At 41.9% G+C, this 69527-nt stretch overlaps 2 protein-coding genes across 5 annotated transcripts; one reads left to right on the top strand and one right to left on the bottom strand.

Moving 5' to 3' along the window:
- Positions 1–13459: 13459 nt before the first annotated feature.
- TPRKB (TP53RK binding protein) lies at positions 13460–37320 on the bottom strand. Of its 3 annotated transcripts, none has more exons than XM_033958050.1 (5): positions 37298–37320; positions 32303–32496; positions 25826–25948; positions 22056–22232; positions 13460–14165 (listed from the first exon to the last, which is right to left on the bottom strand). In XM_033958050.1, exons 2-5 carry the CDS (start codon positions 32441–32443, stop codon positions 14082–14084), a joined length of 525 nt encoding a protein of 174 aa, XP_033813941.1. In that variant the 5' UTR covers positions 32444–32496; positions 37298–37320; the 3' UTR covers positions 13460–14081. The 3 variants fall into 3 exon arrangements, with proteins under 3 accessions (XP_033813941.1, XP_033813938.1, XP_033813939.1); XM_033958047.1 differs by lacking the exon at positions 37298–37320 and adding an exon at positions 36654–36782; XM_033958048.1 differs by lacking the exon at positions 37298–37320 and adding an exon at positions 36508–36643.
- LOC117366564 (putative Dol-P-Glc:Glc(2)Man(9)GlcNAc(2)-PP-Dol alpha-1,2-glucosyltransferase) lies at positions 36810–52215 on the top strand. Of its 2 annotated transcripts, none has more exons than XM_033958045.1 (3): positions 36810–36999; positions 45660–45857; positions 49636–52215. In XM_033958045.1, the coding sequence occupies exons 1-3, from the start codon at positions 36835–36837 to the stop codon at positions 50689–50691; spliced, it is 1419 nt and encodes a 472-aa protein (XP_033813936.1). In that variant the 5' UTR covers positions 36810–36834; the 3' UTR covers positions 50692–52215. The 2 variants fall into 2 exon arrangements, with proteins under 2 accessions (XP_033813936.1, XP_033813937.1); XM_033958046.1 differs by lacking the exon at positions 36810–36999 and adding an exon at positions 38617–38639.
- The last annotated feature ends 17312 nt before the right edge of the window (positions 52216–69527 follow it).

Here is a 69527-nt window from a genome sequence, read left to right as displayed (position 1 = left end):
GATGGAAAAAATGGTGTTACAATTAGTACTATTATGGGGGCGAGGTCTGGGGTGGAGATGGGCAGGGTCTGGTCAACGACAGCCCAGTGTTCTTCAACTGCCGATCCGTGGACCTGTGCCGGTCCACAAAATAATTATTTTATTTCCGCCGGTCCTTAGGTGTCAAAAGGTTGAAGAATACTATTCTAGGTTATAGAATATCTTGCTGCATCAGTACATCAAGATTCACCTATGACCCTATTTAAATCTAGGCTAAAAGTCCACCTTTTTGAGGCTGTTTTTAATTCCTAACTCCTGTTCAGTACCCATATCTTGTTTTTAAATCATTCCCACAATAGGAGGTGGTGCTTAGAGCCTGTGGGTTCAAATCCCACATGTTCTTTGTGACCCCGGGCATTAATTCTCCCTGACCCCAGGCACTGTAATATGAGGCTATTTGTCTCCCATCCTGTGTGTTCTAAACCTATACCCGATTTTATTTTTGGTTTTATTTTTTTAATATTGTAATTTAAGATCCCCTCTTCCCTAATGTTTTAATGTTAATTAGCAATATATGTGATATTTGTGGATTTTATTATTTTATATTTTTATCTGATGTAAATTGCATTGAAATAAGATTTTGCGATCTAATCAAAGAATTTATTAAACTTGAAAACTTGAAACTTGAAACACACAGGGGTCTTTTTACTAAGGTGGGCTAGCTGTTTTAGTGCGCGCTAAACGCTAACGTGTGCGAATGCGTCCATTATATTTTATAGATGTGTTAGTGCACGTTAGCTTTTAGCGCGTACTAAAACGGTTACTACACCTTAGGAAAAGGACTACACAGTTTAGGCAGTGAGCTCACCTAGGCAGATAGGGAAAACAGTTACTACCCGATTTGTAATCCATTCTGAGCTCCATTGGGAGGATGGGCTAACAAAAAGCGAATAAATAAATAAAATAATTCCCTAATCCTTTGTTGGTCTAGAATAGATTGTAAATTCTGTGGAGTGGGGACTATCTCATAATTGTTTAGTAGTGTACAGAACTGCATGTAAAGTTGATTGCAATTACAACCTTTAAAGAAACATTATAATAATAATAATAATTTATTTCTTATATACTGCTATACCGTGAAGTTCAAAGTGGTTTACAGATAAGATACATTTTGTCAGGACATGGGATACAAGGGGAGAGAGGGTAAGAGTTAGTCTCAAATCTAGAGTTGGGTGGTGGCGAGATAGAGAGGAGTGCCGTAGCGAGGAAGAGGTGGGTTGGGAATTTAGAATTTGTTAAACAATCGAGTTTTCAGGGATTTTCTAAAGTCTGCGTATGTAGTGGCCTCAAGTATGGGTTTTCCAAGCCAGGTGTTCAGCCTGGCTGCCTGGAATGGTGAAGTCTGTACAGAGAAGTAGTTACTAACACTAACGGCCTCTTTTACAAAGCCGCATGGAAACAGCCCCAAAGCCCTTTAATACTCTATGGGCTTCGGGGCTGTTAGCGCAGGTCAGCTGCTAGTGTGGCTTTGCAAAAGAGGCCGTAAATATTTTACCTCTAAACTTCCCTACTAAAATGTAAAACTGTGCCACAGGCTCGGAAATCTTTTGGGCACGGCAGTTTTACAAAGCAATACTTAAGGTGATTGAAAAAACAAACAAACCCCATTGAAAACGATAGAATTAAATGAAAGGTGGTGCTCACCTCCTTGAAGAATTCATCCTGACAACTCCCTTGTCGGAGGGTCGGAAATGTCGCTCTTCGATGTAAGATGTACGTTTTGTAGACTATATATATATATATATATTTTTTTTTTTGTGATCAGTTTTGCTTCCTGCAAGACGATACAGACATCAAGAGAGTCAAATTTTTTTCTCTCCTCTGAAAGTGCAAAAGAAATCTGCACAGAAGAGCTGCAGAAAACCCTCTGGAAAGTGCCTGATGCCTATCAGGCTCACTGTGATTGAATTAAAAAAAAAAAAAAAATGTTTTCGCACATCACCAAGAATAATTCTTTCAATATTAGCAGTATAGGAAAAAAAAAAATTATCTAGTGAGTAATGTTAAAAAAAAGAAATCTAATCTGGGGTTTAAAGAAAACAAATTCCCTCATCTGTTAAGTTTTACAGATACTGTAGATAGCTGCTGTCATGGACTTCTTTCTGGGCAGAGCTCATCTAGCATCAATCCCCCACCGTCAACCTTTATAAATCCCCTCAGTGACAAGTCAGTTTAGCTCTTAGCTCCCCCGCCCCCATATAGTTGTCATTCGTTCTTCATTAAAAACATTGGTTAACGAGACTTTTGTCTCTCTCTCTCCCCCCCCCTCCAACTACAGGAAATCAACAAAGACCAAGTAGATAATCTATTTTAGCCCCAGTTTATGGTCTGGGATACAGCACATTGCTTACATAGTAACATAGTAGATGACGGCAGATAAAGACCCGAATGGTCCATCCAGTCTGCCCAACCTGATTCAATTTAAAAAAATTTTTAATTTAATTTTTATTAATTTTTCTTCTTAGCTATTTCTGGGCAAGAATCCAAAGCTTTACCCGGTACTGTGCTTGGGTTCCAACTGCCAAAATCTCTGTTAAGACTTACTCCAGCCCATCTACACCCTCCCAGCCATTGAAGCCCTCCCCTGCCCATCCTCCACCAAACGGCCATACACAGACACAGACCGTGCAAGTCTGCCCAATAACTGGCCTAGTTCAATATTTAATATTATTTTCTGATTCTAAATCTTCTGTGTTCATCCCACGCTTCTATTAGCAAATCAACCCCCCCCTATTTGTTGTAGAAATATTTTTTCAAGATTCTGCCAAAAGAGGTAGCAAAGTGATAATTCCTTTGTAAATTTTCAGGCTTTTTCCTCCCGATTGCTACTCTCAACAAGAACCATGGTTTAATGGCATGTTACTTGGCAACTTGCACTGGAGGTATACAGTACTTCTATGGTAGTTTATGTATGTAAATTGTGCCATAGGGTGGGTGAGTTTTTATATCTGAGGGATTCTCCTATTACCACATTTGAGATCAATCCTTTTCCAGCACTTTCAGTTTAGTTTAACGTGGATAAGTGTAAGGTGATGCACGTCGGTAACAAAAATCTTATACACAAATACAGGATGTCTGGCGTGGTACTTGGAGAGTCACCCCGGGAAAGAGACATAGGGAGTGCTGGTCGACAAGTCAATGAAGCCGTCTGTGCAATGTGCGGCGGCAGTGGCAGCAGCAGCGGCAAAAAGGGCGAACAGAATGCTAGGAATGATTAAGAAGGGGATCACAAACAGATCAGAGAAGGTTATTATGCCACTGTACCGGGCCATGGTACGCCCTCACCTGGAATACTGCGTCCAGCACTGGTCGCCATACATGAAGAAGGATACGGTACTACTCGAAAGGGTCCAGAGAAGAGCGACCAAAATGGTTAAGGGGCTGGAGGAGTTGCCATACAGTGAGAGATTAGAGAAACTAGGCCTCTTCTCCCTTGAAAAGAGGAGACTGAGAGGGGACATGATCGAAACATTCAAAATACTGAAGGGAATAGACTTAGCAGATAAAGACAGATTGTTCACCCTCTCTAAGGTAGTGAGAACAAGAGGGCACTCTCTAAAGTTGAAAGGGGATAGATTCCGTACAAATGTAAGGAAGTTCTTCTTTACCCAGAGATGGTAGAAAACTGGAACGCTCTTCTGGAGGCTGTTATAGGGGAAAACACCCTCCAGGGATTCAAGACAAAGTTAGATAAGTTCCTGCTTAACCATAATGTACGCAGGTAAGGCTAGACTCAGGGCACTAGTCTTTGACCAAAGGGCCACCGTGTGAGCGGACTGCTGGGCATGATGGACCACTGGTCTGACCCAGCAGTGGCAATTCTTATGTTGTTATGTTCTTACTGGTTATTGTATCCTTCATAAGTTACTTATTGGTGACTATGAGTACTCTGGTTTCTATACCACATTATTGTTTTATTGCCAGTGGGGTTGGGGGGATTATAGACATTTGGGCAAATATACAGTAATCATGTTACTCTGTTAAGATCTTTACATTGGCTACCAATAGAAGTCAGAATTAGATTTAAAGTGAGTATTTTAATGTTTAAGATATATCATGGTTGGGCACCTTCCCATTTGATTCAATTAGTAATTTTTTATTTTTTTAAGAAATCATCTTTTAATTGCACAAATTGTCTAAAGTTAAATTATCCTTCAGTTATAGGAGTGAAATATAAGAAAATATTTACTTCCACTTTCTAATATCAATCAGTTGTTATAGGGAAGAGCATTCCATTGGAAGTGAGACAGATTATGAACTCTCTCAAATTTTTTTTAATATCTAAACTGATTTGAAATTGGGAAGTACAAGGTAGAAAAATTTGAATGTTTTTTTTAATGATTTTTATGTAATTCCTGGATGTCTCTTGTTAATCAGCATATTAAATTTGCAATCTACATAGAGCTGAGAGATTTAATGGCGGAATATAATTACTATATTGTATTGTAAATATGACTATACCCAGAGTTGAATTTGGTGGCTCTTGCTACCCTTTCAGTTTCACCCACACATCTCTCTGATCTCAGCCTCAGTATTCACTTCCTAAGGTACTGCAGAGTAGAGAATGAAACAGCGTGGCTCACTGTAGAAGTGAAGGAAGCGATCAGAGACAAGAAGACTTCATTTAAGGAATGGAAAAGGACAAAAACGGAAGAAAACTGGAAAAAGCACAAACAACATAAAAGCAAGTGCCTTAAGAGACTACGAAGAAAAAATAGCCAAGGAGGCCAAAAACTTAGCCGTTCTTTCGCTATATTAAGGGGAAACGACCCGCGAAGGAAGTGGTGGTGCCATTAGATGACCAGGGAATACTAAAGGAGGACAAAGCCATCACTGACAAACTGAACACATTTTTTGCATCTGTATTTACCGAAGAGGATATATCCAATATACCGGAAGCCAACAGGCTATACACAGGAAATGAAGACAGGAAACTGACAGGGACGACAGTCAGTCTAGAAGGAGTATGCAGACAGGTTGATAGGCTTAAAAACGATAAATCCCCGGGATCGGACAGAATCCACCTGAGGGTAATCAAAGAACTGAAAGGGGTTATAGCTGAACTGCTCCAACTAATAGACAATCTGTCGATCAAATCATGAAAGATTCTAGAAGACTGGAAAGTGGTGAATGTTACGCTGATCTTCAAGAAAGGTTCGAAGGGAGATCTAAGAAGCTACAGACCAGTGAGTCTGACTACGGTACCGGGAAAGATGGTAGAGGCGCTGATAAAGGACCACATCATCGATCACCTTGACGGACACAAACTGATGAGAGACCAGCCAACACGACTTCAGCAAAGGAAGATCTTGCTTGTCAAACTTGCTGCACTTTTTTGAACGAGTAAATGGGCAGATAGACAAGGTTGACCCAGTTGACATCGTATATCTAGATTTTCAGAAGGCGTTCAACAAGGTTCCGCATGAATGTCTATTTTGAAAAATTGCGAGTCATGGAATCGAGGGTGATATACTCACGTGGATTAAAAACTGTTTGGCGGATAGGAAACAGAAAGTGGAGGTGAATGGACAATACTCGGACTGGAAAAGCATCACGAGTGGAATGCCGCAGGGTTCGGTGCCTGGGCCTGTGCTCTTCAACATATTTATAAATGACCTAGAAATTGGCACAAGTGAGGTGATTAAATTTGTGGATGATACAAAGTTATTCAGAGTAGTGAGGACACAGAAGGATTGCGAAGACCTACAAAGATACATACATACGCTCAAGGAATGGGCTGCAAAATGGCAAATGAGGTTCAACGTTGATAAGTGCAAGGTGATGCATGTCGGTAACAAAAATCATACGCACGAATACAGGATGTCTGGTGCTATACTTGGAGAGAGCCCCCAGGAAAGAGACTTGGGAGTACTTGTAGACAAGTCAATGAAACCGCGCAGTGCGTGGCGGCAGCGAAAAGGACAAACAGAATGCTAGGAACGATTAAGAAGGGGATCACAAACAGATCTGAAAAGGTTATCATGCCGTTATACCAGGCCACCTGGAATACTGCGTCCAACACTGGTCACCGTACATGAAAAAGGACATAGTACTATTCGAAAGGATCCAGAGAAGAGCGACAAAGGACTGGGAGAGTTGCCGTATAACGAGAGGCTAGAGAAACTGGGCTTCTCCCTTGAAAAGAGAAGACTGAGAGGGGACATGATCGAAACATTCAAGATATTGAAAGGAATTGACTTAGTAGAGAAAGAGAGATTGTTCACTCTCTCCAAGGTGAAGAGAACGAGAGGGCACTCGTTAAAGTTAGAAGGGAAAAGATTCTGTAGAAACGTAAGGAAGTTCTTCTTCACACAGAGAGTGGTAGAAATCAGGAACGCTCTTCCGGAGGCTGGTAAAGGGGAAAGCACCCTTCAGGGATTCAAGACAAGGTTGGATAAGTTCCTACTGGAACAGAACATATGCAAGTAAGGCTACACTGAAATAGGGCACTGGTCTTTGACCTAAAGGCCGCTGTGTGAGTGGACTGCTGGGCACAATGTACCACTGGTCTGACACAGCAATGATAAATCTTATGGTCTTATGTACATATTTTCCCGTCCTGTTCCCGCACATTTTTTTTTCTTGTCCTTGCCCCATTCCTGTAAGTTCCATCCTCATTTGGACAAGCTCAAACATTTTAAAATCATAAGTGTTTTAGGCTTGTGTGGTTAAGGCAGAGTTTACAGAACAGCGACAAAACGGGATAATTGAATTCCTGTGGGGATGGGGAAAAATTTGTCCCCATGTCATTCTCTACTGCAGAGTCTATAGCATTTTAGCTCCGCTGAGGGAAGATGGAGACTCATGCAGCAGCCGATTGTATGTCGTGGCAACAGCTATCCATCTTGAATATGAGGAACTCAGAAAAGGGATGTTATGTTCTCTGTTAACTTTTTTGAGCAGAATTAGTTTAATCTATTTTAGGACTGACTCATATTCTGGGCAATGCAATGGAAAGAAGAGACACAATACATACCAGACAGGGTTGGTATTAGGGCAGTGCAACTGGGGCAATTTTTCTGGGCCCCAAGCCTGCTTGAGGAGGGACAAGGCCCTGGGCTCCAGTCTCAACCATTTCCTCAAGTACAAACTTAGAGGTTTTTACATAACCACACAAAAATGTGGTCTGAGCTATGATTAGCGAATGGGTTTCCTGCCCGCTGAGGCCACTTTTAGCATGACTATATGCCTGCATTTTCCATTTGTACAATAATGGCTAATCAACCCATTAGCATGTGAGCTCTTAACTACACCTATTTTGTAGGCATTAAGGGTTCATGTGCTAACCATGCGCTAATTGATTAGCACATAGTGATGTAGCTGCAGTAACCAATTAGTGCTGGGCATGCCTACTGTCCCCCACCAAAAGTGCCCCGGCAAAAATAATAATTTTTTAGTGCATGTGAAGCGCACGCAGATGCCAAACTTTCCACAGGATGCCTGCCCCTGCCCCACAGTAGTGGGTTTTAACCTACGGTAAGCATGCATTAGTGCTTACCATAGCTTAGTAAAAGGACCCCTTAGATTGTAGGTCCTCTTGCAGACACACAGCCTCTCCCCTCATTCCAGGTGGTGTTTATATGCTATCATAGTTTAGTCATACATAAAAGATAACCTACACAGATTTTCTACAGACCCCACCATGCTCTGGGCACAACTTGGGGCCCAGGACTGCACCTGAATGTAACTTACCCCAAATTCAGTTTTGGAATGGTGGGTTATTAAAATCCAAATAAAAAAATCAAAGTGAAAGATAATGAAGGGATAGGGATACTGAACTGAATAAGTGTGTGAGGAGAGGAGAGTGTGGGGACTAAAAACAGAGAATAAGCTTAAAGTAAATCAGTGGAGTTAGGAAAGGTGGGCTAGCTGTTTGTAGCTATACAAACACAATTTAGGACTGCAGCCAGCTCGTCCACAGAATGTAAAATACATATGGTGGAGGCCATTAAAGAATTCAAGCTGCAGAAACGCAATGCATCTACATCCATCTAAAAACAAACCCTAGGAAAAATCCAACAAGAGTCAGGAGTGTTTATTCTGAGTCACACCTGTGGGCAAAACCAACCCAATCAAGAACAGGCTATCACCAACTAGAAAGTCTGTGTTAGCACCTAAACAAGGGACAGACTTTATTGGACATGTTCAAATAAGGCTGTGATTTAAGTGTACTTGCCCAATGAAGTTATTTTAAGCTACCTAAAGAGTGTCACGCGCACGGCCAGTGAGTTTTGTGAGGTTCTCCATGAGCCCTCACTGTGTCAGATGGTTTATACAAAGGTTTTCATTTTCCAGGGCACTGCTCTAGGGCTGCATTTGGGAATGTTTTATTTCAGAAAGTTCTGTCTTTTCCCTCTGTTTTTAAATCCATCTGTGAGAATTTCCTGCTTTAGAAAAAAAAAGGTTTGTTTTGGAAAGAACAGTTTAAAGTCAATCCTGAAAGTAATTAAGTTTTCCTTCCACAGAATTATTATTTCTCTCATCTCCATAACATTGTTTTGATTCTGTGTCTCAGTAAATAAAAAAAGTCACGTTTTTAATTCAGGCAATCCAGCTGGGATAATTGGAAGCAGCACACTATGGCCCAAATTCACTAAGCAAACCGATCGTGTACCTGTCTTCTGACCATCCTCCGATCCGCGCATGCAAATGAGGGCAACGGCATGCAAAGTAGGCAGGGACCCAATTCACTAAAGAAAACCCTGCAACACCGACTGGGCTGGCCAATAAAAAAAAAAAGACTTTTGAGGACCAGTCGCTGAAGCCCTTTGCGACTGCCCTGCCTTCTTCAGCCCTGCTCTCTGCCTTATCAGCCCCGATCTCCTGCAGCCTGCCCTGAACACGCCTGCCTACCCCAACTCTCTCACCCTTCCCCACACTGCAAGCCTGTGGTTTTAACCCGTGGGCTTAAGTGGGTAAAACCACAGGCTCCCAAAAGTTTGTCAATAGCCTATTAAAAAAAAAATCTATGCCGGCCCTGAGGTCCAGCACTTCCCTGGCTGCGCAGTGTAAAAAAATAGAAGGAAAAAAAAAACCCAACTCCGACAGCCTGGAGGTCCCGCGCATGCTCAGACTATCTACAGATGGTCTCCACATGTGCGGGGATCTCTATAGCACGATCTGTGCCTGGAGATGGGGGCGTTCCTCTGATCACCCTCATCTGCATGTTGGTGTTTGCTGAATTCGTCGGTCCTGCCCGGATTGGACAGGTTAGTGAATCCTGGCCTATGGGATTTAGGTGCCCATTGTTATAGAATAGCACACAGCCAGATTAATGTGCAAATCCTAATTGGTAACAATTAACATCAATGGTTGGTTGTCAGCATCCAGTGACTGAATGATTAACAACTCGTCAGCCAATTAAGTTGCATGTGCATTTCGGGAGTGCACTCAAATTGAATCCAGGGCATACTATCTAATTTAACAAGTGCATCTATTTCCACAGTTTCCACACCATGAAAAACAAAACCTGCTTGGGTCTCAAGGAGTATATTTTGAGTAGAAATTAGGCTTGAAGTGTTCTTCTAGTTTATGTGGTAGATGCCCCAAAGTGAGTCATAGCAAGACTGTAGATTAAGTGGAAGCAAAGGAAAGTCATCCTTCTGTTTAGAATCACACTTTCAGCTTGCTCATTATTAATCATAGTCTCCAATGTTTGTAAAAAAAATCAGCTTTGACCACATGCCAGAGAATGCACCTGAAGCCAATGCCTCTCCAAACCTCCTTTTCCAACATTGTCCATATGCCCATAAACTCTTCTGAGTTGTGCATAATGTTGGATTAGATTCTGGATTTCTGAAGTCTTTGAAGATATATTTTTTTCACTTGCTACACTCATTCACTTATCATTCTAAAGGGAAAATACTTCATTATGTTCCGCTACTTAATACTAAGATGATGGCTAAAACCTTATACACATGCAGTGGCCTTCTTAAAAAGTTTCCTTCCAGTCTGTATAATTGTAACAACTTTTTAAAATTATTTTTTAAAATCTTTATTTTCATAATGAACATGAGAGAATACAACAAAATAACTTAAAAAAAACAACCCCCAAATACAACCAGCAAGAAAAGGCAAGACTGCTAACCTTCAAAGAACTTCAAATCTGTGAAGCTAAGTGTTTAAGCCCTCAATAAACAATTTAAAGAAAATTATAATTCTGGACCATGGAGTTTATCAAAACTAGAGTAATACTAAGAAACTTTCTAGCAGATGATGGAATGTTTTGGTCTATGAGGGTCTGCTGATTTCCTAAAAGCAAGGTACTATAGGCCCAAGATACCTCCCACTGCATAGATTTTTCTAAGGAGAACAGTCAATGACCAGATAGCTATCTTGGGGCCATTAAAGGAAAGAGTGAACAAGAGATCCAGGGTAAATTTAGCAATTAGCATCATCTCATACCCCCTCTTCTACAAAGCCGCGCGGTAACAGCCCCAAAGTCCATAGAGATTTAAAAGGCTTTGGGGCCATTACTGCGCGGCTTTGTAGAAGAGGGGGATAGTTTTAGAATCCCCCTCTATTTTCTTGTAATGAAGGCTCTGTGCATGAACTTGAAATAGGTCTCCTGTAATTCCACTGATTTCAACAGTTTAAAAGTGGCTGAGAACATTGCCAGAACATTAGGTTCATCAAACTCTGTCCCTGTGTTAGAGATCTGCCAGTTTAGACATACCCTTCTTATTGAAAATGTCTTTTGGACATGCATTTTATTTCACTCCTTTCACTACTTCCTGTTTCAAACTGTGTACTTTGAATTCAATATTAAATCAGATATTTGCAAGGTTTCATAAAAGGTTTTGAAGGGACATTATGGTCTATGACTGAATTTTAAATGGCAATTCTTGACTTCTTACAGTGTCGCACTTGATGTTAGGCAACAGCAAATGGAAAAAAAAAATTAAACTATGCAAAATAATCACCCAATGGCCTTGCTTTGTGCCATTCTGTTCTGCACAAACATTTTTCTTCATAAAAACAGAACAGCATTGAAGTGCTCACTGTATCTGGGAATAGCAACTAGAACATTCTCAAGGACATGGTCTAAAGAAATGGCCTTACAGAAATGGCCATCATTCTCTAGTTTTCCTCCCAGAATGGAATATTAAAACAAACATTTCTTAAATCTTTACAACAGTTACTTGCCTGTCTGTGCCTCTTGCTCACCCCCATGGTCATACTTCTAGGTCTTCTGTGGGTTAATTTATTTATATGCTCTCTCAGGCTTCTGCTTGTTGCAGTTTTCAAAGTATTGCCCCGTCCTAGTCAGGTAGAACCCAGAAAACTGCAACAAGTGTAATTTATTTATGTTTTTAAAAGAAATCATTCTAAAAATTAGCTGTAGTTATTGTCAGCTAGACAACCATGGACCATGTGACAATAGACTTTATAGAATACATACAGTTAAATAACACCTGTCACAAGAAATCTAAAATATGAACTCACTAAATCTTAGGACAAGTACATTGGATCTCTAAGGGAGAGGATGGGATAGTAGATGGCATGGTTAGGCAGACTAGACAGGCCATATGGTCTTTGGTTGCCTTCATGTTTGTTTTAAACTTGTTAAGGTAGCCTGGAAAAATACTTAGGACACTTGAGTGGCAGTCCAAATTTTCTAGGAGCTAGGGGAAAAATAATTAACTTTTACCCTCACATCTACTTTTGTGCATATTTGTCTTATAGCTTATTATTTATACGTATTCTGCCTTTATACAAGACGGATTACAATACATACATAATTATAAAAATATACAAAACACTTGAATATACATACCACAAGACTGACATTGTAACATACATCAACAGAAAAATTCATCACAATTGAATTTCCAGAGGGACAGTGAACTGATTACCAATCAAAACCACAAGTGTCCTCAGCATTAAGACGCATATTTCATCTGGTAAAAAAAATGTTGCTTCAAGTTTCTTAAATTAAAACATAGAAACATGAAGGCAGATAGAGGCCAAATAGCCCATCTAGTCTGCTAATCCGCAATAACCATTATCTCTTCCTCTCTCTGAGAGATCCTACGTACCTATCCCATGCCTTCTTGAATTCAGACACAGTCTCTGCCCTCCACTACTTCGTCCGGGAGACTGTTCCACGCATCTACCACCCTTTCTGTAAAAAAGTATTTCCCTTAGATTACTTTGGAGCCTATCACCTCTTAACTTCAACTTATGCTGTATTCCAGAGCTTCCTTTCAATTGAAAGAGACTCGACTCGTGTATTTACAGCCTTTCCTCTACATATTGAGATCTTTAAGTCTGTCCCTATATGCGTTATGATGAAGACCATGCACCATTTTAGTAACCTTCCTCTGGAACGACTCCATCCTTTTGATCACAAATCTTTCTATTATCAGAGATACACTGGAAGCTTGTTCCATTCTATCGGTCCAGCGCAAGAAAAAACACGTTTCCTTAATGTCTCATGCTATAAATATTTATAGTTTGGAATAATCAAGTCAAAATGATCTGCAGAACGCAGTAACCTAGATGGAACATATGACACAATATAATCCTGCAAATATATGGCCGATAATTGGTTCAAACTCAAATACACCATCAAGAATGGTTTGTAGCTAACCCAATAGTCCACTGTCAACCAATACCATCAAGATATAATATGCAGTTACATGTTCAAATCTATGCTTTCCTCTCTCTCCAACTTCTTCACCATGCCTCAATCCACTTTCTTCTCTTTCCTATCAGCCTTTTATCATCTTCTTGTCTAGTCCTCTCTCCAGACTCCTGCTTGCCCTAAGAAACATGCCAGCCTCTCCTTCCCAGCCCTGCCCTCCAGGCAGTTTTTCACCCCTCCTAAGCCCTGTGGCAAGGTTCAGGCCCAGTCAGTGGCATAGGGCAATTGCCCCTCTTTAGTCCTGACTTGGAATCAGGTGCTCAGGACTTTTCCACCCCTGCTTTAAAGACAAAATGTATGTTAGCTAAAATAAATTACAATAATGCTTTAAGATCAGTGATGAAGCAGAATTTTTGAAGCACAAAGGTTTACAAAGTACGGTATATTTATTTATTTATTCAATTTCTATACCGTTCTTCTAAGGTAGCTCAGAACGGTTTACACAAATTTATTCAGGTACTTAAACATTTTTCATTGTCTGTCCTGTATGGCGCATGATATCTCTGCTCCCCATGCTTGTCTGCAAGACAACAAATGACACTTGAACTCAAAATCCCAGACTACTTCCTTCAGTGCCTCAGGTTTCATTGTTTCCTGCTCAGCATGCAATTTCATTGCACTTGATTCCATTAAGAATTAAAGCAAAGAAAGGGGAGGGTGGCTGGGGAAAATTGCTGGTCACTCTGTTCAAAATAGGCAACTGGTGATGACTCTAAACATCCATATGATAAGAAGTATTAAAAGAGCACAGAGAAAGACATACTGAAACACATATAATTTTGCTATTCTTTTATTAAGCCGTGTTTGTGCTATGTACAGAATTATATTTTGCTGCAAGGGCAGCAACATTTGGTTTTGTCAAGCTCTTTCTCCTAGTCACCCCCTTTTATCCTCCTCCACTCCTCAATACCAGAATCGCATTCCCTCCTTTCATATGGGGTTTCGGCTGCCCTGGAAGCTGACTTCATATTCAGTACCTATTCAGGAGCATCTTTCAGTCATCATAGCAATATGTTTCTTCAATTCAGACAAGACTCATCAGGAATTGGTGTAAAAAAAAAAGAACAAACAACAACAAAAAATACAAAAACTCAACTTTCCCAAAACTCACAAAATAAAAATCCAGGAACAAACCCTATACAAGGCAAAAATTTAAAATGTCCTCCATAAGAACACTGGATATTGTCCTTAAGATTCCTGAAAATGAAGGCATCCAAGAACTCCAAGAATAAAAATCTCTTTTTCATTTATGAAGAACCGAAGTATGGAGAAAGCCCTCCTTAAAATACTCCTTTAATCACCTGAGCTAGGTAACTCAATAGCACACAAGCTCTCCAGGCTTGAAAGAATCTGTTTGCTATCTCTTAAATGTTTAAAAAAAAAAGGTTGGTTTCCCCTATACATCTTTTGTTGACATTCGGCAAATAATTCCATCTAACAGTGTGCCAATCTTTTCTTCATGTTGGGTAAGTTTGTAGATCTGTTAAAACATAAAATAAAGCACAAGTGAGTAAGTATATAAAGCAGGGATAAAATGCAGCAGCCATTTAATCAGTGTGAACATATCCATACTAATCAAACTTCCTAAGCGGGAACGAAATGAGAACATACAGGATGCACCATTGTATGGTGGCTGACAAACTGAATTGAAGGGTAATTAAACTCAAAGGGATAAAGGTTAGCTATAGTCCTACTGTGATCATTAAAGATATGAACAAGTGTCAACAGCAAAATTGGCAATTCTAGCTGGTTTTGTTTTATATGAATTATCCTGCTGTTTTGCTGAAGAGATTATCCAAAAGTGTAAGAGGTATCAGAGAATCGGTTGATAACATATTAACACATCTTAAGTTATAAAGGCTCTATAGGACACTCTGGGCTCTTTTACAAAGGTGCATTAGGGCTTTAACGCATGGAATAGCGCATGCTGAATTGCCGCGCACGCTAGACCTTAATGCCAGCATTGAGCTGGCATTAGTTCTAGAAGCGTAGCGTGGGTTTAGCACGCAGTAATTTTATGCGTGCACTAATTTCTTTAGCGCACCTTAGTAAAAGGAGCCCTCTGTCTTGATGCTTAAAGAACTTTTGATATAACACTCGTATTTTCTGGTAAATTGAGCCAATATCTGCAAACTTTAAACCATTCTCTACTTGGGAATTATGAGGTAGATGTGTTACATATGAGGTATGTGACCTGAAGATTTGCTACTGTCTATTTGGCTGGGCATTCTGCTTTGTGGATGAAACAATTGCTGAAATCCAGAGAAACGATTATATTTATGCATGTGTTTTAGAAATGTATTCTTCGATTCTATTTACTGAGCTCAAAATTGTGTGCACAAATTTGGGTGCACACCCAAATTGAGCATACAATTTAATTAACAAGCTAATTAACATTGATAGCTGGGCTTTAACAATTATTGGCACTAATTGAAATTTACGGGCACATCTTTATAGTCGCTATTCTAAAAAGATGTGAGCATAATTTTTTCTGCATGGCCATAGAGGGGGCATGGGTGGGTTAGGAGCATTTCTAGGATCCCAGCGCTAAGTGCTGCTCTATAAATGGCACCCAGCATTGAGTCAAAAAGGTAACAGCAGAGAAGACAGAAAAGAAATACAGAGAAGAAATCTGTTGTTCCAGAAGATCAACTCAACACAACTCGTGTTTCAGCCAAGAAGGCCTGCCTCAGTAATCTGGAGCTCCTATTTTGAAAATATGTTTTTTTTTTTTAAATGATTGTATGTTCAAATGATTTTTATTATTCCAACCAGAACATACAAATAGAAGTTGCATACAAATCCAAAAAATAACATTGCAAGCTCACCCCCTCCCCCCCCATCCCTCCCCACCCCAAAAGTCCAATGCCACTACCATGGCTGAGAGTGTAAGATAGTCCTAACAATTCAAGAGTCTACTGCGAGCATATGGTGTGAGGTCCTGCCAGAAGCATTCCCAGGTTTGACAGAATTTGTGGCCCGGTCCACGATCTAAATCTCCCACTAGTCTCCGCTCCAGCGTCGCATGAACAATCATCAACGCTCTCCACTGAGCGTAGGAAGGGGGATCTCGGGACAGCCAGTTAGTAAGAATTGCCTTCTGCCCCATCAAAAGCACTCTAGTGACAAAGGCTGACGTTCCTTTGGGTTTGGGCGCAGCTATATTATAATGTCCAAATAAAGCTTTGGGTTGTGGGAGCCAACGCCTCCGCCAGAGCTGCGTAATATAGTGCCCTAAATGTCTCCAGAACTGTTGAATTTTGGGACAATTCCAAAGCATATGCCCCAATGAAGCGTGAGCTTGTGCACATTTTGGGCAAGAGTGAGTTGTAGTAATCTAGGTTGCCTCTTCCTAGCCGAAACCTGGCTCACTTCTGACTCAGACCCTAGCATTACTGAATTCTGCCCAAACGGATACAAACTAAAGCTAGTATGTAGAGAAAAGAGAAGAGGAGGAGGTCTAGCAATCATTGCAAAAAACAACATTAAAGTCCTAGCCATGCACTCCACCCCCCACCTAGACCTTCTAGCCTGCCAACTTTCTGACAACACTCTCACAGGAACTCTGAACTGCCTTCTCTGCTATGTCACACCAGGAAAATGGAACACCTCTAAACAAGAACTCGAAGAATTTATCCTCCAGCATTCTCTCTCCTCCACAAATAACCTGATCCTAGGAGACATCAATCTCCACTTAGAAGACCACACCTCCAAACAAGTAGCGGACATTCTTTCATACCTCAACACCCTATCTTACCAGATACTCAATCCCGAACCCACGCATGAAAAGGGCCATCAACTTGATATAGCCGCTTACACTTCCCCCAACCTTAACACACAAAACATCCACATCACCAACGGCTCATGGCATCCCACCTTATGGTCTGACCATTACAAGTACACCTTCACAATTAACTGGGTGCAGAATAACAACAAACCCATGCCACACACAACAAGCTTCAAGTCCAGAAAGAAAATCGAACCTACCACATTCTGGGACACAGTAGACCCAGAAATAGACCTAAACAATCCCAAAGGATTCATAAACACCTGGCGCTCCACAAGTGAATCCGCTTTAAACAAACTAGCACCACTAAAAACAAAAAATAAAATATGCAGACCATCAGACAAATGGTTTGACGCCGAACTCCTACACCTAAAAAGACAATGCAGACAATTAGAAAGGATATGGAAAAAACAGAAACAAGACCACACCAAAACAGAATGGAGACACCAAATCAAACAATACAAAATCAAACTGAAGGAAAAAAGAACAGACTACTACTCCAAACTCATTGGCACCGATAAACCGGACACAAAAAAACTTTTCAACCTTGTTAGAAATCTCACTGATACCAAACCCCACCTCGCCACCCTAGGAAACCAAACTCCAACAGCCTCCCAACTAGCGGACCATTTCAAACACAAAATCATCACAATCAGATCCACATTCAACAACTCTCGAAACATCTTAGAAGAGATACTAACAAAACCCACAAAAGACGAAACCACCTCAGCAGATAGGATCTGGACCGACTTCCCAACGACACAATGGTCAGACCTAGACCGGCTGTATAAAAAATACAGCAAATCTTCATGTGATTTGAACAATTGTCCTCCTTATCTACTATCTACAGCGTCCACTAAATTCACAGCTGGTCTCACGCTATGGCTGCAAACCACCCTAAGGGAAGGTCAGTTCCCCCCGGAACTTGGCGAAATCATAATTACTCCCATACTAAAAGACCCCAAAGGCCCAATAGACAGCCCAACAAATTATAGACCAATCGCTTCTATACCTCTATACGTCAAACTCATAGAGGGTCTAGTAGCACAATATCTCGCCAATTACCTAGAAGACCACCACATCCTACACCCTACTCAATCCGGATTCAGAACCAATCACAGTACTGAAACACTTCTGGTTTCCCTACTAGACATAGCCCGTCAGCACCTCAGCAAAGGAAATAAGTTATTAATCATCCAACTCAATCTTTCAGCAGCATTCGACTTAGTTGACCATTCCATACTACTCCAGATACTAGATGCCATAGGAATATCAGGTAATGTTCTCAACTGGTTCCAAGGATTCCTCAAAACAAGATCATACAGAGTCAAGTCAAATGATCTTCTATCCGACTCATGTTCAAACCCCTGCGGAGTTCCACAAGGATCCCCTCTATCGCCCATACTTTTCAACCTCTTCATAGCATCCCTAGGCACGGCCCTAGACGCCCTAAACATTACATCCTTCAGCTACGCGGATGATATAACCATCCTCCTCCCCTTCGACATCCAAGACCCCACCTCCAACGGACGCCTGAAAACAACATTGGAAACTGTAGAAAAATGGATGACGAACCACAAGTTAAAACTGAATGCGGAGAAAACCAAATTCCTACTACTAGAGAAGGAACAAAAACCATCCCTAACAGAACTAGATGTAAACACAATCAAATATCCAATACAGAATACTCTCAAAATTCTGGGAACACACCTAGACAGAGGCTGCACAATGCAAACACAAATACACAAAACCATAAAAAAAGCATTCTTCACCATGCGAAACCTAAGAAAAATAAGAAAACTCTTTTCCAAAGAACACTTCAAGATCATTGTACAATCCCTCATACTCAGCTCCTTAGATTACTGCAACAGCCTCTACCTACCTTGCCCAAATACTATGATAAAACAACTACAGACCGTTCAGAACACAGCTATCAGACTCATCTACTCGCTCAGCAAATTCGACCACATCACACCCGCCTATGTAGACTCTCACTGGCTTCCGATAAAAGCAAGAACTCAATTCAAACTCTACTGCTTACTTTTCAAAGTAACCCATGGTATGGCCCCCAATTACCTGAACAACCGTCTTTGCTGCTACCGACTACCCAGATCAAGAAGAACTCAGAATCTTTTCAACTTCCTCCCTCATAATGGTACCCGACGTAAGAAACTTTACGACAGCCTTCTAGCAACTCAGGCAGCAAAAATTGACCCCCACCATCACCAAACTCATGATCAAAACAACAGACATCAAAGTGTTTCGGAAAGAAATCAAAACATTTCTTTTCAAAAAACACGTCCTTACTTAATATTCCCCTCTCCAATTGCACATGCACTCTCCCCAGCAAATAACACACTAGTCATCCCCTTGAACCTCATTTACGAAAAATATCCAAACTCCTAAATAAGCATCTTCCTTAGGTATCCATTTAACTGATTCCTTCAAAGTTAGGTATCTTTCTTCAGTTGCCTATATTGTTTTCCCCACTGAACCTTGTAACTACTTGAACCCTGTCAAGTTATTCTATCGATAAATCCAGATATCTTATACTTGTATTTCTATACCACAACATGTAATTTACTTAAATCGTTGTAATGCAATTCTCTCGGTAATGTCCTGATCTCTTTTAACTGTAATCCGCTTAGAACCACAAGGCACAGGCAGAATAGAAATCACAAATGTAATGTAATCCCCATCCGAGCTGCTCGTTTCGGCAGGATATAGAGTCTCAAAATAATTTTTAACTGCATTTCCCAGTGGACAATATTAGGAGACACCTTCAGAATGTTTTTCAGCGTCCTCTGTAGCTGTTGGGCCGTTAGCGTGCAGTGCAAGTCCTCAGCCCATGTTGCCACTAAGATGGCCAAATTGGGGCCAGAGTGCCCATCCCGGATCCCCACTATGTGAAATCGAAGCGGAATCCGCTGTTGTGCAGAAAGGCTAAAGAGTTCTGAAAGAGCCTCCCTGTTATCTTCCTCAAGATGGTGCGCCGGAAGAGACTGAACGTAATGTCGGATTTGGTAATATGCAAAAAAATCATTGGGTGGTAAAGTAAATGTCCGACGTAAGTCAGCAAAAATTGCCAGTTTCCCCTCCTCGGAGAATAAGTGTAATAGGTATTAAAGTCCCTGCACACCCCACCTCTGGAAGGCGGTATTTTGCAGTCCAGGCTGAAAGGCTCCATTGCCTTGGATGGGTAAGTATAATGAAACCTCAGAAGGCAATCTAGCAAGTTTGCAAACCCACTTCCATGCTCGTCGAGCCAGTGCAAATATCGGGTACTGGGCCACCAAAGGACGAAGCCGCGGGTCCGCCATATGCAAGAAATAACTCACATGATACGGAGTTTGAAAATATGTTTAAGTGTGTTATGTACCAATATGACAAACTAAGTGCATGAACATGAGTCTTACAACATGCAACTGCTCAAACACAAGTAGCCAATTCATGAAAGGCAGGCCTTCTTGGCTGAAACACGAGTCATACTGAGTCGATCTTCCGTTTAACAAAATTCATCTCTTGGGTGTATTTCTTCTCCGTCTTCTCCACTGTTGCCTTTTCATGTCTACATTCTGCAGAGGAATCCTCTTCTGTCGCTTGCTCAACACCGAGTGATATTTATAGAATAGCGCTTAGCATGCACTTTTTTTTGGGGGGGGCAACCAAATTTGAGCACCATTTACAGAACTGAGTCCTTACTGTAGGTCAGATTTGAAATCTTATCAGTGTGAGGCTGACACAACCGTATTTTTTTGTAAAGTGTGTAAATCAGGGCTGCCCAAGTCCGCTCCTTGAGATCTACTGGCAGGCCAGGTTTTCTGGATATCCACAATGAATATGCATGAGAGAGATTTGCCTGCACTGCCTTCTTGGTATGCAAATCTCCCTCATGCATGTTCATTGTGGATATCCAGAAAACCTGGCCTGCCAGTAAATCTCGATGATCAGACTTGGCCAGCCCTGGTGTAAATCATTGCTACATATTCTATTAATGGTATTCAAACAAGTGAAAATTCAAAGAGGCACTAAAGACTCAACTTGTCTGACTCTCCAAGGTACAGATCTCTGCTTGTGTATTTAATCCACCCTACAGTTAACATCTCAATGCGACTACCCCATAATTACACAGTGAAAGCCTTTACCATATAAGAAGCAGCACTTCTGTCAGGCTCCTAAGTGACATTTAGGGCTTGTTTTACAAAGCCGTGCGGCAACAGCCCTGAAGCCCTTTAAATCTCTATGGGCTTCGGGGCCGTTACTGTGCTGCATATCTACTCATGCTTTTTCTATGAGCAGTCTGGCTTTTGTTTTACCCTTCCAGCAGTTTCCCCAATATCATTTCCATCCCTTCCTCCCATTCTGACCTTCTTCAACCAGCTCAGAATCCTCAAGACCTATAGTTCTAAGAATTATCATAAACTAATTTCCTTTCTGAGCTCTCTAGTGCAATTCTAGTGGCTGACAGGCTATACAGCTTAATATTTATCAGGACTTGTGAATGTGTCCTGCTAGAAAACACATTTTACAGTGCTTTATTTAATGGAGATAAAATAGCTAGAGAGAAATATTTATGGTACACATTTTTGACATTTTCAAACGTGAACACATTATTTTAACTGCTATCAGTATGAGGACAGGTTTAGTTAGATAGAGATCCAGTTGCCACATGGATGTCTCCATTACTGCTGGGACTTCATATTATCTTCTGCTGTCTGTTCAAAACTTCTCCCTTTTGTCTATAGTGAAAATTCTGAAAATGTAAAAGATTCAGATTTTCTGTAAAAATTTTCACATTCTTAAATCAGTGAGTTTTACAAAGTCTTAGTAGCTAACTTTCAAAACTCCGATACATATTTCTCTATGGGGATGAAAAAGGCATTAGAAGATAAAAAGGACAATGTATAATTTCATGGGACAGTTAGGGACGTTCTAAGTACCTAATTTTATTTTATTGTAACCTGTTCTGGGCTCCTGGGGAGGACGGGCTACACAAAATGAACAAAGTCAATCCGAATAGAAGTTGAGATCCCCTTTTTCCCCCCAAAAAGGAGGAAAAATGGTTAACTTGAATACAAGTTGGGCGGCATAATATTCAAGTATCCTGCTCTGTCAGGCTCTGCACCCAGCCCCCTCCCTGCTCTGCACCCACCCCCCTCCCTACCAAGCTCTGCACCCAACCAGTAAGAAAGCCGCTCAGCATTGAGAAACAGCGCCAAATCGCGCTGCTGCTCGTGCCGCCATTGGATCGCGCAGCCGGTTAACAGTGGGGCAGGAGTTCGGAAAGCTTGCTCCTGCCCACTGCACCTCCACCAGGGATCAGCAGAGGTATGATAGGGCAGGGAGGAGGAGGGAGTCAGAGTCTGGTGGCAGCCTTAAAAAATTCTGGGAGGGGGCACTGACCCAAATATAAACCAGGACCCCCATTTTTGGGCCAATTTTTTGGCCCCAAAATTCCAGTTTATATTCGAGTATATACGGTAAATAAATAAACATGTTTAGTATTAGTGCTCCTTTAAAATACTGCTCAAGATAGATCAATGTGAAATCAGATTACAATTCTTCTCCTCTGCCTTTTCATACCTTTTTGACCTTTACAATGTCTGCCATTTTTGATAGCTCCATTACAGAAACCTGCTGGCCCTCTACTTGGGATACTATTTCTTCAGGATGTACAGCTTTCGTCCCATCTTCAATCAAAACAATGAGAGCTGTAGAGTCACAGTCTGAAATGCCAAACTTTTTAAAAGCTTCTGAAATCTGAGCAAGAAAAACAACAGTAAGTCCCTTGCCATTATTTCTTTATTTCACTGAAGTGGTTACACACAGAAAACAAAGTCTCAAAAGTAAAGGAAAACCACAAGAAGGCCCTGTCTCATACTTAAGACAGTAATATCATAGTGGTTCTATGTTTTCAGCTCTTCTTTATCTGGTTGCACACACTCACAACCACATGTCTCTTCTAGGGCTTTTAACAATCTGCTTATGGGTTGGTTCAATCTGCCTGTCTGGAGGTACAATAACTCTCATGTAAATACACCGATTGGGTCCAAAGAAGGAGAAACACGTAGCTGGCACCTTTCCTACTGAAAATAACCATGATCTGACAAAAGGGTCAAAGTTAGAACATTTTAATTTATTAATATATGTTTTTTGTGTATATCACATGGATCATCCACTTTTCCCATTCTCACACTTTATCTTGTTTCCTCTGGCATGGCAGGTCTCTTGTCTCTTCATCCTCCTCCCCAGAACAAGCACCCAGAAATGGCTATTGTATTTTAGATTTGGGATTTTTAGATTAACTTTAGACTAAATTCAAGTTCAAATCATGCTACAGTCAGGTAAAGTGCATAGTTCCCTGCACAACAAGGCTTGAAATCTAAGGGCCAGATTTGTGAACCTACATTAAGCCCTATAATTGCCAATGAGACCTTTCTACTAATAATTCATATTACCGTATTTTCACGCATATAACGCGCGCGTTATACGCGTTTTTACCTACCGCGCATACCCCTCGCGCGTTATATGCGTGAGCGCGGTATACAAAAGTTTTAAAACATAGTTCCCACCCCGCCCGACGCCCGATTCACCCCCCCCAGCAGGACCGCTCGCACCCCCACCCCGAACGACCGCTCGCACGCGCTCCCACCCGCACCCACGATCGGAGCAAGAGGGAGCCCAAGCCCTCTTGCCCGGCCGACTCCCCGCCGTCCGATACATCCCCCCCCCCGGCAGGACCACTCGCACCCCCACCCCGAACGACCGCTCGCACGCGCTCCCACCCGCACCCGCATCCACGATCGGAGCAAGAGGGAGCCCAAGCCCTCTTGCCCGGCCGACTCCCCGACGTCCGATACATCCCCCCCCCCGGACCACTCGCACCCCCACCCCGAACGACCGCTCGCACGCGCTCCCACCCGCACCCGCATCCACGATCGGAGCAAGAGGGAGCCCAAGCCCTCTTGCCCGGCCGACTCCCCGACGTCCGATACATCCCCCCCCCGGCAGGACCACTCGCACCCCTACCCCGAAGGACCGCCGACTTCCCGATAATATCGGGCCAGAAGGGAGCCCAAACCCTCCTGGCCACGGCGACCCCCTAACCCCACCCCGCACTACATTACGGGCAGGAGGGATCCCAGGCCCTCCTGCCCTCGACGCAAACCCCCCTCCCCCCAACGACCGCCCCCCCCCAAGAACCTCCGACCGCCCCCCAGCCGACCCGCGATCCCCCTGGCGACCCCCACGACCCCCCCACCCCCCTTCCCCGTACCTTTGGTAGTTGGCCGGACAGACGGGAGCCAAACCCGCCTGTCCGGCAGGCAGCCAACGAAGGAATGAGGCCGGATTGGCCCATCCATCCTAAAGCTCCGCCTACTGGTGGGGCCTAAGGCGCGTGGGCCAATCAGAATAGGCCCTGGAGCCTTAGGTCCCACCTGGGGGTGCGGCCTGAGGCACATGGGCCCAACCCGACCATGTGCCTCAGGCCGCGCCCCCAGGTGGGACCTAAGGCTCCAGGGCCTATTCTGATTGGCCCACGCGCCTTAGGCCCCACCAGTAGGCGGAGCTTTAGGATGGATGGGCCAATCCGGCCTCATTCCTTCGTTGGCTGCCTGCCGGACAGGCGGGTTTGGCTCCCGTCTGTCCGGCCAACTACCAAAGGTACGGGGAAGGGGGGTGGGGGGGTCGTGGGGGTCGCCAGGGGGGTCGCGGGTCGGCTGGGGGAGCGGTCGGAGGTTCTTGGGGGGGGGCGGTCGTTGGGGGGGAGGGGGGTTTGCGTCGAGGGCAGGAGGGCCTGGGATCCCTCCTGCCCGTAATGTAGTGTGGGGTGGGGTTAGGGGGTCGCCGTGGCCAGGAGGATTTGGGCTCCCTCCTGGCCCGATATTGTTGGGGAGTCGGCGGTCCTTCGGGGGGAGGGATGTATCGGACGTCGGGGGGGGGGGCCTCAGGCTTTCAGGATGGGGACAGACCTTCAAGGGGGGACAGTGCACGGAAGTCAGGGGGGGTGAACGGAGAGTCGGAAAGTCAGGGCGGGCGAAAGGAACGTCGGGCAGCATGCGCGGTATACCCGTGAGCGCGGTATACCAAAGTTTTTGTACATATCATCGTGATTTCTGCGCGCTATACCCGTGTGCGCGTTTTATACGGGTGCGCGTTATTTGCGTGAAAATACGGTAATTGTATTAATGTGCATTATATGGTTTAATGCAGATTAGTAAATCTAGACCTAATTTTGTACCTGAGGCAACAGAGAGTTAAGAAAAGTGGGAGGAAAGATGGGGCAAGGGTCAGGGGGATAATTCACCCTTCCTAAACACAATTGCCCCTTGCACACCTCTAATGTTACTCCCCTATACACACCACCCTACCACTCATTCACAAGTCTCCCCACCAGCAAGTCCCATAAAACCCACCTAGTTACTCACTATCTATACAACCATACATTTACTCATATACGTACCTACTTACTCACCTATTCAGCAAAATATGCCTTTATGCAACACTTACTGGGCAATTCTATAACTGGCACCTGCATGCTTAGTGTGGGTAAATGCCAAGATAATTGGCACTTACATGTGTAATTGCACTATATGTTATTCTATAAGGTAGCACACAAGTGCCTTAGCACATAACTCTAAGGAGGACATACACATGGGTGGAGCATTGGAGGGGGATGTGCATATCTTTAACTTATGTAGCACTATAAGTTAAACATGGCGCATGAGGGTGATGTGCCCATTTATATAGATATAAATATATATATAGATCTGCCATTGACCTGGTGTAACCTGTTGTGCCAGTTCAAGCATCTTGGTACACAGAGGCCTTTATAGAATTGGCACCCTATACACAGCATCAGCACATCTATCTGGAGGCACCAGTTTATAGAATTGTCCTCTTAGGGCTGCACATTTCAACTTCTTTTTATTAAAAGAACATAAATATGCCCCAAAGACTACAGAACATTTGCTAATTTGAAATCTGTAAAATATGCAATAAGGTTTTATGGTGTCTGACTTCTCTCATAAAGCTTTATGGTGTTCTGAGGCAAACTGGAAGGGGGGGAGGTTAAGATGATAACTAACACATGTTTGTAAAAAAAACCCAAAACAACAAAAAACCTCAAAGATGGCAGGGTTCACAAAAGCATATAAGCTAAAAAAAACAACAACAGAGAATTGGAAGAAGTTTCTATTTTCTTTCAGCATTTATATATTTCCCTAGAGGTTACACGTGAAGTTTATATTAAACACAAATATTTTGCAGACAGTATATTAGCCTTGGCCTTTGCAGGTGAGTGTTAAATGTAATGTTCTAAAACAAATTTTCACACAGCAGAGTAAACTTACATTGTTGGTTGGTGAAAGATTGAAAATGATTTCGGAATACAGGGTCCGAGTCTTCATTTTGCCCAGCTTCTGGAGATGAACTGCTTTGTTTGCTGCCACTAAAACTTGAAATGGATCAACAATCTGCCAAAAATGAAAACACAATAACAAAATAAAATATCAAAATACAGTATTTTCCCTCTCTCTGAGTGCAATGAAACTGATAGATTTTACTCCTTCTAACTATAATCAAATGTAATGCAATTTAGTAAAGATTCCTATAACATTGCAACTGCTGTGAAGCTGAAGATGTCCTTCTTTGAAAGTACTGTATCTGATAAACACACACCATTATTAACATCATTATGGTCAAAAATCATGCAGAGACCCCCCCCTGAATCTTTGGATGAGAACACTACATTGGCACAACACCAAGGGGTCCTTTTATCAAGCTGTGCTAGGGGTTTAACACGCGTTAAACCACCTGCCGCGCTAGCTGCTAACGCCTGCATTGAGCAGGCGTTAGTTTTTTAGCCGGCCTCGGGGGTTAGCGCGTGATGAAATGTCCGACATGCTAACCCCACTAGCGCGGCTTGATAAAAGGACCCCAAGACAATTTAAAACTATTGTCTAAGTACTATCTGTTTTCCTTCAGCTAAGAAGCTGCAGGAAAACAGATTGCAGAGGTAGTATCAGTTCCATTTTATTCAGTAGACAAAAATGCATAAGGGATCTTCAAAAGGTTTCCGCACTTTTATTATTTAAACACTATTTATTAAATATCTCAAAAGCAAATCATATTACTTTTCCACATAATAACCCTGTTTTGCAATACTTTTTTTCTAGCATCCTACTAACACACTCTCTTACCACTTCTCCAGCCCTGCCCCTTTCCCACAAAAATATAAAAGTGCAGAAACTTTTTGAAGAACCCTCATAATAACTGAAAGCATAAAACATGAAATCCGGTACAGAAACAGCCTTTGCCAAAGTCTCCAGTGATCTATTCCTGGCCAAATCCAAGATCCTATACTCGATCCACATACTCATGACCTATCCGCTGTTTTTGACACTGTTGATTATCACCAACTCCTTGATATTTGGTCCTCACTTGGATTTTGGGGCTCTGTTGTCTTGGTTTTCATATCTCTCTCATCATGCTGTTAATATATGTTGTGTACCTCAGGGCTGTCTTGGAACCTCTTTTCTTCTCTTTCTATACCTATTCCTTTGGTGCTCTGATCTCCTCTCATGTTTTTAGTACCAACTTTATGCTGATAAACTTCCAGATAATTCTCTCTACATCCCCTACACCTCTCTCTCTACACTCTGACCAGTGTGAAAACAGGTATGCGCCAGATCTGGATCAGTTGGCTGTAGCAACAACACACTTTTAAAGGAAAAACACTGGCTACCAGTAATCCGTAGAATCACTTATAAGATAGCTCTACTTACTCATAAAATACTCATAAATAAAGCCCCGACATTTCTAGAAAGATATTTAATACCATACTCCCCCATTAAAATCTTTAAGATCAGAAGACAAAGCCCTATTAACAGTCCCTTCTTTAAAAGTTATATACTTTAGGAGAGACATGATTTTTTCTGTTTCGGCCCCCCAAATCTGGAACTTACTTCCACTTAATCTAAGAGAAGAAAAATTATTGAACAAATTTAAAAGTCTTCTAAAGAGCTGGCTTTTTAAAGATGCTTTTTAATAGATCAGTCTTACTATATTTTAGGGTAGGACGAGGATGTTCACTGAAATATGTAGGTATTTGTCTCCCATCCTGTGTGTACTAAACCTATACCCAATTTTATTTTTGGTTTTATTTTTTTAATTTTAATATTGTAATTTAAGCTGCCCTTTTCCCTAATGTTTTAATGTCAATTAGCAGTATATGTGATATATGCGGATTTTATTATTTTATCTGATGTAAATCGCATTGAAATGAGATTTTGTGATCTAATCAAATAATTTATTAAACTTAAACTTGAAACTACAATTGAACCAGATCTGGTGCATGCCTGTGTTCACACTGATCTGATTATTTTAGCTCCTGAAGCAGTCATCTGGCCAAACTTGGCCAAGTCAGGCCAAGTTCAAAATCCTTCACTCCTGTTGTACAATAAAGGTGGCTTTGTATTACTTTGGACTTCTGTGGTCTGTTCATTGTTTCCTTCAGTCTTGATAAATGAAACTTCTTAATTCTCTTATTTGTCCTCTTTGTCTCAAATAGTTTGTAAGCTCTATTGAGAAGGGACTCTCTCTTATGTGTGTAGAAACAGGCTGTGTACATCTATTAGAACCACAGAAATGGAGTACCAACACTACTGTGATTGTTCATCATCTATTTTTCATATCTACTATGAGGGATGCTGAAAAGTTCTCAGCCCAGCCAACTTCCTAACTCTGAGTGTTATTTTGCCAGTGTAGCTGAAAAGTGTTATTTCATTTTGCAAAGTGCCAATCTGCAGAATTGTAATGCTGTATTTTGACATTGTTTCAGATCATTGATTGAATCATGTCAACAAAAAGTGTGGAATTTTCAAATGTGGATCTCCGAGCCATCATGAAGTTCCTATTCCTGTAAAAGAAAACTCCAAAGAAAATCCATGAATATATGATGCAAACATTGAGGCCCAGATGCACTAAAGTCAACGATTGTCTAATGATCATCGCTAAACCGGTTTTGACTGGTTAAGTGATGATCAGATTTGCCAACCCGATGCACAAAACGGTGGTTTTCTGCACCATTGCTTATTCTCCGATCTGACCATGCAATACAAATAAGGTCATTAATATTGAAATGCCATGTAAACTAGCAGAGCAATCGATGCTCTAACATGGTTTCTTGATGCAGAAAAACTTTTAGCGATCTGAAAAAGTGACAGGTCAAGACCAGTTGCTTACCTATCCTACCAATATATTTATAACATAACATACCATACCAGGATGCACTGGGAAGGTGGCCTAAGACTCTGATTACCCCAGATTCCTAAGGACCCTCCTATAGGAGGGGCTTAAAGTATCCAGTTCGACCAGGGCCTTAGGTTCCTCCCCAGTAGATCCAGGTTGCACCGGGAAGGGGAAGGCCCACCATTTCAAAGAGGCAGGCCTGCTGGCAAAAGGAAGTGGGTATCTTGCCAGCTTCTACAATGAGGTACAGGGAAGGGCTGGGAGGGGATGCTTGAGCTGGGGGAGTTATGAGCTGACCCCTCCCCAACCCACTAGGGATGTCTTTTGGGGTCTTCTTGGTAGGGTTGTGGGAGGGGGGATCTTACTGTAGGGTAGGGGTGGTGTCGGGGGGACCGTGGGGTAGTGCTGAGGGAAGAGTCGGGGGGTGGGGGGGGGCAGTGTCGGGGTCCATGTGGCCTGGATGCACAATGGGATTGCTGAGGCATAAGGGAGTGGGCATCCTTCCTGTCTCTCTGACTGCATCGCTGTCGCAGGGGTGGCCGTCATCCTCGGGGAGTTTGGGGACCCATGGTTGTCGTCAGGGAGGGGATGCAATGGCTGTGGTCAAGAAGGGCCTGCACAATTTTTTTTTTTTTTTAAATGGGGACAGGTATTGTGCGTGGATAACATGCACAACATCTGTGTCCATTAAAAAAAAAAAAGGTTTCCTGTCCTGAACAGCTAAGGCTGCTTCGGGGCTTCCCCTCTCTCTCAGCTGTTTGGGCTTCCCCTGCTGGCTCTGCGCATGTGTGAGAGTCACTCTCACAGCGAATCATTAGCAGGATTGAATGGGGACTATGACAAACCTCTGCTCAAATCATTTGCATGCAAACTTGTTTGAGGATCAGTCTCTCTTTTGGAATCGGCCAAAAACCGCACCGCAGCGGACCCATGTGGTCTTACCAACCCTGTTTAGTAAGTACATCTAGGCCCGAGTGACAAATACTCAATATACTCCACAGTGAAGAAGCAGTGTGCAAACTTTCAGCATGGAGATTTTGAGACCGAAGATACAGCAAGGTGTGGGAGGCCTCCAAAGGTGTCAACTCGAAATTGTTGACTATGTCCATGACCTGATTTGGCAAATCAGCGAATATTGGCTAAAACAATTACTGAGACACTACAGATATCCAAGGAAAGTGTTGGGTGTTTAATTCATGAGCAGCTGGCTATGCAGAAACTGTCAGCCAAGTGGGTGCCCAAATGTTTGAATACTGATGAGAGACAATGTCAAGTGGACAATTCCAAGTTTATTGTGCAACTTTTTCAACAAGCTGATACCAACTTTTTGGACTGTTTCCAACCCTTAAAAAGAGTTTGCGAGGGTGACAATTTTTGAGTGATTCAGAGGTGATTGCAGTAGCGGAGCAGTATTTCAGTGACCAGACATTAGAGTATTTTTTGGAAAGGTTACAGCAGGGGTGCCCAATACATCGATCGTGATGGCAATATGAGTCGATTGCAGAGCCTATTTACTGGCCGGTCAGCCTTCCTCTCCACAATGTCCCCCACCACCCTCCCTGTAGAAGCGTTGGATCGACCAGCATTTCGTTCCCCGATGTCAATTCTGACGTTGGAGAGGAAGTTCTGGGCCAGCCAGGCAGTGGTTGGCTGGCCCAGAACTTTCTCACCGACGTCAGAACTGACATCGGGGAGCGGAATGCTGGTTCCCTAATGGCGGTGGCAAACCTAGTGGCTTGAGGGCCTGTTCCTCGATGGCGGCAAAACTAGTGGCTTGGAGGAGGGCAGGGAGAAAAAAAGAAAGGGGGCAGGCAGGAAGATAGAAAGAAGGGGGGGCAAGGAGACAAAGAAAGAAGGTAAACAGAAAGAAAGGGGGAACAGGGGTGTGAGAAAGGGGGCATTGATAGAGAGAGAGAGAGAGAAAGAAAGGGAGGCAGGGAGACAGAAACAAAGAAGGGGGCAGGGAGAAAGAAAAAGTTGGGGGAGAGAATGAGGTCTGGAGGAGAGGAAGCATACAGGAGGCTGAAAGAAGGGAAGAAATATTGGATGCACAGTCAGAAGAAGAAAGTGCAACCAGAGGCTCATGAAATCACCAGACAACAAAGGTAGGAAAAATGATTTTATTTTCAATTTAGTGATCAAAATGTGTCCGTTTAGAGAATTTATATCTGCTGTCCATATTTTGCACTATGGCTCCCTTTTACTAAACTGCAATAGCGTTTCTAGCGCAGGGAGTCTATGAGCGTCAAGAGCAGCGCAGAACATTCAGCGCAGCTCCCTGCGCTAAAAACTGCTATCGTGGTTTAATAAAATGGGAGGCGGTATATTTGTCTATTTTTGTATGGTTGTTACTGAGGTGACATTGCATAGAGTCATCTGCCTTGACCTCTTTGACAAAAACCCAGGAATATAAATGATAATTAACATTTTCTCTGCGTACAGTGTGCTTTGTGTTTTTAAAAAAAATTTATTGTTGGTAGATCATTTTGACTTGGTCATTTTAAAAGTACCTCGCAAGCCCAAAAAGTGTGGGCACCCCTGGGTTACATAAACTTCAGACTCGATGTGCCAAGTGTATTGAACTTAGGGGTGAATATGTGGACTACCTCGTAAGTTTCATGGCTGCAGTGAGGTGCAGTGGTTTAAGCTACAGCCTTAGCACCCTGCGGTTGTGGGTTTCAAGTTTCAAGTTCAAGTTTAATAAGATTTGTTATCGACGCAAAATCATGTATTTCAATGTGTATTACAGTTATCCAATAGATACAATAAAAAAGGGTAGACAAAATATGACATTATATACAGATTAAATCTATTCTAACACAAAGTGATACATAAAGGGTAATTGGGGTGGATTACAATCTTTAATAAAAAAAAAAAAAAAGGAACATTTAGGGAGGAACATGAAGGATGGGAATCACATAAAATTCATTAAGATCTGGGAATTTTATGTTTGGGGAGTTAAGCTGTGCTGCTCCTTGTGACCCTAGGCAAGCCACTTAATCCCCCCATTGCCCCAGGTACATTAGATAGACTGTGAGCCCGCCGGGACATACAAGGAAAAATGCTTGAGTACCTGAATAAACTCATGTAAACTGTTCTGAGCTCTCCTGGGAGAACGGTATAGAAAATTGAATAAATAAATAAAATAAAAATAAATTCTTAGTTGGGCTGAGAACTTTTCAGCAACTGCTCGTACAGACATGGAAAGGTTCCTCATTACCTCTCTCTTATAGATACCAAAACATTCACCAGGGCTAGAAAGTGAATGGTCTGTCTCAAAAGATCAGCTTCAGCACTGGATCTTATGATAACAAACCAAGGAGGCAAAGGAACTCTTGTGAAAATATTGTTAGCCAAATGGCAGCTTAGGTTGCCATCATTTCATTAAAGAGCTCTACAATTTACTCTTTCAATTTACTAATGCATAGCATTATACTTTGACACTATCCACCCATGAATAACTTTTCCAGCTGGATGGAAACACTCCTTTACTTTGAGAAATAATTGGAAAAATGCATCATTCATAATTGGATCAGCTTCACTCATTACTTCACACTCTTCTGAGACTATTCACTCACCACTGTAGAGTTCAGTAACGCTCCATCAATTGATCCTGACATTGCTTTTTTCCTTAAAGTTTCTGCATTTCTTACATCTTTAAACAACATAAGGGTCACACTAGTATCGGGAAACAGTTCCAACTGATGTGTCACATGCATTTTTCCAGCCAGGTTTATTCTGTAGCAGACCCCAGCAGTCAAAGCTTAGACAGCTGAGAAAGAAAGAGAAGTATGATTAGTTTTCTACTAAATTTACTAATAGCTAATAATGTACTTTTGAAATTAACATTTACTCCTATTGTTATTTGAAATTGTCTACCTCTCACAAAACTAAAAGAAATAGCTCTGTGCCAGTTCAATAGTAACCTTTTTTCTCCCATCTACTTTCAAAAAATGATCTTGTTATTATTCACAAATTCTTTGGGTTCTTTTGATGGAAATTTTGCACAAAGTTTACATGTGGCACCATTCTTCAGCATTGGAAGGTTAAGTGACTTTATGAATGAGCAAGTAAACAGCAGGAGCACTACAGCAGAGCTATCAACTCACCCAGTTGTTAGAAGGAAATCTGTGTAGCCAGTCCTGGATTTCTGACTAGAGGCTGAGTAAATTTTGGTTATAGCGCTGACAGTGGCCCTAAATCTCTTTTTCTGCCTAGTTAAAGCTGAAAAGTTATTTTAATTTTTGGTCATGTTTCAGTTTTGGCTAAAAATAACTGTCGGGGTGAGATCATGGCTCGTTTAACAGAGCATTGGCAAGATAAGTTGCATATTATGGATGATTTAAAATTCCTTGTTAGAGGCCATGGTTTTTCAGTGGGGCTGTAACTTGCAAGCATATTTGTGGAAATAAGAGCAATCTTGGATTTACTACTGGCAGACGGGTGTCCCCATTTGTCCTCAATCTTGAGGTCGAGAGGTGGGCATTTCTCCATTGAATTATGACATCATATCTGGGTTTTGTAGGGATAAACAGGGAGAGTGTTAGCAACAAACAGGAAAAGGAAGCAAGATGAAAAGAATGTGAGGTACCCTTCAGCAGCGCTGAGAATTGTGTCTGAGTCTGTATTAAGAGAAATACTTAGGAGATTTGTGGTATTCTTTTTACAGGTGAAAGAGCAGACCACTTGGTCATTCCAGTTTTTTTAAGAGTGGGTTCTCTGAGGAAGCCAATCTGACGAAACGTGTCAGAACCCGCAAGTCTTCTGCAAACCCTTTTCAGTTAAGTGTATGAATAACTGAAAGTATATTGGATAGTAATGGTTAGAGCACAATGAGATTGCACAGAAAAAGTAACTTTTAAGTGCTGCGATTGATCAAGAGAGGCACATTTAGGGGTGTGTCCCTGGCTGTGATCTCTCTACCATAATGGTTCTGAGCACTTATAGTTATACTGTGGAAAAGCATGGAAGTGAACTGTTGGGTGATCTTTTTATTGTGATTGGATTATCCTTGATGTTTTGATTCACCCTTGTGTGTGAAGTTTTTCCCAGTTTTCCCACTATACCACTAGGCTGCCAGGGATTGTAAGGTAGTTCTGGTGGTGGGGGGCTACTTTTTGTATTCTTTTTTTTTTGTACAGCAATTGTAAATAATGTAGTTATGATCTTGCACAATAGTTTATATTAGATAGAGTGCTCCAAACAAATGCTTTTGTTTCAAAATTTTGGCAGAAATTCAAGTCTTTAAATTTGGGATGATAATCGCTTTTGGAATTAACCTCTTTGTACAGTTATGACATCTGCTGTTGGTCTGAGTGTGACACAACTACTACTACTATTTATCACTTATATAGTACTGAAAGGCATAAGAGCCCTGTACAATTTGACATTTAATAGACAGTCCCTGCTCGGAAGAGCTTACAATCTAACCTGGACAGATAGACATGACATATAGGGTTGGGGATGCAGAACCGAAGGTGAGAGAAGTTAGGAGTTGAAAGCAGTCTCGAAGAGGTTGGCTTTTAACTTGGCCTTCAACACTGCTGGAGATGGAACCTGCCATAGGGATTCGGGCAGTTTGTTCCAACATTTACTCCTATTGCTACTTGAAATTTTCTCTCTTACAAAACTAAAAGAAATTATAATTCTCCCCCAGTTCAATATTAAGGTGGCTTTTAGTTTCAGTTCTCATTATCTGCAGTTCATGTGTATGGAAGTTATTTTGCTTGGAAGCGGTGGCGTATTGAGGGTAGGCGGCGTCCCCCCCCCCATACCCCCTTTCCCCGCTCCTTTTTTTTTGGGGGGGCCCCATGACCCTGAAGTGATTTCAGAGGGGAGCCAGGCCAGCTCGAGCAGCATGCCTGAGAAGTTGTGAAGATTTAAAGAGGGGGTGGGGGGGTAGAGAGATGTCAGCACCCCCACCAAGACATTATCCAAAGCAGAATATAATAAAAATAATGAAAGACCTGTATTTTACTTTGAAGTGGGGGAAGTAAAATACAGTTCTTTCACTATTTTATTATATTCTGCTTTGGATACTGTGGGTTCAGAAGAGGGATGTAGCCTATTAGCTCTGATAATCCCAATAAGCTCTCACTGGCCCACATTCACACAGTCAAACTTCACTTTTCAATGGATTTTTGCCTGAAACTGAAAAAAAGCAGTTTGGGTCGGCTTGTGCCGACTGCTCATTCATTCATTCGGACTGCAGTAAATTATTCTGACTGCAGCAGCAGCATCCTGATTCATAATAATAATTTTATTCTTATATATCGCCATACTGAAAAAATTCTAGGCGGTTCACAACAAGGTGAGCTAATACATGGGATACAGATAAAATACAAATTAGAATAATGGACTTAAAAACAGATAAAGACAGAAAGCATTTACAATATAATGCAGAAAAGAAAACAATAGTTTAAAATTGGGGAAGCATTGTTGACAGTAGAGAATGACACAGTGACAAAATTTATCACCGTTCCCGTCCCCGTGGATAACCGCGGGAAATAATCCCATGTCATTTTTTAGTGTCTATTTCAGCCTCAGTCCTTCTACACCAGCATTCTTCAAAGCAAAGCTTGAGGGTCAGTGGTTGTGGCCATTCATACTCTGATTCTTCCCTCTCTCCTTAAAGAATGACATGAAGATTGTTTACCGTGGTTATCCACGGGGACGGGAACGGTGATGAATTTTGTCACCGTGTCATTCTCTAGTTGACAGTTTTTAAAAAGAACTGTTTAAATGCCAAACAGCCAGGCAATAAAATACCGGCATGGCAGGGAAAGAAGTAATCACTAAATTCATAGGCTATGGCCAAATTGAAACATTCACTTGTTTTATAGACTGTGGAATCTACTGGTATCACTTTTGGAACTAGTCCCAGTATGTAACCATCTTGCAGACTATCATCGGTCCAATTGTCCATTCTTTGGATTTATATGAAAATTTTAAAGTTTTTAAATATTTCTTTTTAATCTTTTCTTCTTCTTACTTATTGTGAATTAACTTATGTATAGATACGTGCACAGCAGATATTGCTATATCTCCATATTTAAGTTCTTATCTATTACTTAACTTAAGTGTGACTGTTTAGCCATCAATCCAGAGTTGTTAATGCGACGGAAGAACTCCGTTTCGCTCTATTTAGTTTAGTTAGAGCTTCTTTTGTCCTCCACGGCAAAAGAAAGTCGAGGTGTAGAAAAAGTGACTACCATGGCTAAATTTCAAATTTCCTGAAGAAGCTCTAACTAAACTAAGTAGAGCGAAATGGAGTTCCTCCGTCGCATTAACAACTCTGGATAGATTACATTACATTACGGATTTCTATTCCGCCATTACCTTGCGGTTCAAGGCGGATTACAAAAGGTTAGTTTAAAAAAAACAGAGTTACAATGATTAGCTAGATGGCTCCATATGGAGGACTAAGTGACTTGCCCAGGGTCACAAGGAGCAGCGCGGGGTTTGAACCCACAACCCCAGGGTGCTGAGGCTGTAGATCCAACCACTGCGCCACACATTGAGTAACTGAGGTGTTTAAGGGAAAGAAGTAATACATAGAACAGATAAAATACATCAAGTTGAATACTGTATAAGGAACTTGATTGAAAAAATGAAGCAGAATGCATTAAGATACCAGCCTATCAAAGAGTTGAGTCTTCACTCTTCTCTAAGGGCTTCTTCACATGGGGGGGGGGGGGGGTTGTTACCTGTATTTCAAGAACTAGGACACCCCCCGTTCCCCCTCCTCCTAACCCCGCCACCGGCCTTATTAACTTGTGACCACCTCGCCTGTTCCTTCTTCTGGCCACCTATTTTGTTAGTGTGTCACATCCACGATGCAAAGCGAGGCCTACGCGTAGCTTTTTCTAACTTGCTCTGGGCCTAGTCCATCGCCTCACGTCCGCGCGGCTCGGTTGGGCCAGCTCTTACCTGGCTGGCGCCGGAGGAAGACGGGGCTCTGCCCCCAGACCCTCGCGAGAGGGGAGGTGGGGGGGGGGGGGGGGTGGCTCTCTTGCGCGCGCCGCCCCTCTCCGCTTCCGGCCGAGAGCGGGGCGGGCCCGAGGCGAGCTCCCGGCGCGGCTTGCTGCTGCTGCTGAGTCCGAGGCCGGCAATGGAGCGGCCCGAGAGCTGGTTCTTCTCGGCGCTGCTCAGCGTCAGCTTCTTGCTCTCCTGCCTGCTCTTCTCGCACATCAACCGGCAGCAGCGGCAGCCCTACATGGACGAGTGGTTCCACGTGCCGCAGGCCCAGCAGTACTGCGGGGGTCGCTTCCGACAGGTACCGGCCCCGTTCGGACCCCCCCCCCCCCGACTCGCCCCAGCCCGCATCCCTAGTATAAGGTCCTCGGGGGGGGGGGGGTGTCACAGCTGACAGGTACCAGCCCGAAACGGATCCTGATCCAACTCAGAACCCCCCCCCCCCCGGAGTTAGCTTCTCTGGGGGGTCATTGCTAACAGATTGTACTCCTAAACTGCCTCCAGCACATGCTATCCTCTAATCTCAATTTACCAGAGGTCACATTCGACAGGAACAACCCCCTAATTCGAATCAGGCTGATCTGGACCCCCAGACTCACCCTGACCCCCAGCTTCCCAGGTGTCGCTTCCAACAGATACCAACCCCCAATCTAGACCCCAAACAACCTGCGCTTGGGCTAGTGTCACTTTTCCAAGGGTCACTTCTGACAAGTACCACTCTTGCTACAAATCCCGAATTTACCCTGAGACCAGCCCCTGAGACCACCCCCCTAGAATGAGCTTCACTGCTGACAAATACCACTCCTCTTAACTCATTATGAGCCCAAGCCGGTCCCCTAATGTCAAGTTCCAAGGTGTCAGTACCAACAAGTACGGTGTTTCCAGGAAAATAAGACAGTGTCATATTAATTTTGGGTCCAAAAAATGCATTAGGGCTTATTTTGGGGGATATTTTATTTTTTTCATGTATAACAATCATCTCTCCACCCCATTTCTTTCCCCACCTCCTTTCCTCCCCTCTCACCCATCCCCTTGTGCAGCAGTCTTTCTATCCCTCCCATGGTGCAGCAGAACCCCACCAAACCTCCCACTGACTCCTAAAGCAGCAGGGGTAGGGGTTGCTGAATCGAGTCCAATTGATCTGGACCCCAAACCTTATTCCCAGCCCAGATCCCCAGTTTCAGCATCCCAAGGGTCACTGAACAGATACCCCCCCAAATCCAGATCCTAAATCCACCTGAGTTCAGCCCAGGCCTCTGTGTCAGCTTCTTGGGAATCTGTACCCCAAAGTCTTAGAGAAAGACACGGTGCAGAATCTCAATATCCCCGTCCTGTCCTCACGAGTTCTCTCCCATTTTTGCAAGCTCTGCCTTAAACGCATAAGCCTCGAACATATAATTTTAAAGTGTTTGAAGCATGTGCAGATGAGGACAAAGCTTGCAGGAATGGGACAGGACGGCTGCCATACTATTTTACTCAAAAATATCTAATAAATTGACAAGAAAAGATTTCTCAATGCCAAAACCATACTGACTCATTCTCATTAAGCTAATGTTTATGTATATAGTCAGTAATTTGTATTTTGGAATAGGCTTCTATCATTTTGCCTAGTACCAAAGTCAGGCTTATCAATCTTGATTGCCTCTGGAGCCAATTTTAAAATTGGCAATACATTGACCATTATCCAGGCCTCAGGTACTGTAACTGTTTCAAACGATAGATTACAAATAATAGGTTAGCAATTCCTGACTCTACCAGACCCGCCCAAAGGTATAAATTATCCTTCCCCTCTCTACACGGTATTCGCTATGCAGGCAAACTGGGAAAATCCCTTCTCTTCAGAATCACAGGTCTTTGGAACGACCTTACTACCCCGCTGCGGAACCTGGGCTCCCTCCAATTATTCCGCAAGCAACTGAAAACCTGGCTTTTCACTAAAATGTAATTCTATCCCCCCTTACTCTTCTCTTCTATATATAAGTTCATGTAAACCTTTTTTTTTTCCTTCTCTTCCTATATTTTAAGTTCTTGTAAACTGCGCCGAGCTTCACAACATCCGTGGAGATGATGCGGTATATAAACTTAAGGTTTAGTTTAGTTAGTTTAGCAATTTCATATTTGAGCTCTTTCAAACCTTTGGGGTGAATGCCATCCTGTCCTGGTGATTTGTTACTTTTTGAGACTGTCGCCTGTTGTACCATCACCATTTTGGGCACATGCAGTCTCCTATAGGAAAGAGCTCTTACAAAATTGTGTGGCTGAATTGGTGTGTATAAGTACAATGCCAATAAGACGGTATGTACTTCTACAAGCACTACGTGAAAGTGATCCTAGGAATGTAGTTTGGATGTGGAAGGAGTTGCAATGTACGTGTATTTTATAAAATACTATATGAATACATACATAAAGGGCAATTCTATAACTAGGCACCCAAAGTTTTGTGTGCCTTGAGGGCCATATTCTATAAATGCCACCGTATGTTATGTGGCGGTAGGTGTCCAACCGTTGCCAAATAATTTAATTGTTGCGGTAATTGACTACATCATTTAAAACCAATTAAAAATACGTTAAAAAATAAGTAGCGCCAAAATTGCAAACTTCGCCTTATGCCTAAGTGGATGTGGTTAGGCGCGCTTCACTAAAGAACTTAGTCATCTGCAATGTAGGCCAGTAAAAATCTGGCCTACATTTCAGAAGCCTAAGTTTTCAGGCAAGCGCCGTTAGCTGCGATTCTTTAAACGGTGCCTAAGCGTGTTTGATAGCTGTTTTTGGAGGCAGCTACTGATTTAGGTACTGTTTATAGAACCTGGAGTGCATAACTGTTAGGAAAATGAGCACTTGGTGGGGGTGGGGATTTCTTTACATGGTGCTAAAAAAAAGTCGATGCCGAAAAAAATTTGTCACTAAGGGCTAGATTCACTAACCTGTCTGATCCGGGCCGGTCCGAAGGATTCTGCAACCAATAATATTCTAATGGGGGCAATCGGAGGTACGCCACCAACCACCGACACGTATCGCTAGTGTGTGATCCTGACGCATGCGCAGACCATCTGTTTTCCCTGTAGATGGTCTGTGCATGTGTTTGGTGTTAGTTTTAGCTGGGGGGGGAGTTAACTGGCCCCGATTCTCCTTTGGAAGGGCGATCCCGGGCGGCAGGCTGCTCAGGAGGAGGTGTTTTGAGGCAGAAATAGGGCGAACCCCGGTGGCAGGCTGCTCATAAAAGTTACGAAAGATGTTTAAAGCAGGCAATTGACTCTCCTGCTCTCTGCTGCCCTTCCCCGCAGTTCAGCCCCGCTTTAAAACCACGGGCCTGCACCTCGGGGAAGGGCGGCAGAAAGCAGGAGAGTTGGGGCGGCAAGAGCAGGGCTCGGCTTGATGGGGCGTTTGCGGTGTCTTGGATGTGTGGAAGGGGCAGAAAGCAGAGCGGCAGAGATGGGCTGCAGGGCTGGGATTTGAGGCCGAGGAGAGTCGGAAAGGACATTTGCGATTGGTCCCCAGCAGTCATTTCTTGTGTTGATCGGCCAGCCCAGTCGGTTTGCAAGATTTCTGTAGTGAATCGCGTCCCTGCCTACTTTGCATGCACGGATTGGAATCGGATCGGAGAAGAGGTAAGTGAATCGGGCTGGAGTAAAATCGGGTCGCAAAGGGGTCACAAACCAATCGGTACACGATCGATTTGCTTAGTGAATCTAGCCCTAAGTGCTGTTGCATAAAGGGTGTTCTGGGTTGCGTGCGACTTTGTAGAATAGCACTTAAGAGTTGATTCCCACACCTAATGTTGGGTGCTGGTATTTATACAGAAAAAAGGGGCGAACAATGTGCTAGATTCACGAACCTGCCCAATCGGGCCCGATCCGGGCAGGTCCGATGAATTCACGAAGCCCCAATATGCAGATGGGGGCGATTGGTGGAACGCCCCCATCTGCGTATACGCTGGATCTCAGGGCTGGCATAGATAAAAAAAATAGGCGATCGTTTTTTTGGAGCCCATGGTTTTAACCCGCTTAAGCCCACGGGCTAAAACCATGGGCTTGCAGTGCAGGGAAGGGAGGCAGGCAGACGTGTTCAAGGCAGGCAGGCACGTTTGGGACTGCAGGATAGGGGCTGACAGGGCAGAGAGCGGGGCGGCAGAAGGCAGGGCAGCCGGAAAGGGCTTCAGCGACAGGTCTTCAGCAGTCGCTAGTCGGTGTTGCAGGGTTTTGTTTAGTGAATCGCGTCCCTGCTTATTTTGCATGCCGTTGCCCTCATTTGCATGTGCGGATTGGTGGATGGTCGGCAGAGAGGTAAGTGAATCGGTCCGGGGTCGCAAACCGATCGGTACATGATCAGTTTGCTTTGTGAATTTAGCCCAATGACCCTACATTCAGATAAAGAATAAAAAAAAAACAAAACAAGTAGGCTTAAAAAGATGACTCTTCTTCCTGGATACAGTGTCCAAAATTGATGTTTATTATTTCATATAAAACCCAATGCCTTCCTCGGGTACAAATAAAATTTGCTTGTTCAACCCACTGCATCCGTGACTCAGTCAAGTAAGCAGATTTTATTTGTACCCCCAAGGAAGATGTTTTTGCCAAAATATGATACTGTGTTGCAGCTATTTGTACATGCCTTTTTTTTAGTTACTTCAGCTAAAATTGATGAATTATCTATGATCTCTACTATCCACATTATCCCGAGAATTGTATGTATATTCATTTTATTATATGTGTATTTTATTATGTATTTGCTTTTATTTTATCATCATTTTGACATTGTGTATATAAATTATGTAAACCATTTAGTTTTAAACGGTATATAAATTTTTAAAATAAATAAATATATTAAATAATAAACATTTATGCCAGTAGAAACCTGATGTAAATGCTGAAGCCCAACTCATTGCATTTGGGTGCAGAAATGCCAATGAAGCTACTGAGTGTTACTTTTTAAACAACTGTAGTTAAATTCTGGAATTCATTGCCAGGAAATGTGATAAAAGCAGTTAGCTTAGCAGGATTTAAAAACAGGTTAAGAAGGACTTGGGAAGATCCACTGCTTACTTCTAGTATAAGCAGCACAAAATCTGTTTTTTCCTCTTTTGGGATCTTGCCAGGTACTTGTGACCTGAGATTGCCTATTATTGAAAACGGGATAATGGGATTGATGGATCTTTGGTCTGTCCCAGTTTGGCAACACGTATGTTCTTAAGGAGCATGCAGTTAGAATATTATTGTTTTCAGACTAGTTGTTTTCTGCTTGGCTATTCATTAAGACTGAATGTAAGAGGGACTGCACAGCCTACTTGTACTGTAGCCAAAAGCCTGTCTCAGGGCTCCTTTTACTAAGGTGCGTTAGGGCCTTAATGCACGCAATAACGCACGCTAGACCTTTAACGCCAGCATTGAGCTGGCGTTATTCTAGAAGCGTACTTCGCGGTTTAGCGCGCGGTAATTTTGTGCGTGTGCTAAAAACACTAGTAAAAGGCGCCCTCAGTCTCCACCTGCTGGCAGAGGAGCGTAAAACCCATCTGTTTCTGTGCCAGTCTGGAGGGACTAAAAGAAAGAAAATTAGCAGGTAAGGCACTTGGATGCTTTGCAGAGAAAACGTCCCAAGTACCGATTCTGGGGGTTTTTGTTTTGAAAATGTTACAATAGGGTAGACACACATTTACTTCTTTGGAGTGAATTTGTGTGTACATTTATATACTGTAATAATAGTCAGTCGACTTCTAGGCGGTTCACATAGTCAGTCGACTTCTAGGCGGTTCACATCGAAAGAAGGCTGGACATTCAGTGAATTACAAATGCATGAGGGGAATGTTACAGAAGAAAAGGGTTGTAGGGAAGGGAATGTAAGAGGGGTTGAAAGGGGGAGGGAAAGTGAGAGGGGTAGGAATTGCTTCTAGGTACCTGTCCCAGAAAGTCACATAGATGTCCAGTCCACAAGGAGTATTTGAAAAGTTCTCTGCCCAGCCAAAAAGAGAATGGTGTGGAGCTTTGAAACTTACAAGTTCTTCCAAACTTTTCTTAACACTTTTCATTTAATTTAATTTCATTAAAATAACTTGTATGTTTCATGGTTCCACATCATTCTTTTCTTAGATGGGCTGAGAACTTTTCAGTGGCCCCTTTGTATGTTGGGTTATAAGATAGACCTAAAGTAGGTGCCTTGGACGTCTTGGACGTTTCATATAAATATTTCTGTTATACAACTAGTCCCCGAATGCTAGGACTCACGTTCTTATGTACCAAGATGGTTTCGGACTGCCAAGTATAGAGTCTGAGGGCTCCTTTTACTAAGATGCGCTAGCGTTTTTAGCGCACGCACAAAATTACTGCGCGCTAAACCCGCGCTACGCGGCTAGAACTAATGCCAGCTCAATGCTGGTGTTAAGGTCTAGCGTGCGCTATTCCGCGCGTTAAGGCCCTAACGCACCTTAGTAAAAGGAGCCGAGTCTCACAGCTTCAGAGAAGTAGGACATTTTATTTATGATATTCATAGTGACATGAAATTACTTTTCTAAACTTTTTTTTTTTAACTGACATTTAGTAACGCTGACTTTTGTACATCAGACTTATTGTTTCATCTGCTAATGCATTTTTTTTTTTTAATTTCTTTATTGATATTTTGAACTTGACAATGTATACATTTGAAAAATCGGAAAAAAAAAACAAAACTATATGAAAATACACTATTAACATCAGAAATATTACAATAAAAATTTTAAATCCCTTCTTAACCTATAACAGTAATGATATTATATTATACTCATCAATATTATAGAATATTATGAAATTTATACCTCTAAATAAATAATACACCCCCCACCCCCCCACCCACCCTGGATGTGCAAAGGAATCTAACATAAAGAAAAAGGAATCACTTTAATTATAATGTGACAAAATTAGTTAATGGACCCCAAATCCCCTTAAAGGATTTAACAAACCCTAAACGCTCTGCCATAATCTTTTCATATTTATATGTTGCACATATAGTTGCCCACCAAAAACTAAAATTAATCCTATCATGATTTTTCCAATTAGATGTGATCATTTGAACCCCTATTCCTGATAAGATCATGAAAAGGCGACTATTATTTCTATCCAAAGTGGGTTTATCATGCAGAATCGTTCCAAAAATAATTGCTTCATATGTCAAAGGAATAGAGGATTGAAGAATATTATTAATTTGCCCCCAAATCGACTTCCAAAAGCCAAGTATCAATGGACAAAAAAATAAAAGATGATCCAAAGTCCCAATATCAATATGACAATGCCAACATCTATTAGATTTAGAACTATCTACTTTATTCAACTGAACTGGAGTCCAAAAAATTCTATGTAATAAAAACAACCATGTTTGTCTCATAGATGCTGACATTGTACATCTTAATCTCCAAGTCCAGATTCGTGGCCAACGAGAAACAGAAATATGCTGTTTTAACTCGATACTCCAAATATCTCTAAGACAATTTTTTGGTTTTTTATTTAAAAATCCAGAAATCAATTTATACCACTAATTGGGATGTAGCCAAACCCTTTTCATAATCGTTGGACACATCAAATGCCCAGTAAGAAGATTGTTGTTCTATCTGAGGTAAAAACACAATTTATATTGAGCATCTGAGCAAGAGGAACCGTATCTACAAGTTAAAATGTAATTGCCTGATGCTATCAGTTTTCATAGATTATCCCAGAAGTATGATGATTCTGCCACTAGCTCTAGGATCTTGTCACTTTGCTTTTTATTTTTTTTACATTTCTCTTTATTGAACAAATAAACATGACAAAGAATAGACATTTCAACAAGTATTCCATTAGTAACATTTATTCTGAAATTATAACAGTGTTTCCCAAGTTAGAACATAAGAATAGCCTTACTGGGTCAGACCAATGGTCCATGAAGCCCAGTAGCCCATTCTCAAGGTGGCCAATCCAGGTGACTGGTACGTGGCCAAAACCCAAGGAGTAGCAACATTCCATTCTATCGATCCAGGGCAAGCAGACTATGGACTTTTCCTCCAGGAATTTGTCCAAACCTTTCTTAAAACCAGCTACGGTATCCGCTTTTACCACAACCTCTGACAACATGTTCCAGAGCTTAACTGTTCTCTGAGTGAAAAAATATTTCCTCCTATTGGTTTTAAAAGTACCGTATTTTCACGCATATAACGCGCACGCTATACGTGATTTTACAAACCGTGCATAACCATGCGCGTTATATCCGTGAACGCGTTATACAATTTGTTTTTTACATTGCTTGTTCCCACCCCCCGACGTCCGATTCATCCCCCAGCCCCCCCTGCACCGTTTGCGGTGGAGAAACAGCCTGCCGTGGGTTCGCGATGCCAGCGAGCCCTGCGCTGCTTCCTCCGCCGCGGTCCCGCCCCTTCCCTGATGTCAGAGGTGGAGAGGGATATATATTATTTTAACCGTAGAAACATTCTCTCAGTAAAGGAAAGTAAGAACCTGGAATATCCTGCTGTTGGATTTTACGAGGTTTCTTGAGTGGAGCTTTGGAAATGTGACATGTTAACAGTGGTGGGCAGATGACAGCATCTTGCCCTCCCCCCCATTGCTAAGTATTAGCCTGGTTTTGATCTTAGTGGCAGAAAAAGCAGGGAATGCCCCAGAAACTAAAGAATGAAATGAGGACAAAGTTTGTACCCATTCCTAGCCCGTCCCCACAAACTCAAACTCTATCCCTGCAGACTCAAAAGTCCAACTCCATCCGCTCTTGCACATGACAAAAACCACAGTTTTATTGCTCACGTTTTGTACAATTGAGATCTTTTACTCTTGTTGGGATGGAGTGGAAATGGAGTTTGAGTTTGCGGGGAAAGGACAAAGATAGGGATGAGTTGGAAATGGGGACAGACTTTGTCTCTGGTGTGTCAATCTCTACATAGAGCGCATTGGACTAATGTCTTTATTTGATCTATTGTATATATTACTAATGCAGTGACTTTTTATTATTCAGTGGGATCCCATGATCACAACGTTGCCTGGCCTCTACCTGGTGTCTGTGGGACTCTTGAAGCCTGCGGCCTGGCTCTTTGGATGGTCACAAGATGTTGCTTGCTCCACAGGAATGCTCCGATTTGTTAACCTGCTGTTTGGCATTGGAAATCTGTACATACTCTATCTGCTTATTTACAAGATCCATCATAAAAACAAGGTACAGATCATGCGTGCGACATTCCAGTTGAAAAATATAAATACATTTTTTGTTATTGAAAATACTTCAAGTATATGTAACTGTCACTCAGTAGGCGTGCTGCAAATTCCCATCCTGGTTACAGGAGTCTTAAAATAATGAATGGTCTTGTAATTTTTGCAATGCAGTGCTCCGCAACCCAGTCCTTGGACACCAAAATGAATATGCATGAAAGAGATTTGCATACCAGCAGGGTTAGAGTGTGGCAACAGGTATGGGAGCGCATGATAGGGAAAACATTTGGAGCAAGCCTTGTGGAATTATTTTCAACCCCTTGAGAGAAACTATAATGCACAGTTGCAAGCTATCTTTTATTGGTTTGGGGTTTTTGCTGGTTAACATCAAGAAAAAGCAATATAAAGTCAAATGTACAGTTCTGCCTTAACAATTCAATCACATTCCATCAGCAACCAATGATAGAACTGAACATCAGAAAACCAATATTTACCTTTTATTCCCTCTCCTGCCTTAAAAGAAACCCTAGAACAGAACCCAACGCATGCTAACTCCCCATTCCTCTCCTGAAAAACAACTAAGGGCTAGAGCAGTGGTTCTTAACCTGGGTTTGACCGAACCCCAGGGGTTCGGTGAGTCAGTCTCGCGGGTTCGGCGGAGGTCAAAACACACCTCCGACTCATATAGCGCTTCGGTCACGTTCAATCATCTATCAGTTATTCGGTGATTTTGATCAAGACTGATTGTGTACTCGGTTTCTTGATCTATCAATCTGTAACTAACGCCTTATATACATCAATCAATTCCTGATCAAAATTTGTGATTTAACTGATAGATGATTGAACGTGACCGAAGCGCTTATGATTCGTGATGATACGCCCCGCTTGCCCATAATTGGCTGCAGGTGATCACGCAACATTGCTTGGCCTATCTGTGTTGCAGGGGATTTGAAGCGCACAGTAGTCGAATTGTAACTGTTGTGATGGTACGTCGTGTGATACCTATCTTAATATTTTAATCCCTTACTAACTATGTCGAGCAAAATACGAAAGTGGTCGGACGAATATGTACAATATGGATTCACATGTATAACGGAATGTGATGGGAGTCAGCGTCCTAATTGCATGATTTGCAATGCCAAGTTGAGTAATTCTAGTCTAGCTCCGGCAAAACTAGGGCACTTGCCAAAGTAAAGCCGCGCATTTCTGAACTGGTCTCTGAGAGGCAACAGCAGAAGTCACACTGATTTGCAGTAAATTTCATTATTATGTTATTATTTTTCGAAATATAGGAGAACTTTTTTGTTTTCAAAATTGATATTTTTTCCCTCACTGTATACCTATGTTTTGAATTTGTAAAAATCATATTTTATTTTTCCAATAAAGAAGGGTTCGGTGAACATGCATATGAAACTGGTGGGGTTTAGTACCTCCAACAAGGTTAAGAACCACTAAGGGCTCCTTTTACAAAGGCGCACTAGCGGTTTTAGCACACGCTAGCCGCTACCGCCTCCTTTTAAGCAGGCAGTAATTTTTCGGCTAGCGTGCGCTAAAAAACGCTAGCGCACCTTTAGTAAAAGGAGCCCTAAGTGCTATATTTAAAGCTGAGTGAAGGGCCTTTACTCCTAGGGCCCTGTACCCCTAGCTGGAAAGAAGGAAGATCCCGATATTCCTTCCCACCCAAAAATCCCCAGTCCACCCCCACTAGCCCTCCCAAGTGGGTATCGGGTTTAGCTATTTTTTTTATTATATAAAAAAAAAAAAGGTTAATGTGAAAAAACAGTAATTTTATAAACTTGCATAATTTTAAGCTTAGTATGCAATATTGTGAAAGCATATTATAGAATAGTGTCAGTTAGGCATATAACTTAATAATTAGATGCTAATTAGCATTAACCAATTATTAGATATAATTAGTGCTTATTGGCATTAAATGGCAAGTATGTTAATTTCCCTTATTGCGTAAATTGTGCTTGTAAAATCCATAGTGTGCAACTGTAAGGGGGGTGGTGTGGACCTGAGAGCGTCATGGGCGGGTTAGGGGCATGCATATTATACACATCTTATAGAATATAGAATTTGTGCTAAGGCCATATCATCCTGGTGCTTAACTTTAGGTGATTTATAAAGAATTATCCCCTAAGTGAAGTATAGGACCAGTAGGGTAAACACACCATTCCAGTTTGTTGTAGATCTGATAGGAAAAACTGGGAAATGCATTGGATTTTATTACACTATCTGTCCCTAATAATCTTCTTTCTTGTAAATGTGTCCCACCCAATGTGTCTTGTAAATGTGTCATTACTTTGCGCCTGCTTTCTGTCTGAGTTTGAGTTGAGACTGAAGAATGCTTCTGCCACCAGCTAGGATGAGTCTGTAAAAAGAAAAAAAAAGATATTTTGGCCTAATAAATGGATATATGGGTAGCTCCAAGAATGTTAGTGCTTCTTGCACGCCATTTCTATTTTGATCTTTGTTAACTTCTTATGGCTCCTGTTAAGAGGGAGCATGGTACAGCCCTCTGGGAAGAAGGCGGAGTCAAAAGATGTGTGACATCCTTCTGCAGCAACTTACGGGTTCGGGGACAAAACCCTACTGTTCAGGACTACTAGACACATTTATAAGACAGAAGATTATCGAGGAAAGAATTGAATCTTTGTGTGACCCCTTCCCCAACCCCAGAGGTGCAGAGAAATGATGCAGTTATGGAGACCTTTCAGTCATTGGTCAAGAGACGCTTCTTTGAACTGTCCCAACACACCTGAATGGTAGCTTTTCAAAAACATTGAGAAGATATGGAAAGAAGCGCTGTTCCTTGATGCAGCATGAAGGCAGGCAAAACAAAGACCTCAGTTGGGTGCTTTTTTTATATCAAAAAGATAAAGATTTTGAGAGAAAATATTAATGTATATTATGATTAAATAAATACAAAAACTTCATAGTGAACTTATTGTATTATTTGAAAAGTTACCATTAAAGTGAATTTAGACAGTTTGAAGAGTTCTTCTGGACCTGTGACCCAGTACACTTACAAGCTTGCTTGGTGTCTGTTTTTCTGAGGTCCTGTTCTCCTTCATTAGAGAAAGTGAGTGAATGAATTGGGGGATGCTCTCTAGCAGCCTGGAAAACACTAGTTCTTTACTAGACCTTTACTAGTATCATTTAATGGGAATCTACCATTTTAGGGCACTGAATCTCATACATTGCACTCCAATGTATGAGATTCAGTATATTCCATACTTGAAATACCGTCTATCAACTTGTACCTAGACTGTTTACAATACTAAAAAATTAAAGTAAAAATAAAAGAATATATATGTTCAGTAGGTAAGACAGAAACAAGAGGATCAAGGGTTAGGTAAGAGTAAAATATATCGAAATAAAATAAATAAAAAAGGGTGGAAAGAGGGCAGGGAGAAAACAAAAGGGGTGGGATATTACTTCTTAAAAGCGGTTGGTTTTCATTACTGTGTATGGAGTGTATAGATTAGATGAATCCCCCTATCTCAGGTTAGAAATGTGTTCCTGTTTCAAGGTTATTGCAGAGGTGAGGTAACATGAAGGCAAAGGAATGGACTTCTATTCAGCCATAGAGAGGGGACATTACATCTGGCTGTACCTCTATATAATATACAATATAAACCACTTTGCTATACTGCAGAAAGGCAGTATGTCAAATGCATTACCCCCTCCCCCCGTTACTCCCATTTATTGACTTTTTTAATGTACAGGTATTTAAGAGCCACGTTTGTGAAAATAACCAGTTTTTTTTCTTCCCTTACCAGGCAGCCTCTTGGCTCCAGAGAATCTTATCATCACTTACACTCTCCATGCTGCCCCCATTGTATTTTTGCACATTTCTTTACTACACAGACAGTGGTTCCACGTTTTTTACCCTTTTCATGTATCTAATGAGTCTGTATGATAAGCATACAATTGCTGCTGTGCTGGGCTTTTGTGCTTTCATGTTCCGTCAGACAAACATCGTCTGGATCGTCTTCTGTGCCGGAAGTCTGGTTGCAGGAAAGCTCACTGAAGCGTGGAAGATCGAATTATCGAAGAAGAAAGATGAAAAAGTATCTACCAGCTGGGGGTCACTTCCAAAAACCATAAAAGGACTGAAATTTCTTGTACGCTACCTCATGTCATTTAATAATGTAAAGATGCTTCTAGTTTTGACCTGGCCGTATGCCTTTTTGGTTCTTGTCTTCTTTGGATTTCTGGTATTTAATGGTGGGATAGTTGTTGGCGACAAAAGTAACCATAAAGCCTGCTTGAACTTCCCTCAGCTGTTCTACTTTTTCTCTTTCACTCTTTTCTTTTCATTCCCCTACCTAGTGTCTCCCTGGAAAATTTCAAACTTTCTTCAGTCTGTGTGGAGGCGACCTGTATATTACATTTTGCTTACCGTAGTTTTCCTGTTGCTAGTCTGCAAATTCACATATGTTCATAAGTATTTGCTTGCAGACAACAGACATTACACGTTCTATATCTGGCAGAGGATTTTCCAGAGGCATGAACTGGTGAAATATGCCTTGGTTCCTGGCTATATATTTGCAGGCTGGAGTTTTACCGACTCCCTGAAATCAAAGCCTATTTTCTGGAACCTAATGTTTTTTGCGTGTGTATTTGTGGCCACAATTCCGCAGAAACTGCTAGAGCTTCGTTACTTTATCTTACCATATATAATTTATAGGCTCAACATCCCCTTGCCCTCTGTTCCCAGACAGCTTCTTCAAATGGGTCTGTTCGTTGTGGTGAATGCCTTGACTGTTTACCTCTTCCTAAACAAAACATTTCAGTGGCCAAATAGTGAAGACATCCAGAGATTTATGTGGTGACTCCATGTATGCCTCTAACCTTGACTTTTCTCTCATTGTGGCTGAGGAAGGGATTCAAAGCTGGCCATGCTGTTTGAAGAAAATATGAGTTAATATAGAAGGACTTTATGAAAAGGTTGATGAGGATTTTGTCCAGGAAAGAACAGTTTTTGTATTCTGATCCCAGGCAAGTGAGACAAATTAGAGTCAGGATATTTGTCATTAGCGGTGGGTGATGGGAATTGGGGGTATGCCATTGTGGTATATTTCCACAAATACATGTACATTTGAAGTGAACAGTCCTAGAGTCAGGAAAAACCAGAAAATTAACATTTTTATATGGGAAATAAGATTTTTCACATGGCCTAACAATACTTTTATTTTATGATTATAGCTTTGGAGCTCTAGAAGGATAAGTAGCATATTTCAAGAGAAAATGCAGAAAAAATTTTCATAATTAATAAAAAGGCATAACTTGCATGGTGGCAATTTATTATGTGGCCTTAATTTAGTAAAATTCAGGGATGCATAAAAATGTATGGATAGAACCAGATTTTGTGGGACAGAACTGAATGTCTCCCATGTTGCCTTTGCTTTTTGGCGGCAGCAGCAGGGTTAGAACATATTGTGGACTTTGTCCAAATATTTGAGAATTTAACTAGTTCTGGACTCTTGCAAAATGGAAGACCCTTGTGGTCAGAGCCAGCAACTGTGAGAAGGAATGTGCATGATTGCATGCTAGCATGAGTCATAAATTAACCAAGAAACACTTTCTACCTCTAAATGAGTGTTCATTTTTATCATCGGTGTGCTTTTAAGTCCTAGGGAGCTGAAATCAGTAGAAGACAGATCATATCCAGCATCCCATAGCTTAGGAATGAGGTTCATTATTATCCATGATATATGCAAAACTAGCTTATTTGGAGACATGGCAACAAGGAAAGTTCACCTAAATGGTCATCAGGAGACTTTTAAGACCAGGCTTGTCAAGATCAGTCCTGTCCTGCTGCAAACTGGTCCAGATTGTCATGATGTATTTATGAATGTGTAGGAGAGAGACTTGTATACCCAATATCTTCCATTATATGCAAATCTCTTTCATGCATATCCATAGAGATATCTTGAAAATCTGGCCCGATTGTAGCCCTTGAGGGCTGAACTTGGACAAGCCTGCTTTGGATGCAGTGGTGTAACTTCAGTGTGTTTCCTCAGATTTACTGTGGAATCAGTTCTAACATTCATTGCAAGCTGTTTGCTGCCTTTCTGACTGTACAAGTCTCACTCTACAATCATTTATCTGCCACACATTCCTGTGCCAGCTCCGCCTGGTTTGATTTCTGCTGAGAAATCTTGTAGACTTCAACTGTTGTTATGAGGGAATCTCCACAATTTAGTTTGATGAAAATGGTTTGTTTACCTCTGTTTGGGATTGCAGGTTGGAGAAAAATGATATTTCCCATACGGATAATATAGTTTGGTTTTCATGTTAGTCCATTTGAATGTACAGAAATAAAGGTTAATAAATAAAAGCAAATTGAAAAGTGATTTAAAGTGATACCTCTTTATTAGATTAACTTAATTCCTTTTATAGCTAGCTTTCAGGAGTTTCCAAGTTTTGTTTAAAATTTGATATACCGCTTAAAAAGTTGTCTAAGTGGTGTACAAAGTCATGAACAGATAAAATCAAGGGGGAGAGGACATAATTAGACAACAACGGACTTAAATGACATACTGAAACAAGGGGGAAGGGGGAGAAAGGGAAGAGCTAAAATCTCCATCTTGGATCAAAACTGTGCAAATGACAGAAATATTGAAATAGATAAGTGAATCATAAAAGCATTTCAGTGCTAGTCTGAATGAAAGTATGTGGGGGAGGGTGACCAGCAGGTGACAGGCAGTAGAATTTTATGGTTTATAATGTATTATTTATATACTAGTCTTTAAGCCCGTTACATTAACAGGTGCTAGAATAGATGTATCTGTCTAGCTGTGTTTCTTTATCTCTCTCTCCTTGGCCGCTGTCTGTGTCCTTCTGTCTCCCCCCCCCCGAGCAAAGCTGTCTGCCCCCAGCACATACCTCCCCCCCAAAGCAGCCCCCTTTCCCTCTCCCTAACTGTCTCTCCATGGCCCTCTTCTGTCTTCCCCCCCAGAGTAAAGCTGTTTGTCCCCAGCACTCCTCCCTCCCAAAGCAGCCCCCTGTCCCTCTCCCTATCTCTCCATGGCCCCTTCTGTCTCCCCCAGCACACCCCTCCCCCCAAAGTAGCCCCCTTTCCCTCTCCCTGTCTCTCCATGGCCCCTTCTGTCTTCCCCCCAGAGCAAAGCTGTTTGCCCCAAGCACACCCCTCCCCCCAAAGCAGCCCCCTTTCCCTCTCCCTGTCTCTCCATGGCCCCTTCTGTCTTTCCCCCCAGAGCAAAGCTGTCTGTCCCCAGCACACCTCCCCCCAAAGCAGCACCCTTTCCCTCTCCCTATCTCTCCATGGCCCCTTCTGTCTCCTCCCAGAGCAAAGCTGTCTGTCCCCAGCACACCTCCCCCCCCCAAAGCAGCCCCCTTTCCCTTTCCCTCTCCCCCTGGCCCCCTGTATTGATCCCCTTCTTACCCTCCCTCCATCCCGGCGTCTTCTGGCCTGTTCCTCTTTAAAGCAGCCTGTGATCGTGGTGGCCGGCATTAGCGAACCGTGCTACTGAGGTTGGAGAGCGGCTTGTGAGGTTCTTTAAAGCCGGTCACGATCGCTGCTCTGAAGAGGAGGATCAGCGGCGGCGGCAGCGGCGAGTGAGGGCGGGAGGTGTGTTCCCTGCTAAGGACGCGGGTAGGAAGAGAGCTTGCCTGCGCTTCAAAATGGTGAGAGAGGGTGGGAGAAGGGGAGTGGCCAGAATGTTCTCTGCCGCCAGGTTCTAAAATGGAACACGGCCACGGATCACACACCACAGCGGCAGGGAACACGAAACCCTAAGTGCGCATGCGCGCCTAGGGCTTTATTATATAGGATACAAGTTTTTGTAAACTGCTTTCACGCTTGGCATATTGTGGTATATCATAAATATACATGTTAATGAAAACAAAGTGGTCCACGTATGAAATCGCTATTCAAAACATTCCCTGTCCCACCCTTTTTAATAAAACCCAGATCTATGTTAATAATAATAATAATAACTTTACCACAAAGAGTTCTAAACGGTTTACAAGGGAAGAGACTATATACAGACAGCGACATTACAGCGAACTTTCGAATTTACATTGGCTTGTTAAGTTTAGACAGGTTTATCTGGACGTGTATTGGGAGTACATCAGGTTGAGGTGGGGATCAGAGAAATTTGTCAAAGAGGTAGGTTTTTATTGACTTTCTAAACGTTTGGTACGAGAGTGCGTTTGAGATGAAGTTGGTTAGACATTTGTTCCATTTGCCTGCTTGGAAAGATAGTGTTCTGTCGAGGTATCTCTTCTAGGTGCAGCCCTTTAGGGATGGAAAAGCGAACAAGTAGGTACTGCATGTATTAGTTGTGCCTGGGAATTTGAATTGATGAGACAGATAGGTTGGGGATGAACCTGTCATGGTTTTGAAGCAAATAATAATAATAACTTTTTTTTCTATACCGCCATAGTCAGTCGACTTCTAGGCGGTTCACATCGAAAGAAGGCTGGACATTCAGCGAATTACAAATACATGAGGGGAATGTTACAGGAGAAAAGGGTTGTAGGGGGGATAAAAGGGGGGGGGGTTGTGATGGGGCGTTGGAATTGCCTGAAGAATTGCTTAGGGGGTTGAAGGGGAAAAAGCGTACAGAGCGCGGAATGGTCTGTTTAGGTGATGCATTTGTCAAACAGAGAGGTTTTGATAGATTTTCGGAATGCATGGTAAGTTTATCTGGTTTTATTTATGTAGTTTTCCAGCCAGGATTGTTTTTGGTTAGCTTGGAACATGAAGGTTCTGTCAAGGTAGGATTTGTATTTGCAGCCAGTAATATTAGGATAGGCGAAGATGTTTTTGTTTCTGGTTGTTCGTGTGGGGTTGTGTAGAGCAAAGTGTGCTTGCAGGTAGGAAGGTGCTAGGTCCCAGATTTGCTTGAAGCAGATGCATGCAGTTTTTTGTAATATGGGCTAATGTAGTCTTGTTTTCGCAGTCCAAAGATTAAGCGAACTGCAGTGTTTTGTACTAATCTCAGTTTTTTTTTTTTTTTGTTTTTTGTGGGATACCCAGGTAGACAATGTTGCAGTAGTCCAGGGTGGATAGGATCAGCGATTGCACCAGTAACCTGAAGGATGTTGTGTCAAAGTATTTTTTAATAGTCCTTAGCTTCCATAGAGTATAAAGGCAAGCGAACTTGAAAATGAGGCCTTTCTTGTTAGTTTCAGATTATTTGAATGCAAAAAAGTCTTACATGTGTGAATTATTTTAGCTCCTTTTTTAGTATCCAAAAGTCATTGATGTGCTTTCTTCCTTAGAAGTGCTTCCTCATAGAGGTTGAATACTCAAAAATCAAAAAATAGTGCACCAGAATTCAAATACTAATCAGTGAAGTTTAAATTAGCCACCAGATAATGAAAGTATATAGAAAACTATGCACTTGTTCCTCAGTTTGCCACACTGTGATAACGTATGGTAGCTGTCCTCATGGGAACTTTATAACATGTGTAGTTTTCATTATTTTTATTTTATTTTTTTACTTTTTCATCTTATTCAGTAACTTATAGTTTATAAATTATAAAGTGCTTGTGCCTAGTATATTAGCATTTATAGCAAAAGTAGTGATGATAATAACCACTTAGCTTTTATCTGACTCTGGGTCTGGCTCAATCCCCACCGACGCGTTTCACAATTTCATCAGGGTCGGGGAAGGAGAACACTGTGAAAAACAGCATCAAATACATTTAAAATTAAAAAGACCCAGCAGAGAGAGAAATTTAAATAAATGCTACAAAGCTTACCAGAGCAGTGTCTTATCCTAGCAGAACGCTAGATCCATAATTAATGAGCCGGAAGTAAAACAACCCCGGTTTAAAGGGGCTAATAAAGCAAAAAAACCCCGGTCACATGACCCAATCCTAACCTATGAAGTCATCGGAAGACGATCCTAAAAACTAAACCCAGCCTACTCTTAGATCAAAATCATATGCTCGCTGTTAACCAATCACTAGACTGATTCAAGCCATGAGGATACATAGTATTGAGGTAGTACATCCACCGAAGTTCTTTGATGTTTAAATTATGCTCATAATTGCCACCCTCCCACCCGACATATACTGTGTCAATAATACGCCACTTGAGATCCGAGATTTTATGTTTCATTAAGGTCCAATGGCGAACTAAAGGGGCTGTTTCAACTCCCGTGTTAACGCGTGATTTGTGTTCATTGAGCCTAATATTCACGGGTCTACTAGTACGCCCAACATAGATTTTTGGGCACGGACAAATGATCATGTAAATAACATGATCCGTTTTACAATTAGTCCTTGATTTGGCAGTATATATCTGACCAGTTTGTGGGTGACACCAAGATTCCCCTTCCAAAGCATAATTGCACCATTGGCATTGGCCGCATTTATAATGGCCATTAGTAATAGAGGGGTCTCTCTGCTTAATTTTACCATGACCGATGAGTTCCTCTAAATTTTTTGCTCTTTTGAATGCAAAAATGGGGGGGTCACATTGAGCTCCCATGGTCAGTTGGATAATGTGCCAATGTTTCAGGATGATCCTCTTAATGTCAATAGCCAGGTGAGAGAATTGCTGGACGCATACCATAGATTTCAATTCTTCAGAATCTTGTTTGTATTGAAGGAGTAGTTGTCTGTGAGCATATTTTGCTCTAGTGTATGCCTGCTGTACTATATATCTAGGGTATCCACGTTGTTTAAATCGTTTTTTAAGTATTCGGGCTTGAATCTTATATTCAGCCTTAGAGTGACATAATCTTCTCAAGCGTAAAAATTGGCTATGAGGTAGGCTGTTTTTAAGTTGTAAAGGGTGAAAACTGTGATAACGGAGCATACTGTTTCGGTCAGTGGGTTTACGAAAAATTGTTGTTAATAATGAACCCTGTGATTTGAAAATAATCATGTCCAAAAATGGTATCTCTTGATGGTTGATGGTTGCTGAGAACTGAATGTTTGGATCCACTTGATTTAACCACAGAAGAAATGAATTGAAGGTATGGATGTCAGAATTCCAGATGCAAAAAACGTCATCCAAATAACGTTTCCATACTGAGATGTTTTGAAACCAATGGGACGTGTAAATATATTCTTCCTCCAATTGCGCCATATATAAGGTGGCAACTGCGGGGGCCAGGGATGCCCCCATGGCAATCCCGTGAGTCTGTAAATAGAACTCCCCATTACACCAGAAATAACTCTTGGTGAGAACCAATGTTGCTAATTCCATCAAAAAGGACTGGGAAATACGATGACAATAATTTTGGTTTTCAAATATCTTTTGGAGTAGATTTAAGGCACCTTGTGTCGGAATCATGGTGTACAATGCTTTTACATCTAATGTTATCAGTAACCCTTCAATATGCATCTGTGGAATGGTGTTCAGAATGTTGATCATGTGAGTACTGTCCTTGACATGTGATCTTATTTTCGAGACTTCCTTCTGTAAGAATAAGTCTAGGAACTTAGAAAGAGGTTCCAACACAGAGTGAGTCATAGATACGATTGGTCGTCCAGGGGGATGGGATAAAGATTTGTGAATTTTCGGTAAAAAACTTATCCGTGGTGTATTATGAAATGGAGGACGAAGGAAAGCAGCCTCTTTGGTTGTGATCATTTTTTCTTTGAGGGCGCCAGAAATCAAACGAGATATGCATTGCTTAAGTTCATACACTGGATCCTCCTGTAATTTCCTGTAAAAACGAGTATCATCAACTTGTTTGGCAGCTTCCCTTGAGTAATCAGTAAGAGACTGGAGTACTATAGCCCCTCCTTTGTCTGCGCGGGAAATTACTATATCCTGATTATTACGTAGTTCCCTCAAAGCTTGTCTTTGTCTTTTAGTGAGGTTATCAGGAGAATGAGTCAGATTTTCTTCTAAAATTTCCACATCATGGAGTACTAAATCCATCCATGTGATCAGATTCGGATGGAGAGGTAAAGGGGGATGCCAATTCGATTTACTAGATATCAAGGAGGAATCAACTGTAGGTTCTTTATCCAGAAAATAAAGCTGGGTGTGCAATTTACGTAAAAATTTATACAAAGCCAAACGAGTTTCAAAGGGATCATAAAAATTAGCTGGAACAAATCCTAAACCCAATTCCAATAAAGAAGAACATTCAGGTGTAATTTGAAAATCAGATAAATTGATTATGGCTGAAAATTCTTCTGGGACCTGGTCTGGGGGCCTGGATGGCCTTGTGACTGGAATGCTACCCTTTTTCCTCGGTTGCCGCGATATATAAGAATAAGATATATAAGAATAAGATCAAACAAACGAAGATAAAAAAATACAAACGAGATGAAAAGGATTATTCTAATAATAAGGTATATCTCTGGATGTTTAAATCAATTAATGATACACGCCCTCAACAACCTTATGCTGATGACCAGGGGTCTTCCAGTTCTACCTCTGGAAGTGACAGTTCGGGTTCCATTCCTGCTTCAAAAAACTACTACCCACAAGGAAGCCGGGGCCGTCAAAAATATTGCGGCAACCGAGGAAAAAGGGTAGCATTCCAGTCACAAGGCCATCCAGGCCCCCAGACCAGGTCCCAGAAGAACTTTCAGCCATAATCAATTTATCTGATTTTCAAATTACACCTGAATGTTCTTCTTTATTGGAATTGGGTTTAGGATTTGTTCCAGCTAATTTTTATGATCCCTTTGAAACTCGTTTGGCTTTGTATAAATTTTTACGTAAATTGCACACCCAGCTTTATTTTCTGGATAAAGAACCTACAGTTGATTCCTCCTTGATATCTAGTAAATCGAATTGGCATCCCCCTTTACCTCTCCATCCGAATCTGATCACATGGATGGATTTAGTACTCCATGATGTGGAAATTTTAGAAGAAAATCTGACTCATTCTCCTGATAACCTCACTAAAAGACAAAGACAAGCTTTGAGGGAACTACGTAATAATCAGGATACAGTAATTTCCCGCGCAGACAAAGGAGGGGCTATAGTACTCCAGTCTCTTACTGATTACTCAAGGGAAGCTGCCAAACAAGTTGATGATACTCGTTTTTACAGGAAATTACAGGAGGATCCAGTGTATGAACTTAAGCAATGCATATCTCGTTTGATTTCTGGCGCCCTCAAAGAAAAAATGATCACAACCAAAGAGGCTGCTTTCCTTCGTCCTCCATTTCATAATACACCACGGATAAGTTTTTTACCGAAAATTCACAAATCTTTATCCCATCCCCCTGGACGACCAATCGTATCTATGACTCACTCTGTGTTGGAACCTCTTTCTAAGTTCCTAGACTTATTCTTACAGAAGGAAGTCTCGAAAATAAGATCACATGTCAAGGACAGTACTCACATGATCAACATTCTGAACACCATTCCACAGATGCATATTGAAGGGTTACTGATAACATTAGATGTAAAAGCATTGTACACCATGATTCCGACACAAGGTGCCTTAAATCTACTCCAAAAGATATTTGAAAACCAAAATTATTGTCATCGTATTTCCCAGTCCTTTTTGATGGAATTAGCAACATTGGTTCTCACCAAGAGTTATTTCTGGTGTAATGGGGAGTTCTATTTACAGACTCACGGGATTGCCATGGGGGCATCCCTGGCCCCCGCAGTTGCCACCTTATATATGGCGCAATTGGAGGAAGAATATATTTACACGTCCCATTGGTTTCAAAACATCTTAGTATGGAAACGTTATTTGGATGATGTTTTTTGCATCTGGAATTCTGACATCCATACCTTCAATTCATTTCTTCTGTGGTTAAATCAAGTGGATCCAAACATTCAGTTTTCAGCAACCATCAACCATCAAGAGATACCATTTTTGGACATGATTATTTTCAAATCACAGGGTTCATTATTAACAACAATTTTTCGTAAACCCACTGACCGAAACAGTATGCTCCGTTATCACAGTTTTCACCCTTTACAACTTAAAAACAGCCTACCTCATAGCCAATTTTTACGCTTGAGAAGATTATGTCACTCTAAGGCTGAATATAAGATTCAAGCCCGAATACTTAAAAAACGATTTAAACAACGTGGATACCCTAGATATATAGTACAGCAGGCATACACTAGAGCAAAATATGCTCACAGACAACTACTCCTTCAATACAAACAAGATTCTGAAGAATTGAAATCTATGGTATGCGTCCAGCAATTCTCTCACCTGGCTATTGACATTAAGAGGATCATCCTGAAACATTGGCACATTATCCAACTGACCATGGGAGCTCAATGTGACCCCCCCATTTTTGCATTCAAAAGAGCAAAAAATTTAGAGGAACTCATCGGTCATGGTAAAATTAAGCAGAGAGACCCCTCTATTACTAATGGCCATTATAAATGCGGCCAATGCCAATGGTGCAATTATGCTTTGGAAGGGGAATCTTGGTGTCACCCACAAACTGGTCAGATATATACTGCCAAATCAAGGACTAATTGTAAAACGGATCATGTTATTTACATGATCATTTGTCCGTGCCCAAAAATCTATGTTGGGCGTACTAGTAGACCCGTGAATATTAGGCTCAATGAACACAAATCACGCGTTAACACGGGAGTTGAAACAGCCCCTTTAGTTCGCCATTGGACCTTAATGAAACATAAAATCTCGGATCTCAAGTGGCGTATTATTGACGCAGTATATGTCGGGTGGGAGGGTGGCAATTATGAGCATAATTTAAACATCAAAGAACTTCGGTGGATGTACTACCTCAATACTATGTATCCTCATGGCTTGAATCAGTCTAGTGATTGGTTAACAGCGAGCATATGATTTTGATCTAAGAGTAGGCTGGGTTTAGTTTTTAGGATCGTCTTCCGATGACTTCATAGGTTAGGATTGGGTCATGTGACCGGGGTTTTTTTTGCTTTATTAGCCCCTTTAAACCGGGGTTGTTTTACTTCCGGCTCATTAATTATGGATCTAGCGTTCTGCTAGGATAAGACACTGCTCTGGTAAGCTTTGTAGCATTTATTTAAATTTCTCTCTCTGCTGGGTCTTTTTAATTTTAAATGTATTTGATGCTGTTTTTCACAGTGTTCTCCTTCCCCGACCCTGATGAAATCGTGAAACTCGTCGGTGGGGATTGAGCCAGACCCAGAGTCAGATAAAAGCTAAGTGGTTATTATCATCACTACTTTTGCTATAAATGCTAATATACTAGGCACAAGCACTTTATAATTTATAAACTATAAGTTACTGAATAAGATGAAAAAGTAAAAAAATAAAATAAAAATAATGAAAACTACACACGTTATAAAGTTCCCATGAGGACAGCTACCATACGTTATCACAGTGTGGCAAACTGAGGAACAAGTGCATAGTTTTCTATATACTTTCCTCATAGAGGTGTCACTTTAGGAGTGGGAATATTGTACATACCCAGGCACATTCTGGGTATAACCAGAGCTTAGATATTCAGTGTTGGTACCCCACATAAGAGCCAGCACTAAATATTGAGGCCTAATTCAGCCCCCAAAATGCTGACTGCCACTGGCTGAATATATGAGGGTTAGTTTTGATTCCTTGTGATTCATAGTAACATAGTAAATGATGGCAGATAAAGACCTGAATGGTCCATCCAGTCTACCCATAAAAAATACATGCTTAGATTAACTTGTCTCTGATATTTCTGGGCCATAGACTGTAAAGTCTGGTATTGTCCTAGGTTCCAATGCTGAAGTTGCCGTTCAAGTTTACTCCAGCCTATCTAGCCATCGCATTGTTTGCAGGACATCTACCGTAAAGTCTGGCCAGTAACATCCTCCTGTTCCATATTAGTGGAGTTCAGGTTGATGCCTGAATCACCATATATGGAACACAGACCGTGCAGATCTGTCCAATACCGGCCTTAGTTCTTTCTAATTAGAGATCCTCTATTTTTATCCCACGCTTTTTTGAATTTCATCACTGTTTTCCACTCCACCACTTCCTTTCTTCAGCTGGTCCGTAAGGTCAGGATTTTGTTTTTTTGCATAGTCCTTTTGATTTTTCCCTTTTTGGATTTTCATCATATTCTTCTTTTTTGTAGAGTTGATTTTATAAATCCATTTTTCAGTGTTTGACTAGTACATGTGGCGATAATTTTTGCATAGTCAGAGTTGTATGTTGTTTCTAGAGGAGTTTTGATATTAAGTCCTAAAGGGATGATGATCTTTCAGTGTGAAAGTAAGGGAGGGCTGTTTAGCTTTGTTTCCTTTTCTGTGAGCTTACTCCTTTTCTCATATGAAGCAGTATCTTCCACCTGGATAAAGTAATGCACTTGCCATTTTACTTTCTCATATGGGAAGTAATGTTCTGTATATCCTCACAAGATGGCACTGTTGAACCTTAGTGGTTAATGAAAAAGAAAGGTACCGTATGTCTATCTATATATCTATATCTTGTCATGTCCACAGGGTCACTCTTCATCTGATAATCCAGTAGAATGTTATATTCTGATGTTATGGTCCACAACCATGTAGTAACACTGCTTTTAATACCATCACAACCTATAGGAAAGAATAGACTTCAGAGGTTTGAAAGAATTTCTATTGCATGTAACAAAACAGTTCTCCTTGTAAAGAATCCAAGATCTCCCTACTTTTAGGAGATCCCGCAGTAGGGATACCCCAATCAATATCTGGCATGTTAAAATCTCCTATTACTGTAGTAATACTTCACCTTTTACTCCAAGGCAGAACACTGCGCCCAGCTCTGTTTATATTTCAGCAAAACTGTCTTTAAGGCCTACAGCTCAAAGCCAAAAATCAAATTAATATTTAGAAGTGTCATGTTTCTTTAAACTAGCAACAGGGAAAAGTGAGGAATAAATTATACACATCTTTATTCCTAAAAAATTCTTTATATCCTTGTTTTCTCCTTTTTAAGCACAGCTGTGACTCATAAGGCAAACAGGAAGAAGAAACAAGTCAGGGAGACACCCACCCACCATAGCACCACTGTATTTTTGCTAGAAACTTCCTGTTGTATATTCTTAACCATATATTTTCTTATGACAGCTGGAGCTTTTTCCGTTACCTTTTTCCAGGAACTCCATCTTTGCCCTATTATTTGGAGGAGCAGGGCCCTCATCAACCAAATCTACCTCCATATCCTGCTCCTTAGGGGAATAGTTGTTAGTATGAAGCAAGCTATCAGCTGGGCTACTCCTTTCCCTTTGTGCTGCTCCTGCTTTTGAAAAAGTTGCTATAATTCCAACAATGGCCAGCATTTTGCTGGAGTGGAGGAATAGCCTAATGGTTAGCACAGCAGACTGATTCTGGGGAACTGAGGAGCCTGAGGAAGTTACTTAACCCTTCATTGGCCCAGGTACAAACACTTCAATTGTGAACCCACTAGGGATAAATAAAGTACCTGCATATAGTGTGTACAGTGCTGTGTACATCTAGTAGCACTATAGAAATGATTACTAGTGATCACCTCAGGGAAAAAGCGAGACCATTATACTATATACAGTAGGTCTTATATCCCATGATTTTTCAACAAGGATTCGACGTTGCTGACAACAAAGGACTTTGTACAGCGTTTAACATTAGAAATTGTGACTGAGGCAGTGGCGTACCTAGGGTATGTGGCACCCGGGGCCCATCATTTTTTGACACCCCCCCCCCCCCATGTAAAAATTTTTTTTTTTTTTTTGCAATAACCATGAAATGGAATAAATGGTCAGAATAGAAACAGGCAGTGAAAATTTTCTTTTATTGAACCTCATATATGTAACCATTATTCCAAACATAACAAAACATAAATTATGTCTAAATTGTCATGACATTAGAAGTACATATGGAGTAGTTGCAGGCAGTGGCGTACTTAGGGTATGTGGCACCCAGGGCCCATCATTTTTTGACACCCCCCCCCATCTATATGAAAAATATGATTTTTAGTACCAATCTACATATCGCACCACAAGAGTGTACCTAGGAAAAGGCTGCATCTTAAACACTGCAGTGAGCACTAGAACACCAACACATACATTGTAAAACTAAACAAGCCAGATCCCGCACAGTCAATTGGTCCTGTAGTCAATGCCAACTGAAAACTATGTCTTTTTCAGAACACACAGAACAGAGATACACCCTCGCCCAAAATGGAATAATCACAAACTAAAAATAGAAATATGTAGACAAAAGTTAAACTGATCCGCCAAGAAACCAGACCCTGGATACAATGCAACACCACAAAAAACAGTAACACATGTCCTCTAATACAGTGCAAAATATAAAGACAGTAGATGTAAATTTGAAAAAACTGATACATAACAATCACCACTTTATAAATTAATAAATAAAAATAAAACAAATAATGAGAAATAAAAAAATACCATTTTATTGGACTAATCCCTGTAAGCTCGGTCCCCATCTCCGCAAACCACCTGATTTCATCCACACAAGCCTTGAATTGTTTATATTAAAGTATAAAAAGAAACAATATTCTGTACAATTGTCAATTTATAAATCAGCGTCTTCTCCCCACTCTCTTCCCCATTTCCCTTCAGCATCCTCAGCCCACTCTCTCTCCACTTTCCTTCAGCGCACGCACATAAAAACAAGCAAGTAATTTTATATCATTTTCATTCTATTCATTCATAGAAATTAAAGTCTAGATAATGCCAGTCACATAACAAAACATGATTTTACAAAAATAATTCCCTGCAGTCAAGCCTGCAAGGATTACTAGATGTCTTTCAGCAGTTCCCCTCCCTCCCTCCCCCTTACCTTTGTGGCCAAGTCAAAATGATCTACCAACAATAAAATTTTAAAAACACAAAGCACGCTGTACGCAGAGAAAATGTTAATTATCATTTATATTCCGCGGGTTTTCAAAGAGGTCAAGGCAGATGACTTTATGCAATGTCACCTCAGTAACAACTATACAAAAATAGACAAATATTCCCCCTCCCTTTTTACTAAACTGCGATAGCGGTTTTTAGCGTAGGGAGCTGCGCTGAATGCCCCACGCTGCTCTCGACGCTCATAGGCTCCCTGCGCTAAAAAACTCTATTGCGGTTTAGTAAAAGGGGGCCATAGTGCAAAATATAGACAGCAGATATAAATTTTCAAAACGGACACATTTTGATCACTAAGTTGAAAATAAAATAATTTTTCCTACTTTTTTGTCTGGTGATTTCATGAGTCTCTGGTCCTTCTTCTTTCTCTCTCCCCCTGGCTCCCCTCTTTATTTCTGCCTTTCTTTCTCTCTCCTCCTGGCCCCCCTCTTTCTTTCTGCTTTTCTTTCTCGCCCCCTTGACCCCCCTCTTTATTTCTGCCTTTCTTTCTCTCCCCTTGGTCCCTCTCTTTCTTTCTGCCTTTCTTTCTCTCTCCCCCTGGCCCTCCTCTTTCTTTCTGCCTTTCTTTCTCTCCCCCTTGACCCCCTCTTTATTTCTGCCTTTCTTTCTCTCCCCTTGGTCCCCCTCTTTCTTTCTGCCTTTCTTTCTCTCTCCCCCTGACCCCTCTTTATTTCTGCCTTTCTTTTTCTCTCCTCCTGGCCCCCCCTCTTTATTTTTTCCTTTCTTTCTCTCTCCCCTTAGCCCGCACAAAGCCATCGTGCCGATTTCTCCACTTCCACGATTCTTTCCCTACCCTCACCCCCAAGCCAGCAGCCGATTTCTCCCTGCTCCTTCCCCGATGTCCTGAACTTCATCGGGCAGCAGCAGCATTCACAATTCACTGCTGTTGCCCGCTTCAGGCCTTGTTCTCTGTCGGGTCCTGTCTTCATGAAAACTGGAAGTAGGCAGGACCCGGCAGAGAACAAGGCCTGAAGCCGGCAACAGCAGCGAATTGTAAACACTGCTGCTGCCCGAAGAAGGTAATGGAGCACCGAGGCAGTCCGCTTCTCTCCCCTCCCAGCCGAACCCCCGCTGACCCTCCTATCTCCCCCCCCCCCCGTGAACCTTTCCGACCTTCCCAGCGAGAGCAGCAAACCTCCTTCGCGGCTTTCTCCTCCCTCTGCCGCGTTACTGATGACGTCATCAGTGATGCGGCAGAGGGAGGATAAAGCCGACGCTACTGGAGGGAGGTTTGCTGCTTTCGCTGGGAGGGTCGGAAAGGTTCACTTGGGGGGGGGGAGAGATAGGATGGTCAGCGGGGTTTCGGCTGGGAGGGGGGAGAAGCGGTCTGCCTTGGTGCTCCAAGGCCTGGCGCCATTACCTTTTTCGATAATGGCGCCGATGCTGCTTTCGCTGGGAGGGTAGAAGCGCGATAGGGACCGGGCCAGCTGTGCACCCCCCCCCCCTAAGGCGGCACCCGGGATGGACCTCCCCCTCGCCCCCCTTGGTACGCTACTGCCCTGGGGAAACAGCCTGCAACAAGATCGCGCGATGCCAGAGATCTTTGCCTGCTTCGGCTGTTTCCTCCGCCGCGGTCCCGCCCCTCCTCTGGCATCAGAGGAGGGGCAGGACCGTGGCGGAGGAAACAGTCGAAGCAGGCAAAGATCTCTGGCATCGCGATCTTGCTGCAGGCTGTTTCCAGACGCGACACCCGGCGCAGGGGGGGGGAACTGGACCGGACCGGGAGCACCCCCTCAGGGCTTGGTACCCGGGGCGGACCGCCCCTCCCGCCCCCCCCTTGGTACGCCACTGGACTGAGGCAAGAGAGATCAGTAGAGACAGATATATTGGCTAGAGTCATCTTATTTTATGAGGAAAAGATGTATGTCTTAAGTGTCTTCTGGAAGCGAAAAGTAAGAGGAGACTCGTAGAGATGTTGGGTGCTTATTCCAAATGTGCGGAGCTTGGAATTCAAATGTGGAGTCGAACATCTTTTTCCGGCGGACTTGTTGAGGACATGAGAAGGGGATCTTGAACCGTTGCTTTAGTCTTGAGGTGAGGAAGGAGGGTGTAACCTTGATGCTTGTGATGAGTCCATGAGAGTTTTCACCGTATATTGTTTAATGGATCACGCATGCCATCTTGAACTGTATTATCTGAATGAATGCATTTTTCTTGGATGTGAGTAACTGAAGAAGAATGCATTCGTTCATCTCTGTCTATTTCTCATGTAATATGTTGTTCCCTCACTTCTTGCATTCTGCAATTCGCTGATTGTCCAGCTTTATTCTGTAGTTCACTTTATTCTGTAATTCACTTCATTCTGCAATTCGCCTTATTATCCAGCTCTGTTCTGAAATTCACAGATTGTCCTGCTTTATTCCTTGGGTTGCATACATGAGATCTATATTACATACTTAAAATGCATATTTTTGTTTTATCTATTTCTTGTGTTAATAAGTTGTACCCTCACTTTTTGCATTCTGTAATTCGCTGATTGTCCAGCCTTCTTCAATGTGAACTGCCTAGAAGTCATTTGACTATGGCGGTATAGAAGAATAAAGTTATTATTATTAATGATCTGGCTTTATCCCTGAGACAGGAGTAATTTTGGATATACTGCAAAATGCTGGCCACCACTTAAAAATATAGTAAGATCTTTCTGAAAACAGGAGTAGCAGACAGCTCCACTTCAAGTTAAATAAAGTACACAACATTTTGAGCTGATGGATTATTGTTAAAAATGTAAATGCTTTTGGGAAGATTATTTTAATGTTAATGATTGAGCTTTAGTTATGGGCAGAATCCACCAAGCTATCTGATATTTTCGCTGAGGCAGATTTACTCTTTAACCCTTTCAGGACCAAGGGACATATTTGTCCCATAACTTTAAAATCCTATAAATTTTGATTGGGATCGTCTACAGTTCTAAATGTGATATGTACGGATTCCATAGGATACTGCCTTTATGTAAACAAACTGGTTCCGACATTCATTCATTAGCGTCGTTGCCAGATTGACGAGAAGATTCACTTGCCACACTGTCCATAAGCCAGAAGTGTGATTTTTTTAAAAAAAATAATGATATTTCACAAAAAAAATCAATTTTTTGGCATCTGCAAGCCCTTTTTACCATAAAAATGTCGTCAAAACCACAAAAATTGGCCTACGATCCTTATGGTCCTGAAAGGGTTAAGAAAGTCCACAATTGACAGTGTATTTTGTTTGGATTGCTTATTTAGTTCCATATTTAATTTTGTTTGCATCAGATGATTATATTGACAGCAGGTTCTGTACCTAGAGTACTGATGGACAGGAGAAAATGCTTGTTAGGCTGAGTCATCTTTTCCTATAGAGCATTTCTTCTCTGACTAAAGGCTAGTTTTTACCTATTCTTATTTTGTCAATGATTTCATACAATATAATTAATATCAAATTATTTTAATAATTTTTGGCATTTGAATGTTGCTCTAAAATGACTCAAATCACAATTGTTCCATTCGTGAGTCTCTGCATATTTTGAACTTGGAATCTTTGCTGTTTTTAATGCCTCAAATTGACATTCTTTCTAATTCTCAAGGGTAGAATCTTTTTCTTTATAATAAATTTGCCTTTCTATGACAGCTATAGGCATTCTAGTATCACTGTAACAATTTAACATGTTGCTGTAACTTTATCTTGAACTAATGAGCATGTTGGCATTTGGTTTCACACAGTTGCTGCCTTGTAGCTGCAAGCAGTCCTGGGGCATCTGAAAAGTTTGTAGTGGTTCCCAAAAGACCTCAACCATGGGGACATAAAAACAGGAAAACTCTGGCTGGTGCACAGAGAAACTGTGAAAACCAGTGTACATTGTAGGAGGGAGGCAATTAAAATGGTTTTTGGTCTTCATCTTAAAGCATATAGAGTATATAGACAGACCTCAATATGTATGCCTTGGAAGAAAGATGATATGATTGAGACATTTAAATATCTTCACAGCATAAATGCATAAAAGGCAGATCTCTTTCAATTGAAAGGAAGCTCTGGAAGGAGAAGGGGGTAGATTTCTTGATGAAAGTGGATGCATTGAACAATCTCCTGGTGGAAGTGGTGGAAATGAGCACTATATGGGACAAGGGGAAGGGATAGTGGATGATATGGATGGCCCATGTGGCCTCTATCTACCATCATTTTCTCTGTTTCTGTGAAACAAACAGAAATATTTTGGGCATATATTTATTAGAATTTTAGCTCACTAGATCACTTGGCAGTTAGGGAGACTAAATTCCACATGGAGGAGTCTCTAGCGAAGAACATCCAGAAGGGAGATAAATCCTTCTTCAGGTATATCAGTGACAGAAGCAAAAACTCAGGCGGGATAGTATGTCTTAGGAAACCAGATGGAGACTATGTGGAAAAGGACTCGGAAAAAGCCCAACTGTTAAATGAATACTTCTGCTCAGTCTTCACCCGAGAGGCGCCGGGGCACGGGCCTCAGCTACAGGCAAGGGTTGACTCAGTTGACCCATTTGGTAATTTTGAGTTCACGCCCAGCAGTGTCTACGGTGAGCTGTCAAAGCTCAAGGTTAACAAGGCAATGGGGCCTGACAACCTGCACCCCAGGGTGCTCAGGGAGTTGAGTGATGTCTTGGCGGAGCCGCTGTCTGTGCTCTTCAATCTCTCCCTTAGTAACAGGCAGCGTCCCGTTGGACTTGAAGACGGATAACGTCATTCCACTCCACAAGAAAGGCTCAAAGATGGAGGCAGCAAACTACAGACCAGTGAGTCTCACATCATAGTTTTGGGAGATTTTAATATACATTTTGATGAACCAAATAACAATTATACAAGAACCATTCTAACACACATAAACCAACTGGATCTCTATCCTGTAATTTTTCAACCCACTCATCAGGTAGGTCACACTTTGGATACGGCCCTAATATCAAAAACC

The sequence above is a fragment of the Geotrypetes seraphini genome, chromosome 9 (genome assembly GCF_902459505.1).
Source record: "Geotrypetes seraphini chromosome 9, aGeoSer1.1, whole genome shotgun sequence".
NCBI classification, from domain to species: domain Eukaryota; kingdom Metazoa; phylum Chordata; class Amphibia; order Gymnophiona; family Dermophiidae; genus Geotrypetes; species Geotrypetes seraphini.
This window is presented reverse-complemented; position numbering and strand designations above follow the sequence as displayed.

Bases quoted from the DNA above. Each gene is read 5' to 3' on its own strand.
- TPRKB (XM_033958050.1), bottom strand. From the start codon at position 32,443: ATGCATGTGACACATCAGTTGGAACTGTTTCCCGATACTAGTGTGACC. The intron at 25,949-32,302 runs GTGAGTGAATAG...CATTTTTGGCAG, and splicing joins CGTTACTGAACTCTACAGTG to ATTGTTGATCCATTTCAAGT. The intron at 22,233-25,825 runs GTAAGTTTACTC...TTTCTTGCTCAG, and splicing joins ATCTTTCACCAACCAACAAT to ATTTCAGAAGCTTTTAAAAA.
- LOC117366564 (XM_033958045.1), top strand. From the start codon at position 36,835: ATGGAGCGGCCCGAGAGCTGGTTCTTCTCGGCGCTGCTCAGCGTCAGC. The intron at 37,000-45,659 runs GTACCGGCCCCG...TTTATTATTCAG, and splicing joins GCGGGGGTCGCTTCCGACAG to TGGGATCCCATGATCACAAC. The intron at 45,858-49,635 runs GTACAGATCATG...TTCCCTTACCAG, and splicing joins AGATCCATCATAAAAACAAG to GCAGCCTCTTGGCTCCAGAG.